The sequence below is a fragment of the Neoarius graeffei genome, chromosome 19, assembly GCF_027579695.1.
Source record: "Neoarius graeffei isolate fNeoGra1 chromosome 19, fNeoGra1.pri, whole genome shotgun sequence".
Lineage (NCBI taxonomy): Eukaryota > Metazoa > Chordata > Actinopteri > Siluriformes > Ariidae > Neoarius > Neoarius graeffei.
In genome coordinates this window covers 59,586,489-59,658,577 of record NC_083587.1, presented here as the reverse complement: position 1 = coordinate 59,658,577, position 72,089 = coordinate 59,586,489, and the positions used below count along the sequence as shown (strand labels likewise).

Here is a 72,089-nt window from a genome sequence, read left to right as displayed (position 1 = left end):
TGCTATTTATTACCCCCCAATCCCCCTCACCAAGCCTAGTAACGAGCAGTTTGGTGTCTGAAGATTCTCAATCATCCAGGTCATAGTAAACTGTGGGTGATAGAAATGGGCAACTGGACTTGCTTGAAGATTCTTGAAAACATTTCACCTCTCGTCCAACAGGCTTCCTCAGAACTGAGGAAGCCTTTTGGACGAGAGGTGAAACATTTTCAAGAATCTTCAAGCAAGTCCAGTTGCCCATTTCTACCACCCACAGAGCAGTTTGGTGTAAAATCAAACACTATTTTCCTCTCACCTCCATAATGTAGTCGTTAAAGGCGTTTATCCTTATGGCTTTTTTTTTTTTTGGCAATAAAGTGCTGGCAGGGCACTGGGGAGAATTTAATTTAAAAAAAAAAAAAAGCACTCCCACTGTTAGGGGTCGTGGAGGTGTGGTGAGTTAAGGATCCACAAGCAGAACACAGACAGTAATCAAATAAATAGAGAGATTTAATCCAGGGAAAAGGGCGTGGCACAAGGGTAAACAAATGGGACAAAAACAAATGGTAAAAATAATCCAGATAACAAGAGACAGAAAATTAGACAAAAAACACGAAACAGCCAAGAACAAAAAAAAAAAAAAAGCTAGGACAAAACCAAAACAAGAAAAGCACCTAGTGCAAAAAAACATGAACTAGAATAAACCCTTAGTGCAAAAACCATGAACTAGAAAAATGAGCTTGAGCAAACAACCATGAAAACATAAGAGGCACAGAAACAGCTAGAAGCAAAGCGAGACATTCTGGCAAAGTTCCTGTCTGAGAACGGCGTTTTTATAACAGCAGAGAAAACCAGGAAGTGAATGCAGGCATGAAGGAATTCCTGTTCCGGATTGGCACTGGCGTGAGAGATTCATAACCTCTGGAGTGGATGTCTGGAGCGGAGCATGACAGTACCCCCCCCCCCCCCTTCAACGAGCGCCTCCAGACGCTTGAGGAAGAGCGTTGGGGTGTTGCTAGTGGAAGTCAGAGATGAGGGTTGGGTCCAAGATGAACCTGGCGGGGACCCAACTTCTCTCTTCGGGACCGTAACCCTCCCAGTCCACCAGATACTGGAGTCCTCTGCCTTGCCGCCGCGCCTTCAGCAGCTTTTTTACCGTGTAGGCTTCACCACCATCAAAGAGCCTGGGAGGAGGAGGGGGTTTGGAGGATGGGAACAAAGAACTAGAGACTAGAGGTTTAAGCTGTAACACATGAAAAGTGGGGTGAATATGTCACATGGTGAGTGGTAATGCCAGTCTGATGGAACATGGATTGATTCCCTTGCTGATGAGGAAGGGTCCTAGGTATCTGGGTGCCAGCTTGTGGGAGATGGTTCTGAGTGGCAGATGGCGCGTGGAGAGCGTGACTCGCTGCCCCACCCGGTAAGTGGGTGCCTTAGAGCTGTGTTTGCCGGCCTGACTCTTGGATGCTAGGGTGGAGCGAATGAGTCTTCTCCGAGCCAATGCCCACGTCCTCCTGCAGCGGCGTATGAAGGTCTGGGCTGAGGGTATGGCGACCTCCTCCTCTTGGTTGGGGAAGAGTGGTGGTTGGTAACCTAGGGAGCACTGGAAGGGTGAGAGGCCTGTGACAGACGAAGGGAGAATGTTGTGAGCATACTCGGCCCAAGGTAAGTACTTACTCCAAGAAGCAGCATCCCTGGACGTCATGCACCCAAGTGCCACCTTCAAAGCTTGATTCGCCCGTTCCGCCTGGCCATTGGTTTGAGGATGGAACCTTGAGGAGAGGCTACAGGAGGCCCCGATGAGTTTGCAGAAAACCCTCCAGAATCACGCAGTGAACTGAGGACCCCGGTCAGAAACGATGTCAGTGGGGAGTCCGTGTCGGCAGAAAACATGAAGGATGAGTAATTCAGCGGTTTCTTTAGCTGTGGGAAGCTTGCACAGAGGGACAAAATGGACTGTCTTGGAGAACTGGTCAATAACTGTGAGGATGCATGTGTTGCCACCTGAATTGGGGAGTCCTGTGACAAAGTCCAGGGTGATGTAAGACCAGGGTTGATGAGGAATCGGGAGGGGTCTTAGCAGGCCGGCAGGGGGTCGATTGGCTGTCTTGTTCCAGGCACATGTGTCGCAGGCTGCCACGAACTCCTGGACGTCTTCCTTGATGTATGGCCACCAGAAGCACTGTTGGATGAGTGCCAGGGTTCGAGCAGCTCCCAGATGACAAGCCAACTTGGAGCCATGACCCCACTGCAGCACCTGGGTTCACACAGAACAGGGAACAAGCAGATGGTTAGGTGGTATGTTGCTTGAGTTACCTTCTCCGGGGTCCTGCTCCAGGGCCTTCTGCACCAATGTCTCTACCTCAAGTAGGGTGGCTCCCACCAGACAGCATGGAAGGATGGTTTCAGGCATGCTAGACTCCTCCTGGCAGGCAGAGAATATCCTGGACAGGGTGTCAGGTTTGCAGTTCTTGGAGCCTGGGTGGTAGGAGAGCGTGAATTGCAAACGGGAGAAGAGAGACCATCGGGCTTGCCGTGAGTTAAGGCGTTTGGTGGATTTGAGGTATTCCAGATTCTTGTGGTCGGTCCAGACGAGGAAGGGGAGAGCCGACCCCTCGAGCCAGTGCCTCCACTCCTCTAAGGCTAGCTTGACGGCTAACAGCTCTGTCGCCGATGTCGTAATTTTGTTCAGCAGGGGACAGCCGGCGAGAGAAGGAGCAGGGGTGGACCTTGTTATCATTGGCCCTCTGAGAGAGGATGGCTCCGACCCCAGACTCGGAAGCGTCGACCTCCACGATAAACTGTTTTGTGGGATCGGATATGGTGAGAATGGGTGCTGTGGTGAACTTGTGCTTGAGCATGAAGAAGGCTCTCTCTGCTTCCTCCCCCCACTTGAATGAGGCCTTAGTCGAGGTTAAAGCTGTGAGAGGTCTGGCCACTGTGCTGAAGTTGCGGATAAAGCACCTGTAGAAATTGGCGAATCCCAAGAAACACTGGCGCTCTCGTCGTGAGGATGGGGTGGGCCAGTCAGCGACTGCCTCAAGCTTGAGGGGTCCATCTGGATCCTAGCCAGGGAGATGATGAACCCCAGAAAGGAGACAGAACGTACTGTTAGGGGTCATGGAGGTGTGGTGAGATAAGGCTCCACAAGCAGAACACAGACAGTAATCAAGTAAATAGAGAGCTTTAATCCAGGGAAAAGGGCATGGCACAAGGGTAAACAAATGGGACAAAAACAAATGGCAAAAATAATCCAGATAACAAGAGACAGAAACCTAAACAAAAACACAAAACAGGCAAGGACAAAAATGCTAAGACAAAAAAACAAAAACAAGAAAAAACACCCCTAGTGCAAAAAAACATGAACTAGAATAAACCCTTCGTGCAAAAACCATGAACTAGAAAAATGAGCTTGAGCAAACAACCATGAAACATAACAGAGGCCCAGAAACAGCTAAAAGCAAAGCAAGATGTTCTGGCAAAGTTCCTGTCTGAGAACGGCATTTTTATAACAGCAGAGAAAACCAGGACGTGAATGCAGGCATGAAGGAATTCCCGTTCCGGATTTGGATTGGCACTGGCGTAAGAGATTCATAATCTCTGGAGTGGATGTCCAGAGCGGAGCATGACACCCACGTTGCACACCAGCTTTGTTTCTATGACAACAATGTATTGACAACATATCACCACTAACTACTGCATGATTGATTGCCTGAAGAGGAATGACAGTGATGATATCAGCACATTTTCAGAAAATGATTTTTAACTCAAAGTGCTTGGCATGGCTGCACAAAAACGGTGGAGTGCTTTGAAAAAAAAAAACCCAAGACGCTCGGTGCAGCGTTTTTTTCTCTCAGTAGCAGCATTCGACGGCATACACCTTCTCCTCATTGAGAACAATTGAACGAACAAACAAACAAAAACAGTTCTTGTTGTTGTAGAGTGGACACTCACCCTGAGATTTTTCTTTCTTAGTTTGGCCCTGGCAGTGAATATAGATAACAGATGTCAATCAAATCACACCCGATTTTGATTTGCAATCATGGAATTCTAACAATTTCCTTCATTTTAGACTTCTTTTTAAAATAACCCCCATCAGTGAGAACGGGGATGAGAGTGTAGTGAAGATGCAAGGAGTAGACGTAAAGAAAGTTGGTGAATTCAAGTACCTGGGGTCAACTGTGCAGGAAAATGGGGGCTGCAATAGTGAGGTGAGAAAGCGAGTGCAGGCAGGGTGGAGCAGTTGGAGAAGGATTTCCGGAGTCATTTGTGATAGGAAAGTCCCAGCAAAAGTGAAAGGTAAGATGTATAAGACAGTAGTGAGACCAGCTGTGATGTATGGATTGGAGAGCGTACCCTTAACGAAGAGACAGGAGGCAAAGTTGGAGGTGGCAGAGTTGAGGATGTTAAGGTTTGCGATGGGAGGTTGGACAGGATAAGGAACGAGCACATCAGAGGGACAGCACATGTGGAGAGCTTGGGAATTAAGCTAAGAGAGATGAGACTGAGATGGTATGGGCACATCCTGAGAAGAGATGCAGAGCATGTTGGAAGGAGAATGTTGAGGATGGAGCTGCCAGGCACACGAAAACGAGGAAGGCCAAAGAGGAGATACATGGATGTGGTGAGAGACGACATGAAAGTGGCAGGTGTGGTAGAGAAGGATGCGGCAGACAGGGAGCAATGGAGATGAAAGATCCGCTGTGGCGACCCCTAATCAGGAGCAGCCAAAAGAAGAAGAAGAGATTTAAAATAACCCCTAACCTGAACAAAGTCCCTTTTCCTGAAAGGTGTGGGTGGTAGAAATGGGCAACTGGACTTGCTTGAAGATTCTTGAAAACGTTTCATGTCTCGTCCAAAAGGCTTCCTCAGTTCTGTCTGACTAATAGGGAGTATCAGATATTTATCCTCTCCTGGATCAGAATCAGAATCAGAATTCTGATGACCAGCTCATCTAAGGTGTCATTGAGGCATCATGTTGGTGTGGGTCGCTGGAGGCTGGGTGTGAATGGCGAGTCATTAGGGTGATCAAAGGATTGCCCGTTAGGGTGATCAATGGCAATCTGACTCTCTCTGTCCTCCTGTGAGTCCCCGAAAACAGCTGGGTCCTGGCGTACACCCAGCCGTCTGGGAAGAGTGTCCAAGACCACCTTGTAGATGGTTGACAAATGATGTCTTAGGCCAAGTTTACATTAGACCGTATCTGTCTCATTTTCTTCGCGGATGCACTGTCCGTTTACATTAAACCGCCTGGAAACGCCGGGAAACGGGAATCAGCCAGGGTCCACGTATTCAATCCAGATCGTGTCAGCTCCGGTGCTGTGTAAACATTGAGATACGCGGATACGCTGTGCTGAGCTCTAGCTGGCGTCGTCACTGGACAACGTCACTGTGACATCCACCTTCCTGATTCGCTGGCGTTGGTCATGTGACGCGACTGCTGAAAAATGGCGCGGACTTCCGCCTTGTATCACCTTTCATTAAAGAGTATAAAAGTATGAAAATACTGATGCAAATACTGCCCATTGTGTAGTTATGATTGTCTTTAGGCTTGCCATCCTTCCACTTGCAAGTGGTAAGTGATATGCGCTGGGATCACACACACACAGCGGCTCAGTCCCGAATCACAGCTTGTGCACTTCACTCGCGTGCTCTGTGAGCTGCGCAAGGCCGGAGTGCGCACCCTCCAGAGGGCACTCGCTGTTCAGGGCGGAGTGATTTGGAGCGCAGGACGCCTGCGGAGCCGAGCGTATCCGTGTATTGGTGTTGCTGTGTGCACGCAAATCGTGTATTGGTGTTGCAGTGTGCACACTAATCGTTTTAAAAACGTTAATCTGATGAGCCGCTGATACGGTCTAATGTAAACATGGGCTTAGACCCCCACCTCTGTTCAGTGATGGCCGTTCCAGGTTGACAAAAATGGCTTCTTTGACTCCTCGCTCATACCAACGATCCTCTCTGGCTAAAATGCATACATCACAATCCCGAAATGAGTGTCCTTCATTGTTAAGATGAATGTAGACAGCCGAGTCCTGGCCTGAGGAGCTGGCTCTCCTGTGTTGGGCCAAGCGCCTGTATAGTGGTTGTTTCGTCTCCCCAATATACGAATTTGTGCAATTCTCACTGCACTGAATTGCATACACTACGTTGTCCTGTTTGTGTCTGGGTATTCTGTCCTTAGGGTGGACCAGTTTCTGCTTCAGGGTGTTATTGGGTCTGAAATGTACCAGAATGTTGTGTTTGTAGAAGATCCTCCTGAGTTTCTCAGATAGACCAGAAATGTAGGGAATGACAATGTTCTTGCGTTTGTTCCTGTTATCATCCTTGTCAGTTATGTTCCTTTTTATGCTCTTTAGGAAAGCCCAGTTGGGATAACCGCAATTCTGAAGTGCTTTCTTGATATGATACTCCCTATTAGTCAGACAGAACTGAGGAAGCCTTTTGGACGAGAGGTGAAACGTTTTCAAGAATCTTCAAGCAAGTCCAGTTGCCCATTTCTACCACCCACACCTTTCAGGAAAAGGGACTTTGTTCAGGTTAGGGGTTATTTTAAATCTCTTCTTCTTCTTTTGGCTGCTCCCGATTAGGGGTCGCCACAGCGGATCTTTCATCTCCATTGCTCCCTGTCTGCCGCATCCTTCTCTACCACACCTGCCACTTTCATGTCGTCTCTCACCACATCCATGTATCTCCTCTTTGGCCTTCCTCATTTTCGTGTGCCTGGCAGCTCCATCCTCAACATTATCCTTCCAACATGCTCTGCATCTCTTCTCAGGATGTGCCCATACCATCTCAGTCTCATCTCTCTTAGCTTAATTCCCAAGCTCTTTCCCGGCGTTTCCAGGCGGTTTAATGTAAGCGGACAGTGCATCCGCGAAGAAAACGAGACAGATACGGTCTAATGTAAACTTGGCCTAAGACATCATTTGTCAACCATCTACAAGGTGGTCTTGGACACTCTTCCCAGACGGCTGGGTGTACGCCAGGACCCAGCTGTTTTCGGGGACTCACAGGAGGACAGAGAGAGTCAGATTGCCATTGATCACCCTAACGGGCAATCCTTTGATCACCCTAATGACTCGCCATTCACACCCAGCCTCCAGCGACCCACACCAACATGATGCCTCAATGACACCTTAGATGAGCTGGTCATCAGAATTCTGATTCTGAGCCAGGAGAGGATAAATATCTGATACTCCCTATTAGTCAGACAGAACTGAGGAAGCCTTTTGGACGAGAGGTGAAACGTTTTCAAGAATCTTCAAGCAAGTCCAGTTGCCCATTTCTACCACCCACAGTTTACTATGACCTGGATGATTGAGAATCTTCACAGACATGTTTTCCTGAAAGGGCAACTCATAAGCTTCAACTTGTGTGGGGGTGGGATCAGCTTGGAGGAAGGAGATTTTTTTTATTATTATTATTATTTTATTAGCTTCGTGATCAGTCCTAAAATTAATAAAATAAGTAATAAAAATCTTTATAAGTTAAAGAAAGGAAAAAAATAGATAATATGTATGGCAGGGTAACCAAAACAGGGTTAGCCAATTACCGTGGGTCCAAGCTATTAAAAAACAAAACAAAAAAAACCCCTAAGACAGGACGTGCAAGATGACAGACTGAATTACATTTGAAACATATAGACTTAAAAGTGTGAGGGTTGTTGCAATCATACTTACAGTGGCATGCAAAAGTTTGGGCACCCTTACTGAAAATGTCCGTTACTGTGAATAGTTATGTGAGCAGAAGATGAACTGATCACCAAAAGGCATAAAGGTAAAGACGACACATTTCTTTTCAGCGTTTTCTGCAAGATTTGTGTCTTATTTTTGTTTTGTACAATTGGAGAGTGAAAAAAGAAAAGGAACACCATGCGAAAGTTTGGGCACCCCAATACATTTGAGTTCTCAGGTAACTTTTACCAAGGTTCCAGACCTTAATTAGTTTATTGAACTGTGGCTTGTTCAAATTCTTCGTTAGGAAAGGTCAGATGATGCAGATTTCAAAGCTATATAAATTCTCTGACTTCTCAAACTTGTCCCTAAAATCAACAGCCATGGGCTCCTCTAAGCAACTCCCTCGCATTCTGAATAATAAAATAATTGATCCTTACAAAGCAGAAGAAGGCTACAAGAACGTAGCAAAGTGTTTTCAGGTAGCTGTTTCCTCAGATTGTAATGTTATTAAGAAATGGCAGTTAACAGAAACAGTGGAGATCAAGGTGAGGTCTGGAAGATGAAGAAAACTTTCTGAAAGAACTGCTCGTTGGATTGCTAGAAAGGCAAATAAAACCCCCTGTTTGACTGCAAAAGACCTTCAGAAAGATTTAGCAGACCCTGGAGTGGTGGTGCACTGTTCTACTATGCAGCGACACCTGAACAAATATGACCTTCACGGAAGAGTCATCAGAAGAAAACCTTTCCTGCGTCCTAGCCACAAAATTCAGCGTCTGAAGTTTGCAAATGAACATCTAAATAAGCCTGATGCATTTTGCTAACAAGTCCTGTGGACTGATGAAATCAAAATAGAACTTTTTGGCCACAATGTGCAAAGGTATGTTTGGAGAAAAAAGGGGGCCAAATTCCAGGAAAAGAACACCTCTCCAACTCTGAAGCATGGGAGTGGATCGATCATGCTTTGGGGTTGTGTTGCAGCCAGTGGCACAGGGCACATTTCATTGGTCGAGGGAAGCATGGATTCGAATAAATACCAGCAAATTCTGGAAGCAAACATCACACCATCTGTAAAAAAGTTAAAGTTAAAAAGAGGATGGGTCCTACTGTACAATAAGACAATGATCCAAAACACACCTCAAAATCTACAATGGAATACCTCAAGAGACCCAAGCTGAAGGTTTTGCCCGGGCCCTCACAGTCCCCTGACCTAAACATCATTGAAAATCTGTGGATAGATCTCAAAAGAGCAGTGCATGCAAGACAGCCCAAGAAACTTGTAGAACTGGAAGCCTTTTGCAAGGATGAACATGTGAAAATCCCCCAGGTAAGAACTGAAAGATTATTAGCTGGCTACAAAAAGTGTTTACAAGCTGTGAGACTTGCCAAAGGGGGTGTTACTAGGTACTAACCATGCAGGGTGCCCAAACTTTTGCTTTGGGCCCTTTTCCTTTTTTGTGATTTTGAAAATGTAAAAGATGAAAATAAAAAATTATTTTTGCTTAAAATATAAAGGGAATGAGTCATCTTTAACTTTATGCCTTTTGGAGATCATTTCATCTTCAACTTGCTTAACCGTTCACAGTAACAGAAATTTTGACCAGGGGTGCCCAAACTTTTGCATGTATTTAAAGCAGAAAAATAATAATAATTCAACATGGTATATTTAAAAGAGCAAAGACTGCCCCATGTTTAAATTCATTTCATCAGAAAGAATGTTCCAGATCCTTGTAGTTCGAACAAGAAAAGATTTCTGGTGAGTTGTGATTTTACACTTACGAACATTATACTTTACAACATCGCTGCTCGAGGATCTGGTTGATCTCAAGCAGCGAGGTACAGGTTGCACTGAAGAAGATACATTTACTGGACCATGAGACATTTTTAAATAAAAAAAGAAAAATACTTGTCTCATCTCATTATCTCTAGCTGCTTTATCCTGTTCTACAGGGTCGCAGGCAAGCTGGAGCCTATCCCAGCTGACTACGGGTGAAAGGTGGGGTACACCCTGGACAAGTCGCCAGGTCATCACAGGGCTGACACATAGACGCAGACAACCATTCACACTCACATTCACACCTACGGTCAATTTAGAGTCACCAGTTAACCTAACCTGCATGTCTTTGGACTGTGGGGGAAACCGGAGCACCCGGAGGAAACCCACGCGGACACGGGGAGAACATGCAAACTCCACACAGAAAGGCCCTCGCCGGCCACGGGGCTCGAACCCGGACCTCCTTGCTGTGAGGCGACAGCGCTAACCACTACACCACCGTGCCGCCCTGAAAAATACTTGTGATATATTTATTATTCTATCCACATTCACTGGATATGGACAATCATGCACTCTGATTGGCTACTCTACTACTAGGATATCAGATCATATACCATGAGTAGAGAAAAACAAAATGGCAGCACGTGTTGCTGGACCAACTGAGGACAAAATAAAAACCATGCTCGAAAACAACCCCCCCCCCCCCCCCCCCCCAAAAAAAAAAGGCAACAAAATATGGAATGAAAGTATTTGATGATAAGAACATATCTTTTGGGAAAAAAGCTTTTTAAGAATTACTATTACACTGCAAAAAATGATATCTTAGCAAGTGAAAATATCTTAAAAATAGTTGAAATGATCTAGCATTTCCAATTAGAAGACTACAAGACACCAATTCTGGGATTATTAACCCTACAGTTAGGTCCATATATATTTGGACACTGACACAAATTTTGTTTTTTTACCTGTTTACCGAAACATATTCAAGTTATAGTTATATAATGGACATGGACATAAAGTCCAGACTTTCAGCTTTCATTTGAGGGTATCCACATTAAAACTGGATGAAGGGTTTAGGAGTTTCAGCTCCTTAACATGTGCCACCCTGTTTTTAAAGGGACCAAAAGTAATTGGACAATTGACTCAAAGGCTATTTCATAGGCAGGTGTGGGCAATTCCTTCGTTATGTCATTCTCAATTAAGCAGATAAAAGGCCTGGAGTTGATTTGAGGTGTGGTGCTTGCATTTGGAAGATTTTGCTGTGAAGAAAACATGCAGTCAAAGGAGCTCTCCATGCAGGTGAAACAAGCCATCCTTAAGCTGCGAAAACAGAAAAAACCCATCCGAGAAATTGCTACAATATTAGGAGTGGTAAAATCTACAGTTTGGTACATCCTGAGAAAGAAAGAAAGAAAGAAAGAAAGAAAGAAAGAAAGAAAGAAAGAAAGAAAGAAAGCACTGGTGAACTCATCAATGCAAAAAGACCTGGACGCCCACAGAAGACAACAGTGGAGGATGATCGCAGAATAATTTCCATGGTGAAGAGAAACCCCTTCACAACAGCCAACCAAGTGAACAACACTCTCCAGGAAGTAGGCGTATCAATATCCAAATCTACCATAAAGAGAAGACTGCATGAAAGTAAATACAGAGGGTTCACTGCACGGTGCAAGACACTCATAAGCCTCAAGAATAAAAAGGCTAGATTGGACTTTGCTAAAAAACATCTAAAAAAGCCAGCACAGTTCTGGAAGAACATTCTTTGGACAGATGAAACCAAGATCAACCTGTACCAGAATGATGGAAAGAAAAAAGTATGGCGAAGGCGTGGTACAGCTCATGATCCAAAGCATACCACATCATCTGTAAAACACGGCGGAGGCAGTGTGATGGCTTGGGCATGCATGGCTGCCAGTGGCACTGGGTCACTAGCGTTTATTGATGATGTGACACAGGACAGAAGCAGCCGGATGAATTCTGAGGTATTCAGAGACATACTGTGTGCTCAAATCCAGCCAAACTGATTGGTCGGCGTTTCATAATACAGATGGACAATGACCCAAAACATAAAGCCAAAGCAACCCAGGAGTTTACTAAAGCAAAGAAGTGGAATATTCTTGAATGGCCAAGTCAGTCACCTGATCTCAACCCAATTGAGCATGCATTTCACTTGTTAAAGACTAAACTTCAGACAGAAAGGCCCACAAACAAACAGCAACTGAAAACCGCTGCAGTAAAGGCCTGGCAGAGCATTAAACAGGAGGAAACACAGCGTCTGGTGATGTCCATGAGTTCAAGACTTCAGGCAGTCATTGCCAACAAAGGGTTTTCAACCAAGTATTAGAAATGAACATTTTATTTACAATTATTTAATTTGTCCAATTACTTTTGAGCCCCTGAAATGAAGGGATTGTGTTTAAAAAATGCTTTAGTTCCTCACATTTTTATGCAATCATTTTGTTCAACCCACTGAATTAAAGCTGAAAGTCTGAACTTCAACTGCATCTGAATTGTTTTGTTCAAAATTCATTGTGGTAATGTACAGAACCAAAATTAGAAAAATGTTGTCTCTGTCCAAATATTTATGGACCTAACTGTAGTTCTAAATTGCAACCAACTTAATCTAAGATGTCTTATCAAGTAAAAATGTGTGCAAGATCATTTCACTAATATTAAGTCATTTTCTCCTCAAATTCAGTTTTCAATTTTTTTTGCAGTGTATAGCATTTTTTACTGTCATTTCACTGGTTTGTTTACATTCTAAGCAGAACTAAGTTTGTTGGACGTTTTGTATAAAGTTTTTATTTATCGAATTTGCAAGAAGTAAAAATAAAAATGGGGTGGCACGGTGGTGTAGTGGTTAGCACTGTCGCCTCACAGCAAAAAGGTCCTGGGTTCGAGCCCAGCGGCCGGCGAGGGCCTTTCTGTGTAGAGTTTGCATGTTCTCCCCGTGTCTGCGTGGGTTTCCTCCGGGTGCTCCGGTTTCCCCCACAGTCCAAAGGCATGCAGGCTTGGCTAATTGGTGGCTGTGGCTGTGGGTGTGAGTGTGAATGGTTGTTTGTCTCTGTGTCAGGCCTGTGATAACCTGGCGACTTGTCCAGGGTGTACCCCGCCTTTCGCCCGTAGTCAGCTGGGATAGGCTCCAGCTTGCCTGCGACCCTGTAGAAGGATAAAGCGGCTAGAGATAATGAGATGAAATGAGATCTGTTTCTCAAAATCCAGTGAATGTGGATAGAATAAAGCAGTCTCGTTGTACATGGCTTATTGCCGAGATCAGCTCATGTACGACTCGATTTCATGGAATGTTTGTTTGATCTGTAACTGCTTATCCCATGCGGGGTCGCGAGGGGCTGCAAGCTGGAGCCTATCCCAGCTGACCATGGGCGAGAGGCGGGGTACACCCTGGACAAGTTGCCAGGTTATCGCAGGGCTGATACAGAGACAAACAACCATTCCCACACCTTCACATTCACACCTACAGTCAATTTAGAGCCAACAATTAGCCGAACCTGCATACTTTTGGACCGTGGGGGAAACCGGAGCACCCGAAGGAAACCCACACAGACATGGGGAGAACATGCAAACTCCACACAGAAAAGCCCTCGCCGGCCGCTGGGCTCGAACCCGGACCTTCTTGCTGTGAGGTGATAGTGCTAACCACTACACCACCGTGCTGCCCCATTTTTATTTTTACTTGTTGCAAATTCGCACATTCACACCCACGGTCAATTTAGAGCCACCAATTAGCCAAACCTGCATGCCTTTGGACAAGTCATCTCAGGGCTGACACACACAGAGACATAAACAACATATCTTTGGACTATGGGAGGAAACCCATGCAGACCCGAGGAGAACATGCAAACTCCACACCAAAAGGCCCTCGTCAGCTGCTGGGTTCGAACCCAGAACCTTCTTGCTGTTTGTTTGTTTTATTAGGATCCCCATTAGCTGCAGCAAAACTGCAGCTATTCTTCCTGGGGTCCGACACATAATATATAGTATATTACAACAGACATTACAACAGAAAATTAAAAACAGACCAATAAAGGTACCATAATAGAAAAAGAAATGAAACTAACAAAATTATACCACAAAATATACTTTTGATTACTAATAATACATTCAATACAATGCATATCCAGACATTCTACAACTAGCATCAAAGTATTCTCTATTTCTTACTAGTTGTTATTCCTTGCTGTATGATTTTATTCTATATTTTTAGCATTCTATATTTATTTAATAATTCAAATAAGTTTTATATGTATCCATTTAAGAGATGTTTATTCACTTATAATCAGGGCTTTGAACCAGTTCAAGGAACGAAAACGAAAACCGGGAACTTTTTCTATTTCACATGGAACAGAAACGAAACCAGAAACTTTATTATTTTTTTATGTTCCGGAACAGAAACGCTTATTGAAAATAATGGTAACCGGTTAATACCGGTTTTTATTTCGTTCCTCAAAGTTTCCGTAGCCTACAAATAAAAAAGTCATTCTTCTCCTGCGCAAGTTTCTATGACCCGCTGGGGTTCACTTCCTGTGTGACGGTCGCTGACTGAATGGAGAGAGCGGGAAGGTGGACTACTATCACGTCTCCATGTGATAATAAGTGAATTACTGAGTGTCTGAGCAAAGAAGAGCCTGAACGTTGCAACCTCCCTATTGGCTGTTTGTAAAAATGTATCAGTTGTTGCCCTTCCCACGGGAATCATCGCGGGCTCGAGAGACGAGACCTGACGAGTTAGTTCGTTGGTAGCAGAACAAAATGTCTGGAAACAAATCGGGTTTTCAGAAAAGGAAAGAAAATAAACGGAGGGTTGAAAATACAAAAAAGGAGGCAGAAAATGCAAAACGAGTTTTAAGGTAGGACAAATGGTTACTTTTCTGAGGCAGCCCGCCGTGGCTGCCTGCAGGCTTATTTATTATAGCCCATTTAGTTAAAATAGTTGATATAAAATGTTTATAGTTATAGTTATGTGATGGTTGTCCTGATTTAGACTGGTGTGGTTTTTTTTTTTTTTGGGGGGGGGGTTTGCGCGATGTTGCACCCGGGTCCAGATTAGGGCAGAACCGGCCCTGGCTACATTTCAGGTGTAGTTTGTTTTATGTATGTATGTACTTGCATAGATGTGTACTTGGTCTTCCAATATGGCGCCTAACAAAATCTCGCGGCGCGGTGACGTCATGCGGTAGCCCTCTATAGGGCCTGACTAGCCTTTGGGAACACACTAAACGAATTATCTTTCATTTTTGGCACTTTTTCTGTTTGTGTAGATGGGAAGACGAATCCAAATCGCCAACATTTGAAATAATAATTGTTTTGAATTATTTCTTGTCTTATTTAATGAAGGTTGTAATAGAATTAGCCTACATTTGGCTTAAGCTGGATGAGACAGAGACATAACTTTATAGCCATTTGTTAAACAGCTGACAGGGAACGTAATTAACCGTTCCGGGAACGAAATTTTTTTGTTCTAACCGGTTTGGGAACGTCTATTTAATGGTGGAACCCAAAACCGGAAACGTTAAAATTCCGTTTCTGTTCGGAACGAACCAATAGGAAAAAAATTCTGGTTCAAAGCCCTGCTTATAATACATAGGGCCAAATTACTCAATTCTGATTGGTCAATCAAGGAGGGCTTTTTTTCCTTAACACGGGGCCGTATTTCTGAAATGCTATTGGCTAGTTCGTTGCTTGGTTACGGTTACAAAAATTAGCAAATTTTGTCAACAAAATGGCTGACTCTGCTGACTCAGCAGTGCCGCGTTTCGCTATATTTGATGAAGAAATGATAAACCAATTGAAAGCTGCAAGCGAAAATGAAAATACCAAAAAAAGTACGAATTTTTGGCTTTCCGTGTTTAAGAAACGGGCCGCACAAAGACAAATAAATGGCTCTCTAGTGGCGTATGAATGCTGTGAGTTAGACAAGGTGCTATCACAGTTTTATGCAGAAGTGAGGAAAGAAAATGGGGAAAACTACGAACCAGACTCTCTTAAAGTAATGCAGGCAGCATTGGATCGGCATCTGAGACAAGAGAAATCTCGGGGATCGATCCTGAAAAACGTAAATCCTCGTGTCATGTTGCCGTGTCATGATGAAAGACGCTTTAGAAACTGATTCAAATGTCCAAGATAGTCTTGCGCCCAGAGTGGTTCAGAAAACGCGAATGACAAATGTTGTGAACTTGAATGGCTTCCGAAGTATGAATTTGGCCCTATATATTATAAACAAGTAATCGTATCGGGCTGAGTAAAATTAAGGATCAATTTCACTCGTGATTTCAAAGTTTTCAAAATCACTCGTGAAATAAATCCTTAATTTTACTCGGCCCTATACGATTACCTATACTAACTGTGAGGCGACAGTGCTAACCACTCCGCCACTGTGCAGCCACATTTCATGGAATAAATATATCTTATTTACCAGCTGGGAGGGCCGTATCATGAAATACCGTGACCGAGGTCGGGCCGAGGTCAGTATTCAAGGCCGAGGTCACGGTATTTCACCATACGGACCGACCTTAAGCTGGTAAATAATATATTTAATTTTTCTTTACCAAATTCTAACAGAAAACGAGAGCATCCGAAAGGGAAAACCGAGCCGAGCCACCATTTTGAATCCTCATTCACGGCTGTAATGCAAATGGCTTCCTCCTCGGTCTACAAGTGCACTTCCATGGCAGGGAAAAAAACCTACATTTTGCCGCCTACATAGTCCCTTATTTATACAAATCAGAGTCATCTAGGATTCAGCCATGTTTTTGCTCGGTGTTATCAAATCAAATTACAGGTTTTTAGCTTTCTCCTGAAATGTTTTCTTTTATTTCTTCTTCCTCAGGGTAGTAAAACTCGCTTTCGCTGTGAACACTGTCGTTATCGCTATCCATCCTGTAAAATTAATGCTATTCTCCTGAGAAATGCCGGCAAAAACGTATAAGATTTTTGATCATCTTATAAATAAATCTTATAGAAAAAAGATAAATGTTGACAAAAAAATGCTACTACACTGCAAAAAATGATCTCTTGTTGAGAGAAAATATCTTTAATATGGGTGAATTTATCTATTATTTCTTTTTAGAAGTTTACTAGAACTCAAATATAAGATTATTTAGCTTACTTTGAGACGCTTTTACTAATTTCAAGCCTTACATTTTCTTATTCTATTGCCAGATAATTTTGCTTCTTTCTAGAATTGAATGCTTAAAATGAGCAAAATTATCTGCCAATAGAATAAGAAAATTTAAGGCTTGAAATTAGTAAAAGCGTCTCAAAGTAAGCTAAATAATCTTATATTTGAGTTCTAGTAAACTTCTAATAAGAAATAATAGATAGTCACCCATATTAAAGATATTTTCTCTCAACAAGAGATCATTTTTTGCAGTGTGTGTGTTGTTGTTGTGAACGAGTGAGTCGCCAGAGGTCCATAACCGGGGTCCGTACCGTAGGATACGGACCCGCTCGCCAGCCAATCAGAGCGCAGGATTTGGACTGCGAAAAAAATAATTATCACATACATGTCAACCTTTGGTCGATCAAACCTGTATAACCAACCTCCAAAATCCGTATTTCCCTTATAAAATCCATATAAGATGCAAATTAAAATAATTTACCTAAAATTTTAATGATAATTAACAATGATATATCCCAGTTACTTTTTATTCAATATTAATAACAATAAACCTTCAGAATGAATACAAAGCTCCAATGTTCGACAGAAACACAAAGTGTCACTCTAATGTTCTGAATTGTACTCCATGACAGCTTTTTTTTAGCACTCTGCACCAATACCTCACTAGGCTGCATGTCACAGCAAGTGTCTGTGTTGATCTTGCCGGAGTGCCCATTCAGAATCTTTTCAGTCGCTAGTGAAAGTCGCTCAGGTGGAAATATGCATTTCAAACAAAATACTTCTGGGTTGGCGGGATTCTCGCAATGCGGTGTGCGCATGATCAGAAGTGGAACAAAGTCTCACTACCACAAGATAACACGCGATTTCATAAGACTCTTTACTGGCTGTCTGTGGTGTACAGTACATTTGTAAATGTTATGCGCTCTTTTATCATCGTGGGAATTGATTATAGCTCTAAATAAATATTGAAGTTTTTTTTTAAAAATCCGTATAACTTTATTTGTATGCTCATATACTACGTTTATTGAATCAAATCTGTATAAAATACGGACATTCCGTATGGAGCACTTGCATGTGACGTCACAGCCGATCCGGATTGTGACAGACGCCATCTTGTCGGTCAAACGCCATATTCCGCCTTCTACTTCTACTTCTGGTTCTACTTCTACCTTTTCTTCTGGAAAACCCTACTATATACAATTCTACTACAACGGCTGCGGCTACAAGCTCTCCCTACCTGTGCACGTTTTTTATGTTTTTTGTGTGTATTTTTGCGTGTTGTTCGTCTGTACCGGACTTCAATATTCACTACAACTGTATGGACTTACTGGACATGGGTTTCCAGCAGAAAATGACGGTTTGTAGCGATTTCCATCGCATGCACAACATTCTGGACGAGATAGCGAGACCAGCGGGGTCTCCGTGGATTGTTATCGGAAGCAAAGTGGAGGAGGCGGTGTCGGGAGCGGAAGCAAAAGCGAGGCTGCAGAGCCGGCCTGTTGACTAAGCTCAGAAAACAGCCCCTCAAACCTCCACTGCCAAGCCTCTACCTCTCCAACGCCAGATCCATGTAAACAAGACGGACGATTTGGAATTACAGCTGGAATTACCTTATTCTATTCTATAATCGGCTGGTCAGTGCTATACTCAATACTTAAGTGACTTACCCATCCAATGAGGATTCTTGTTTACAAGATGCCACATCTGAGTCGCCTACAAATCCTGAATTTCTGTAAAGATAACTGTCCAGAGATTTATAAGCACGCAGTGCTTCACCACTGAACAGCGAGGGAAAGTTAATGAGGTAATTATACACGTCCGGGTATTCCGCTGGCAGTTCAAAATCCGGTCGTGAAAACTCCGTCCGGTAAGCCATAAGGGTCACTAATCTGTAGATCGTTTATTTTAGACATATATCTAGTTATCTGTTCATTAGAAAAATGAGCCGTGTAGTCCGTCGGTTGAAATTGATCCATTCTGTACACGAGTGCAGCAGTATTCAGCTGTGTTTTTGACCGACAAGATGGCGGTTGTGTACTTTCCGGTCACGTGACTGCAAGATCTCTATTGAGGTATTTCACCTGACATCACAGGGTCACATGACGCCCCGGTGTCCGCCATTTTGGACGGCAAGCTACATACTAACGCTGCAGACAGAGAGGGAGAACCAGCTTGGAAAAAAACGTGTTACAGACACCTAGAATAGATTAATTTGTCAGTAAGCACTCTATAAATAACCATGGTGTTTGCTTGTTGTGCTGTGGGCTGCCACAACAGACAGGTACAGCATGCAGGACTCTCCTTTTACCGGTTTCCTACTGACCCAGACAAGAGGGCCAAATGGATTGCAGCTGTGAAGAGACAGGATTGGGAGCCAACAGAGTACTCCAGACTTTGCAGTGATCATTTAATTTCAGGTTAGTTTATCAGTCAACGCAATTTTGATAAAATATATAGCAAAAAGTAAATGGGTCAGTGTTTGTTAACTCATCTGAGCAGTGAAACAAGGCAGTGTTAATTTGTCTAGGGTTGCATGTAGCAGACATTTTGTTCTCCTGTTTGTCATGTATTATTTGCCTTTTGATGAATAAAGTTTATAAATACTACTTATATCATGTCATAGCCGGAGCTCGCTGGCGCGCCGGGGGAGCTCGCTGGCGCGCTCCGGCTATGACATGATATAAGTAGTATTTATAAACTTTATTCATCAAAAGGAAAATAATATTCTATTCAATATTCTATTCTAATCACCCAAACCTGTGTATGGCGATGGGTCAGTGAACAATCCTGGTGGAAGCAGGTAAACGTCGTTCTCTAAGCCTGCTAACCTCAATTTTTGCAAATACCTCTCCCTCTGCTCGCCCTGTAAATGCCCTACGTCGCTGGATAGTGAAGGTGTTTTCTGCATCTCGCTCCTTTTTCTTTTATGTTTTTCGTTTGTCGCCTTCCTCGCATTCAAACTGATTCGAGCCGTGACGTCCAAAATGGCAGCATCACATGACTTGGTCACGTGGGTGAAATACCTCAATAGGTTGACATGTATGTTATCAGTTATTATTTTCTTTGCAATTGCAATTCAACTTGCAGTCAGCAGGGGGCTCAAAAATAACAAACCGCCTCTTTAAACTGCAGGAAGTCACTCAGAGTGAGTGTAATACAGGAAGTTATAAACAATACAACATTATTAGTAGTATTTGGCACAAAAACTTCTTTTATTGCAGTTTAATCTCACATGCTTTTATTTTTTTGCACAGTGAAAGGTGACCAGAATTGCATTTTATTGATTTGAGTAATTATTTTATTCCATGAGGTGAATCCCATCGCTAGAGGACCTCAGTGTGATGATCCACAGAAGGGTGTGTATTCTTTCTGACACACACACTCACTCACTCAGAGCTGGCTCGGTTTAGATTAATGTGACGTTCGGTATGTTGCAGCAGCAGCCTATTACAGGCAACGGGCCCAATTCAGGCCGGGGGCTCGCGTTAAACACTCACCCGGGAATGCACGCCCTGAACTCGGTTCACCCTCCGCCACAGCACCGGTCCGATGGCGACGCGGGCCTCGAGGGAACAGAAAACGGTCATGAAAACCGACGAGACATTGGGGACATTTTACAACAAATCATGACCATCACCGACCAAAGTCTAGACGAAGCCCAAGCAAAGTGAGTAGAAATTAAGTTTTAGTTTTTAATTAAACAGCTTTGGCTCTGTGCCCGAAAACAAACTTTGAGCATTAATTTAAGTTGTTAGCTTCCCAAGCTACACAGCTAACATGTTTAACAACGTCTATTAAATTTAAGCTCTCAATTCACGACACTTTTTTTAATTTCATCTCAGTTCACACGTTTAATTTATAACGTGTACAAAAGATGAAAAATATAGATTTAAAAAAAATCTGATTGACTTGGTTGTCGAGTGACTGTATTGTTTGTTTACGTTGTTGCTAACTAGCGAGCCACCTATGGTGCAAGAAACTCCTTTAAAGTTAGTAAAAAAAATTTAAATAGAATATACAGACTCTAAAAACAGCAGTAAAGAAGTTTTATTTATTTGTATATATATTCATTTTGTTGAAAGACAGTCGTGTCTGGACTGGAGCATAGGCTAATCCGGGTAGAGATAGCATTCAGGATAAGTTTTTAGCTAATATTAACAAATGACTTTAAGCTTTTGTTGCATTTTATTCATCCTAAAGCTGAAGCATGAGTGTATGTTATAATTCAAGTGATTGTATATTATTATTTATTATTATAAATAAAGTTCTCAAAAGTAAGCTAATATTGCTAGAGGTTGGCTAATACAGTTTGTTTATTTTACAGAAAACATGCCTTGAACTGTCACCGGATGAAACCGGCTTTATTCAGCGTACTTTGTGAAATTAAAGAAAAAACGGGTAAGTTTAATGATGTGAACTAAATATTGCATTACAGTAACGCAAAACTGTTTGGATTGAAACTAATTTATTTAAAAGTTTATAGTAAATTTGGAAACAGGCCACAGAGAGAGAGAGAAGGGGGGAGCGACGCCATGTTGAACAAAGCGACAATCTGAGGTTTAATGGCGCAAAGCAGATCTTTTGTCCTTTTTTTTAAATAAAAAAAAGCATTTATTCCTTGTATTTATAAATACTTAACAATTTTTTATATTTTCTGGAAATCCAAATGTTCCCTGTCACGTTTTATCCTGTAAAATGAACTGTTTATTATTGTTCTTGGTAGCTTCTATGCTAAGCTATGTAGCAGCGAGCTAACTGGATGCATGTTATTAAAAGTTTTATACACTTTTTTTTTTTTTAATGAATAAACACGGTCATAATCTTTTCAGTTATATTTGTTAAAAATCTTTAATCTGTAAAATTAACCTACATAGGACTCCTCTATAAGAGGTTAAAAACTTCTGGACTCTTTTCCATACAGGTGTCTGAAGATTGTTCCAGAACTTTCTAAACAACATAATGTAAAATTTATTAATTAAAAGGATTAAAAGTTTTCAGTATGTGCTGTTTTTGTAAGAAAAAATAAATTATAACGAAGCGAAGTGACTGGTAACGCGTCAGCGCTGGTTTATTTTTTCGTCATGAAGTGTTTTATTCCTCTTGTACCACAGATTGTTCGAATGCATTCATATGGGCGTGTAATAGAGCGGCGGCTACGATTATCGACACCTTAACGATCTTTTGGCCGTTGCGAAAGTAGAAAAGACTTTCAGTTTGTAATTAAATCGTGTATGAATAATTACTCAAACTTCCACTGGGGGGGAAAAAGTTGATTCCTGATTACTAGGCTACGTTCAGACTGCACTCTGAAACAACCCATATCCGATTTTTTTGCCCATATGCGACCTGTATCCGATTTGTTATTGACAATCTGAACGACACGGATCCGATTTTTTTCACGTGCGACCCAGGCCGCTTGGATATGTGGTCCTAATTCCGATTCATATCTGTTATTTTCACATGCGACTGCAGTCTGACCGGACAGGTCGCATTCATGCGACCTACACGTCATCAACAAGAGACAAACGTCACTATTCTGCATTGGCTAATCCCGCCTCTTTGGTGGAAAACAACAACATTTGTACAGTTTTCAGAATTTAAATAGACTTTTATAGAATTGATCAAGCTAATGGTGGATTTGGTAGGGACCTGGATGTTAAACCATCCTGTATTACAAGATTATAAGATTGTTCTGGAAATTTCCAGTAATTTGACACCTTCGGTCTCATTAGTCTGCTGCCCACATTAATCAGATTATTGTGTGAGTTCCGCCGCCACAAAAACCACATCGCCAGGTCTTGCCTCATCTCCATGCTTTACTTGCAAACTTGAAGAGTGCGCTTTTTTGTTTGTTTACTTATTACGTAGATGTGCTTATTACGTGTCAATTTGCGCATACCGGACACTTTTGGGTCGTTTTCCGTTCATATTGGAGATCGCATACAAGTCTCATGTAATTGGTAATGTGAACGGCCTAACAAAAAAATTGGATTTCACAACAAATTGGATATGGGTCGTTTCAGGTTGCAGTCTGAACGTAGTGCTAGCGTATCGGATCACGTGACACCGTTTGTCCACAATTATCAACATCCAGATGATTGTTTATTTTAAAAAAAAGATCATCGGTATGTGGTATTAAGTTCACAAAACATAGTTTATTTAAAATTAGTTTTACATAGACTTACACTACCGTTCAAAAGTTTGGGGTCACCCAGACAATTTTGTGTTTTCCATGAAAAGTCACACTTTTATTTCCCACCATAAGTTGTAAAATGAATAGAAAATATAGTCGAGACATTTTTCTGGCCATTTTGAGCATTTAATCGAGCCCACAAATGTGATGCTCCAGAAACTCAATCTGCTCAAAGGAAGGTCAGTTTTATAGCTTCTCTAAAGAGCTCAACTGTTTTCAGCTGTGCTAACATGATTGTACAAGGGTTTTCTAATCATCCATTAGCCTTCTGAGGCAATGAGCAAACACATTGTACCATTAGAACACTGGAGTGAGAGTTGCTGGAAATGGGCCTCTATACACCTATGGAGATATTGAACCAAAAACCAGACATTTGCAGCTAGAATAGTCATTTACCACATTAGCAATGTATAGAGTGGATTTCTGATTAGTTTAAAGTGATCTTCATTGAAAAGAACAGTGCTTTTCTTTCAGAAATAAGGACATTTCAAAGTGACCCCAAACTTTTGAACGGTAGTGTATATTTAGTCCAAAATATATTTTATATAAATCTGTGATGTCTGTGTTTACATAAATGAGGAAGTAATTCGAATGTTTGTAAACAAATGAACTGATATGGCATCAACGAAGCTGACTTCATGTTAAAACTGTTAATGTTATAATCATGTTGTCTGTTGTTGCCCAAATGAGGATGGGTTCCCTTTTGAGTCTGGTTCCTCTCGAGGTTTCTTCCTCATGTCGTCTGAGGGAGTTTTTCCTCGCCACCGTCACTACAGGCTTGCTCATTGGGGATAGATTAGGGATAAAATTAGCTCATGTTTTAAGTCGTTCAAATTCTGTAAAGCTGCTTTGCGACAATGTTTATCGTTAAAAGCGCTGTACAAATAAACTTGACTGATAATGTTTAACCTGTCAAATCTTTTAGTTCCACTTCCGAAGTATTTTCATAGATCACGTTTTGTTAATCATTCATTGTTGTTTGTATTAGTTTCTAGTTTTGTCGTTTACCGATAAATGTCAACAGGGAATTGATGTTGTAACCACATGAACATCCTAACAAAGGTCGCATCTCATTCCTCGAACCAAAATATAAAATGTCTACTGATATTGTAATATGTGGTAGATATTTACAACAAACTGCAAAAACAAAAATCTGAACGGAATAGAAAAATATATATATTTTTAATAATAGGAATTTAATTCTGGTCTAATTCTATTTGTTGCAGTCAGATTCCAAATCCTCCATAAACATTCTATTCTGTTATGAATCAGAAAAAAAAAATCTAAATCACAGCACTTTTATTTATTTATTTTTTTAAAGTACTTAATCCGCTTCAGCAATGTTACCCAAAGTTCGATCCATAACGGTTGTAAACGTCACTTAATTCCACAGGGTGTCAATAATGGTGGATACCGGCGAAAGTGATCACTATTATCAACACCTCACGTGATTTTCAAACGCGCGTTTTAGATACAAAATGGCGGCTGTCGAATGAAAGAGTAAGAAACAAAGTAGGTTTCGACAAGGAGATCATGAAGCATGAGTGACTTTGATGAGTAAAAACACGTCCATGATCTTCCCACCATGCTTACCTGCGACGATAACGTTGGGGTTTTCCTCAGATTGTTGATCATGCTAAAAAAATTCCATCTCAGGTAACGAGCTGCGTCATCAGACGACAAGATCAAAGGGAGAAGGGGGTCTTCCAGTTGATTAATTCACCAATAATAACTGTTGTAACTGAAACTCACCTTTGTTTTTTTATTGGTAAATCTGAAAAGGTGTTGATAACTGTAGCCGCCGCTCTAGCTGTGTAATTTGTTGGTATGGTGAAGTTTTCTGTACACAAATGTTTATTAAACATTTACGGAAGGAGTCTCAAGCGCCAGCGCTTTGCCGCAGTGAGTCGGTAATCTGTGGTTGGTTGAAGAGAGCAACTGGACTTGCTTGACGATTCTTGAAAACGTTTCGCCTCTCCTCCGAAAGGCATCCTCAGTTCTGTCTGACTACTAGGGAGTATCCAGTATTTATTCTCTCATGGATCATCATAGAATCCGAATCAGAATGCTGATGGCTGCATTGTGGGTGGCTGATAAAATGTCATAGACACCCACCTCTGCATGTTACCCAGCCTGGTTTTTAATGACATACTGTAGGTATACAGATCATGTGGGCCGAAGTCAGGTAAAGACGAGGGCTTGGTGTACTTCCGTACGTCAGTGAACAATCCTGGTGGAAGCAGGTAAACGTCGTTCTCTAAGCCTGCTAACCTCAATTTTTGCAAATACCTCTCCCTCTGCTCGCCCTGTAAATGCCCTACGTCGCTGGATAGTGAAGGTGTTTTCTGCATCTCGCTCCTTTTTCTTTTATGTTTTTTCCCTGGTATTTCCCACACGCCTGACTGCAGGTCAGGAAGATCACCCGCGCTGCAAAGCCAGAAAAAGATAGCCTGGTAACGTGTACGGATCACGTACACCAGCATTGATTTTCTGGTGATATCGCTTCTTACTCGCGTCATCTAGGCTGGATTAAATACTCGACAATGAGACTTCGTCATGATCAACAGTGTATCGCTACCGGTAGTCGCCATATTTGTGACCGTCAAAATGGCGGCATAAATATTGTCGCTATGGAAACAATGACGTAGGCTGAAATCCTCTATAACAGTGGTTCTTAACTGGAACAGTCTTGGGACCCACAATTTTCCATGGTCATTAGGTCGCGACCCAATTTTTTTAGCGTTCAAGTCAATTTAATGTAATTCTCAAAATATAACCATAATATGTAATAATAACATTATTATTATTATTATTATTATACCTGTGTTTGCATCTGCATGGCCATTATATGCTGTATAATTATAGTATCATTCGATAGCGGTATTGTCTTCAACTTATTTGCCGCTGCTTCATTGACCATCTCCCTGACCATATCCATAGCAGCAGGTAAGATGAGGTCTTCTGCTATGGTGTGAGGTTTCTTGGCCTTCGCTATCCGATGAGCTACGTGGTAAGACGCACGGAGTGCCTGCACTTATGTGGAGCATGTTGCTGTTAGCCGCATTTGCGAAGCCCTCAGTTCTTGGCGCCGTCTTTCAAAATACTCAACTGGTTTATCTTTGACCATCGGGTGTTTTGTGTCCAGGTGACGTTTCGGTTTCAACGGCTTCATGCTCTCATGTGCAAGTGTCTCACCACATACCACACAGATGGGTTTCTGTACCATTTTGTCCTCAACACAACTAAATCCATATTTCAAATATTCGGGGTCGTACCATCATTTCGACATGTCGTTCACCGCTCAAATGACTAGCACGCACGTTATGTCGCATAAACATTCTGCGTCTATGGCAACAGATGACACGGAGCTGGAATCGTCTATCAAAATAAGAGTTGTAAATTGTCGCAGAAAAAAGTTGCACTTTTTTTTAGTGAATCAATGAATTAGCATTTTTTTTACACCACAGCTCCATGACCCACCCGGGACCCCTCCGGTCGCGACCCACCAGTTAAGAAACACTGCTCTATAACACTTGAAAGAAAGATCTTCTCTATTTGCTGAAATTGCTAAGTATCATAGGTTTTTTTTCCCGCTTTAATGGGGCTAAAGTGTGGAAGACTCTTCCAAGTAGTTTGACGCCCCTTTTCCACCAAAGCAGTTCCAGGGCTGGTTCGGGGCCAGTGCTTAGTTTGGAACCGGGTTTTCTGTTTCCACTGACAAAGAACTGGCTCTGGGGCCAGAAAAACCGGTTCCAGGCTAGCACCACCTCTCTGCTGGGCCAGAGGAAAGAACCGCTTACGTCAGCGGGGGGTGGAGTTGTTAAGAACAACAACAATAACAAGACTGCGAAAGATCGCCATTTTTAAGCGACGAGAAGCAGCAGCTGTACAAACGCCAAGTCATCCATTATTGTTGTTGTTGTTGCTGCTGCTGCTGCTTCTTCCGTGTTGTTTCTGCTTCGATATTCGCGCCAAGGTTTATGCAAACGTATCGCCGTAACTGACGTATACAGCGACATAATGACGTGGCTCCGCTTAGCCCCGCAAGCTATGGAAAAGCAAACTGGTTCTCAGCTGGCTCGCAAGTTGAACGAGTTGTGAACCAGCACCGGCCCCGAACCAGCCCTGGAACTGATTTGGTGGAAAAGGGGTATGAGACAGGAAGCATCTTTCCTGAAATTCAAGAAGAGTCTCAGACTTGATTTGTATAGTTAGTGTGTTCATTGCCTCTAGTTGTTGTTTATATATTCACATTTATATACCTTTTCTTAAGTGTTTTGTAGATTTTTTTTTTAAGTTATATTACAGGCCTCCATTTAAACCAACCTTAGCTGAATTGGACCGCCTGTTGAAATACTGTTGATAAATAAATTACTGTGGTCTAAGAGGAATGAATCACTTCCTGATGCGATAGTACAGGAACATCATCATCTTGGTGGTAATAGTAATTCTGCTTCTGTCCACTGCCTTGTTGATTATTTTCCAATATCAAATTGCGCGACAGTGTAACCGAGACGTTCCCAAACGAGGGATCGTGACCTCTGCATGAGGTCGCTTGATTTACAAATGGAGTTGGAAGAGAAATGGAGAATGCAAGAGAATCTCCATCTTTGCTTCATTCAGTTATTTGACAGATCACTATTAGCCCATGTTTACATTAGACCATATCAGCGGATCATCAGATTAACGTTTTTAAAACGATTAGTGCACACAGCAACACCAATACACAATTTGCGTGCACATAGCAACGCCAATACACGGATACGCTCGGCTCCGCAGGCATCCTGCGCTCCAAATCACTCCGCCCTGAACAGCGAGTGCCCTCTGGAGGGTGCGCACTCCGGCCCTGCGCAGCTCACAGAGCGCGCGAGTGAAGTGCACAAGCAGTGATTCGGTACTGAGTCGCTGTGTGTGTGATCCCAGCGCATATCACTTACCACTTGCAAGTGGAAGGATGGCAAGCCTAAAGACAATCATAACTACACAATGGGCAGTATTTGCATCAGTATTTGCAGTATTTTCATACTTTTATACTCTTTAATGAAAGGTGATACAAGGCGGAAGTCCGCGCCGTTTTTCAGCAGTCGCGTCACATGACCAACGCCAGCGAATCAGGAAGGTGGATGTCACACTGACGTTGTCCAATGAGACGCCAGCTAGAGCTCAGCACAGCGTATCCGCGTATTCTGAATGTTTACACAGCACCAGAGCTGACACGATCTGGATTGAATACGTGGACGCTGGCGGATTCCCGTTTCCCGGCGTTTCCAGGCGGTTTAATGTAAATGGACAGTGCATCCGCGAAGAAAACGAGACAGATACGGTCTAATGTAAACGTAGCCTTCGAAATATCGAAGATAGGTTTTGTGTGCGCTGATGCTTTGTCGTGTTCAGTCAAGCTGCGTTTATAGAGAATATTACACGGTTGCACGAAGATATGAAGTTTATCTTGAAGTTGTGAATGAATAATATGGACTATCATAAAAGAGTGAAGTGAACAAGTCATAGATTTATGTGTTTGTTTTTTCCCAAACAAGAAGATAAATTTCATATCCTCGCTCCACTGTGTAATGTTCTTTTATATGATATGGACACATCCACCAAAAAACAAAAGCACAAGTTCATCAGCAGAATTTTCATTTTGACAACGTGCATCCAGTCAGTGGGAAAACACTGGGAGTGACGTCATCAGAGCGAAATATCGGGAAACGTGTCACTCAGATCCGCGATGTATTTCATACAGGGATCCCAGACGTCCGCTATTTAGCGGAATTCCGCTATTTTCTAGCGAAAAGTTTTTTTTTTTTTTTTTTTTAAATCTCTTGTATATCCATTAAAAATATGTTTAAGTAAAATGACCAGCAGAATACGTTCTGATTTGGTTTGCTTGTTTAGCGATGTTTTCGTCGGCTTCGTTTGTTCTCGTTGACATTCGGGAACACTCGGGAGTTAAATTGATGTAAATACCGCGAGCAGTGTTGCCAGATTGCGCGGTTCTCCACCCAGTTGGGGGGTTTCAAGTGCATTTTGGCGGGTTTTGAACATATTTTGGGCTGGAAAACGTCAGGAGTATCTGGCAACACTGACCGCGAGACTGTACGCGATAGAACAAGAAAACAATATGGCTGCGCCCATTTGCTAGAAAACATGTTTTAACTCCGTTCGTGCTTTTGTTTCTAATGCATTGAACTTAATTCAGAGCACTGCAGGAACATCAGAAAAGCAGAAGGAAAGATCAGAGAAACAAAAGCAGAGAAAACTGGAGGAAAGACAGAATGCACCCCAGAAAAGAGCATTAAATTCCTTTGTAGTGAAACCTTTTCAAAAAGAGAGGTTTAAATTAGTGCTGTCAAGCGATTAAAATATTTAATCGCGATTAATGTCGCGACTGTCATAGTTAACTCGCGATTAATCGCAATTTAATCGCACATTTTTGTCACATGAAAAACCATTGTAATTCTCTTATCAGCATAAAGTGAATGGGCTTGCTCACCGTTCGAACTACGGGGGTACATGGGGGATCCGAGATCCCCTGAAACAGACATGAGATCCCTGGAAAACATGATTTGGGAAATGTTTGGGGGGTCTCTAAAATATTGGCAAAATGATGTTTATAGACATAGCAATCGTGTGTAACGGGAAGCATTTGCATATCTGAAGTGAGCGCGTGATGGAGAGCCACGCTCTGAGACAAGCGCAAGCACCCCCCAAGGGAAAATAAGGGACCCCCCGAAAATATCGGCATAGTTCGAACACTGGTTGTACCAATGTTTTTTTTTGTTTGTTTTTTTTTTTTTTTTTAAATTGCAGAGCATAACGCGTTTTGTCACAGCCACTGCAAAGTGGAGCTGGAGCCGCTGATGGGAAAACGAAACCTAACCGAGCACCGTGGCTCTTCGGGGGGGGGGGCAGAGGACTCTGGCTGTGCAGGGCGTGGCATCATGTCACAGAGCGTTAATCTCGCGATAAAAAAATTATCGCCGTTAAAATTGAGTCAAGTTAACGCGTTAATAACGCGACATTTTTGACAGCACTAGTTTAAATCAAATATCTCCAGTATTTGCTGTACATATGTATATATCTAATATTACTGAATCATTGATTTCTGCTCATATTCATGATTTTCGAAAAATGAATGTGGTTTATATTAGACTAGGTTTGACATTAACTTGAAACAAACAAAATAAATAAATAAATGAGATGAACTATTGTTATAACAAAATCAGTGGAATATTTAGGCAAGTATATTCTTCAAAGCTACATTTTCGTCTAATTTTTATAATTTTTTTTTTTTGCCACTTATGTCATTGATTACAAAATATGGCATCAAATAGATACACATGATGGTTAAATTCTGTTGCTTTTCTATGTTAAATCTGTGTAAAAAATGTGTTCTATAGCATCTTTAAATGTTAAAATCTCAACAGCTTCAGGCAGCCCCCTTGACCCCTGCTGATAGTTTCTCATCTCATTATCTCTAGCCGCTTTATCCTGTTCTACAGGGTCGCAGGCAAGCTGGAGCCTATCCCAGCTGACTACGGGCGAAAGGCAGGGTACACCCTGGACAAGTCGCCAGGTCATCACAGGGCTGACACATAGACACAGACAACCATTCACACTCACATTCACACCTACGCTCAATTTAGAGCCACCAGTTAACCTAACCTGCATGTCTTTGGACTGTGGGGGAAACCGGAGCACCCGGAGGAAACCCACGCGGACACGGGGAGAACATGCAAACTCCACACAGAAAGGCCCTCGCCGGCCACGGGGCTCGAACCCGGACCTTCTTGCTGCGAGGCGACAACGCTAACCACTACACCACCGTACCGTGCCGTCCCCCTCTCAAAATTTTTGGACGAATTTCTCGAAGCTTGGCAAAAGGCCTTGTTCTATGACGGTAATACGCAGATTGCGATTTAATTTGGTTTGTGAAAATTTTCCCAGAGTTTTGACCCTTGATTAAATAACTTGTACTTTGACAGTTTCATGAGGGTGTACGTTCTTCTGAAATCACCTCCTCTTACAATTTGTGGAGGAATTTCACCAAACTTGGCAAAAGGCTTTGCTATAGGACAGTTATGCGCATATTGAAATTTTGTTTAATTTGGGCAAATGTTCCCAGAGTTATGCCCTTGATTATTAACAAACTTGCACTTTGGCAATTTCATCAAGGTGTGCTCGCTTTCTGAAATCAACTTCCATCACAGTTTTTGGAGGAATTTCATGTAATTTGGCAAAATGGTCCAAACGGGGATTATGTCGTGGCGATGTCCATCCATCCATCCATCCATCCGTCCCAGGAAGGGTGGTACACTCAATTTTTGGATGAATTTTATGAAACTTGGCAGGATTCTTTGTTATATGTCGGTAATGCGCGTATTGCAGTTTCGCTCAATTCAGACACATTTTATCAGAGTTATGGCATCGTTGCCAGCGGGGGATATTGTGCTCTCGGAGCACTCTTGTCTTTTTATTATATCGACACATTCACAAACAAGAAACGGAGCTCATCAGTGTGTTTTACATCACTGTGCATGAAAATGGATAAATATTTTCAAGTCCGATTTGGAAACCTGATGAACAGGGACGTTTTGGCTCTGACGTGTCGTCTAGCGAGCGTTGCTTTTAAATATTCTGGATGTACCTAAGAAAAGCAGTGTGTGTGTGTGGGTGGATAACAGTGGCATGTGCGTTCTTTGTTTGCATCCACGTGACAAAACAGTGTGACGTATGCATCCGCCGTCATGTTTGATGATGTACAAATCCAAAATGCCGTCTCATAGACCCCTTCGCATGTTTGTAAACAAACCGACTGTTGCTAGGATGCGCGCGCAGCCTGGACTCAGAAACAATGGCGCTGCCCATCGACCGGCATTATGAGCTGTCAGATTATGCAAAACAATTGTCGTTACAAGATGGAGAATGCTACATAAATAAGTTAACTCTAACAAGTGGACATCGCCTACCGGATCCGTATTTAATTAAAGAGTGGACGGACGATGTTAGTAAGTTCCCTGGTATACAATGGCCAGATATATACTCGTACCTTATTGACAAGACTTCAGTGTACACCCACGAAAAACTTCGTGCCTACAAGTCTTTAGACGCATATGATTATGTGCGGGCATGTACAGAACGTGTTTTACACTGAAATTGATAAACTTCTGTGCTCTGAAGTCAAAAATCTTACCAAGTCAGTGTCAAGGTCAGAAGGTTGCTATGTATGAAGCCGGTGGTATACAACAAGTTGGAAGGCTATGTTTTGACAGCCAATTGCACATGTAGCCTATGGCAGGGTAAGTAATCTCCTACAAACAAAATTGCACGCAAAGCTAAGTTAACATGCTAACAATATTCATTACATTGTGTAACTATGACCCAGCTAATCAGACAAACGCTGCCAAAGTATTTTGCTACATCAATAAACGAAGACTAGAAAGAATAAAAAGAAAAGATTTAATAAATAGCCTGATCTTACCTGTGATGAAGTGGGCGCTGCAAACCCGCGCATTTTTGATGGTGCTTTCATCCCAGTCTACACGTTTGATGGGTTGTAGTCATAGACGTCGGCGATTTTTTTTGGAATGGGTGAGATCCTGCTGGAATTCTGTACATTTTAACCCCATCACTGCTACGATTCTGACACCCGACAACACAACTAGGCATTTCTTCCAAATATTTCTTCTCGTCTCTACCGTCGCCAAAAGTCAGTCTGACCGTCGCGGAGTCTTTTTTTGAGTCCAGGCTGCGCGCGCAATTTCCTCTTGCGTATGAATGACGTTTACTGCGAAGGGGTCTATACGAACAATAACTGTGATGCATCTCCGACTTTCTCGACAGATTATGATTCTCAGAGTCCTCGAGTCAAGATTCGGAGAAAAAAGTTGAGATTTGTGGCTTTGACCTGTATATGTTAAAGCTGTCCGATGATGGAGGATTTAGCCTCGTTACCACCGGTTGAATATCTTGATATTGTGAACTGTTTTGTTTTACCAAAGAGGGAAAAAAAAAAGTGCAGAAGTAAAACGAAGTTACTGGAACGGCATCGCTAATCTCTCACCTGGCAGTGTTGGCCCACATTGTTCTCCTTGTGTATCCGAACTCCAAGGTTTGTGCTGCTTCTAATCTGGCTTTCTCGGCAGATTTTTCAGTTTCCGTCTTGATCCTAATGATCGTGTCCTAATTTGAGTCTTGGTGCCCAATCTGGGCTTGTTTTACCGCGTAGGTTTGCCAGTGACAGACATGCCCCTTTTCCACCAAAGCAGTTCCAGGGCTGGTTCGGGGCCAGTGCTCAATTTGGAACCAGGTTTTCTGTTTCCACTGAACAAAGAACTGGCTCTGGGGCCAGAAAAACCGGTTCCAGACTAGCACCAACTCTCTGCTGGGCCAGAGGAAAGAACCGCTTACGTCAGCGGGGGGCGGAGTTGTTAAGACCAACAACAATAACAAGACCGCGAAAGATCGCCATTTTTAAGCGATGAGAAGCAGCAGCTGTACAAACGCCAAGTCATCCATTATTATTATTGTTGTTGTTGTTGTTGTTGCTGCTGCTGCTTCTTCCGTGTTGTTTTTGCTTCGATATTCGCGCCAAGGTTTATGCAAACGTAGCGACGTAACTGACGTATATAGCGACGTAATGACGTGGCTTCCCTTAGCACCGTGAGCGATGGAAAAGCAAACTGGTTCTCAGCTGGCTCACAAGTTGAACGAGTTGTGAACCAGCACCAGCACCGGCCCCGAACCAGCCCTGGAACTGACTTGGTGGAAAAGGGGTAACAGAGAGCGCTCACGCTGAAGTTCAATTTAATCAGCCGAAAACAGCTTTAATTAGCAATGAGCTCTCGTCAGATATAACGCAGTCACCACACACATGGGTGTAATGAGCTTTTTCCTCAGTTAAATCCTTACGGGGAGCGTCGTGGCTCAGGTGGATAAGGCGCCATACCATAAATCCGGGGACCCGGGTTCGATTCCGACCCGAGGTCATTTCCCGATCCCTCCCCGTCTCTCTCTCTCTCTCTCCCACTCATTTCCTGTCTCTACACTGTCCTATCCAATAAAGGTGAAAAAGTCCCCCCCCCCCCCCAAAAAAAAAAAGTTAAATCCTTACGATGGATGTTTTTGAACCGTAGCGTATACACGGCGTTCTCTAAACAGTCCTTCATCTGTTTTGTCACCGTTTTTATTTTGGGAATTCTTTCTGAAGAACCATTTCTCTTTGTCACGAGTAGCATCATTACCGCGATTATTTCCCGCACACCAAGCAGGCATTGTCTTTCTTCAAAGGCAGTGAAATGAAAAGAAAATCACGAAGCATTGCAGCAGCTCACACATGAAGCGCCGCTATCTTGGTGGTGTTCATCATCCAGCATGGTGGACTTCCGGTTTGGAAAATCAGCATGATGTCACGCGCGTACACACAATTGCTGCTGCTTCTTCATATGCATGTAAAGTCTAGACCAGGCTGCTTTGCGTCGGGCCGTATAACACCACCTCAGCGTGAGTTTTCATATAGCGCAGCATAACACAACATATCCTATTAGACTGTTAAATCAGTACATGGAATGTTCTTTTGGTTTTTAGTCACTTATGTTGCATGAATGCAGTGGTCTCAAGGTTTTGGGGAATAAAAGGGTACGAGGCAGAGAATGGGAGGGTACAATTTAAAAAAAAAAGGCTGAAGCCCTTCACCGTGAACCATAGGTGAGAAAAATGGAAAACTGGGGTTACCTGAGACAGTTTCAAGGCGTTCGGGGAGGAATTTCCATCTCGTCTCATCTCATTATCTGTAGCCGCTTTATCCTGTTCTACAGGGTCGCAGGCAAGCTGGAGCCTATCCCAGCTGACTACGGGCGAAAGGCGGGGTACACCCTGGACAAGTCGCCAGGTCATCACAGGGCTGACACATAGACACAGACAACCATTCACACTCACATTCACACCTACGCTCAATTTAGAGTCACCAGTTAACCTAACCTGCATGTCTTTGGACTGTGGGGGAAACCGGAGCACCCGGAGGAAACCCACGCGGACACGGGGAGAACATGCAAACTCCGCACAGAAAGGCCCTCGCCGGCCACGGGGCTCGAACCCGGACCTTCTTGCTGTGAGGCGACAGCGCTAACCACTACACCACCGTGCCGCCCTGGAGGAATTTCCAATTTATTGTAAACACAAAAATAGTCTGAAGTGATGGTAATCAAGAGTAAAAAATTTTAATGGAACTGCCATATAGTAATGAATCAACAAGAAATTTGACAATACAAAACTTTACACAGTCAAGCCGGAAAGTCTTCACACCCCTTTCACCTTCTCCATGTTTTATTACGTTACAGACTTGTTCTGCAATAGATCGAGTTCATTTTTTTGTCACAAAATTCGACACAAAATAGCGGAAGTAGGTTTTTAGAAAATCATCTTTTGGCTGCTCCCGATTAGGGGTCGCCACAGCGGATCTTTCATCTCCATTGCTCCCTGTCTTCAGCATCCTTCTCTACCACACCTGCCACTTTCATGTCCTCTCTCACCACATCCATGTATCTCCTCTTTGGCCTTCATCGTTTTCGTGTGCCTGGCAGCTCCATCCTCAACATTCTCCTTCCAACATGCTCTGCATCTCTTCTCTGGATGTGCCCATACCATCTCAGTCTCATCTCTCTTAGCTTAATTCCCAAGCTCTCCACATGTGCTGTCCCTCTGATGTGCTCGTTCCTTATCCTGTCCAACCTCCCATCGCAAACCTTAACATCCTCAACTCCGCCACCGCCAACTTTGCCTCCTGTCTCTTCGTTAAGGGTACGGTCTCCAATCCATACATCACAGCTGGTCTCACTACTGTCTTATACATCTTACCTTTCACTTTTGCTGGGACTTTCCTATCACAAATGACTCCCGAAATCCTTCTCCAACTGCTCCACCCTGCCTGCACTCGCTTTCTCACCTCACTATCGCAGCCCCCATTTTCCTGCACAGTTGACCCCAGGTACCTGAAAATAGTAAATATGCAATTTTATTTTACTGACAAAGATGGGTTATTTAGGGGTTGCATATCTGTACACACCCTTAGCCTAATACTTGGTTGATGCACCTTTGGCAGCAATTACAGCTTCAAGGCATCTTGGGAAAGAAGCTTAGCACACTTGTTTCTGGACATTTTTGCCCATTCCTCTTAGCATATCCTTGCAAGCTCCGTCAGGTTGGATAGGGATCATCGGTACGCAGCCATTTTCAGCTCCTTCCACAGATGTTCAACTGGATTCAGGTCTGGGTTCTGGCTGGGCCACTCAAGGACGTTCACAGACTTTCTCCAAAGCCACTCCTTTGTTCTTTTGGCTGTGTGCTTCGGGTCGTTATCATGTTGGAAGGTAAACCTTCGCCCCAGTCTGAGGTCCAGAGCGCTCTGGAACAGGTTTTCTTCAAGGATCTCTGTGTACTTGGCTGCATTTATCTTTCCCTCTATCAGGACTAGTTGCCCCATTCCTGCTGCTGAAAAACATCCCCACATCATGATGCTACCACCGCCATGCTTCACTGTAGGGATGGCATTGACCAGGTGATGAGCGGTGCCTGGTTTCCTCCAGACATGACGCTTGGCATTCAGGCCAAAAAGTTCAATTTTGGTTTCATCAGACCAGAGAATCTGGTTTCTCATGGTTTGAGTCTCCTCTCGGTGCCTTTTGGCAAACTCCAAGCGGGCTGTCATCTTCCTTTTACTAAGGAGTGGCTTCCATCTGGCCACTCTACCGTAAAGGCCTGATTTGTGGAGTGCTGCCTGGATGGTTGATCTTCTGAACGGTTCTCTCATCTCCACAAGGATACACTAGCGCTCTGTCAGAGTGACCTTCGGGTTCTTGCTCACCTCCCTGGCCAAGGCCCGTCTTCCCCGATCACTCAGTTTGGCCAGGCAGCCAGGTCTAGGAAGGTTCTTGGTGGTTCCAGACTTCTTTAATTTACGAATAATTGTGGCCACTGTGCTGTTTGGGACCTGTAAAGCTGCAGCAATTTTTCTGTACCCTTCTCCAGATCTATGCCTTGACACAATCCTCTTTCTGAGGTCTGCAGATAATTCCTTTGACCCCAGGGCTTGGAGTTTGCTCTGACATGCACGGTCAACTGTGGGACCTTTTTATATAGGCAGGTGTTTGTTGGCAATCCCCAAGCATGTCCAATCAATTGAATTTACCACAGCTGGACTCCAATAAAGTTGGAGAAACATCTCAAGTAGCATCAGTGGAAACAAAATGCACCTCAGCTCACTTTGGGGTGTCATATCAAAGGGTGTGCACACTTATATTTTACATTTTGATTTTTAATAAATTGGCACAAATATCTAAAAAAAAAAAAAACTGCTTTCACTTTATCATTATGGGCTATTTTGTGACAAAAAATGAACTCAATCTATTGTAGAATAAGTCCGTAACGTAATAAAACGTGGAGAAGGTGAAAGGGGTGTGCAGACTTTCCGGCTTGACTGTATATTTTTGATGTTTACAAAATCAAGTAAGTTACAATAACTCGATTTTGGAAACATCAAAAATGTTTTGTATCGTCAAATTTCTTTTTGATTCATTATTCAATTTCTGAACAAGCTGAATATCGGTCGAATCCTAAAGCTTCTACAGCAGTGTCTGTAGTGAGATCAGGTACTGAACTTGATTCAGGTTTTAACATGTTCTGCGTATATATTTATAATTTTAACGATTACCGTTAACATTAACTGCATGACAGATCTCAAGTCTCGATATGTGACTCCCCTACAAGGACACATCGCATTCTGTCGCAAGCCAAAATGTAAACGATGTGAGCGTGCCGAGTGGGCGGGTTTGACCCAAAACAGGCCGTATACAATAATGGGATAGCGATCGATATTTATTTATTTATTTATTTATTTAATAAATATTTAGCCGACCAGCATTTATACATGGACCCGTACACAGACGTATTTCACCCGGTAATCATAGTGACGGCTAAAATTACAGACTTGCCCGTGTGGTTCGAGGCCTTTTTGAAAACCAGGCATCTAACGTACCGCTCCACTTCTTAGGGCCTCTGCATGCTCTTGCGACAAGGCTTTCGGAGATAGCTTTTCGCAGACAGTTGTAATTTATCATTGAGCGCAGAGTAATAGGTGTGCGCGATGTTATTCACCGCCACAACGCAAGGGGGCGTGAAATCGCTAGGAGTAGTTGGTGGGTGTGGTTAGTGGAGTGTTTATCCTCCGGTTACTTATAATGACTAGAACTGGAGTCGTATAGATGTCCGTACTTCCTCGATCAACCGCTCTTCGTGCTGCTCCATCTTCGCTCGTGTTTTTAAAAATGGCGGTCGTGAAAACAAACCAAACCGGGAAAGTAGGGAAGCAGAAGTGCGTGTACAGCGGATGTAGAGTGGACCAATCGGAGCCCTCTTGTCTGCGAGGCTTCTGCGGTGGTCACAATTTTTGGGAGGTGCGTGCAGAGCGTCTGCGAGGGGGGGGGGCTACGCAGACACCATCTGCGAGGACTGGGTTGTCAGCATAAATTGTCCTTTAGTCACCATTTCTAGCCACGTGGTAGCGCGGGTCAATCGCAGTACACAAAACATTGTAAACACCTCGTCAGCCAATCAGATTACATCTTAGCTATAGCACACGGCAGCACAATGGCTGCTTCTGTTTCCTACGGACATGTTAGTATCCGGCCATTATTTAGTTGAATAAAACTGTTTCACATCGCACGCTGCTCGGTTTTGTACAGATATGTAAAATAGACGGCGGCAAAGCCGACTACAGACGGCAGTTTGCCGCTGCCACAGCTGACCAGCTACTTTTGAGACCTCTGCGAATGTATGATACTGACACGCGTGACTTTGGGTTGCGGAAAATTTCATGTCCGTTTGCTGTTGTTTTGGCCAAAAAAACTTTCCTGTAGTATTTTTATATTTATATGAATTCATGGCTCATGACCAGTTTGACTTCAGGGCTGTTCATTTTCCAAGGGCGGCTTGTTCTGAAAACACTTAAAGGGGAACTGAAGTCATTTTTAAACTCGCTTTATTTCTTAATTAACGTGTTATTCAATTACGTTTTCGGTTTTAGTAACCTTATATCGTGATTCGTATTGGCAACTAATTGCAATTAAATATTAGACTTATCGGCCTATTCGGTTTTTAGCCGTGTTGAATTTAGTTCATTTGGTCCACGGCAGGTGTCGCTTATCCGTGCCATCTTCACGAGACTTCGAAACGTGAAGTGTCAGCCAGGTGTCAGTGCCACCATTTTGAAAACTGTTTTCCGAATGAAATATTGCACAAAAACGAGTTTAAATGACGATTACTGCCGACTTTTTTTTTTTTTTTTTCAAACAAACACATCTTCCGGGTTGATTACATCAGCATTCGAAAGAGAGCACGCACGGGTTTTGGCAGATGTCTGTCACTTTGATTTCCGCTATACGTTTTACTTCCGTCCTACGATGTCTCGCGCAGGTCTCAACGAAACTCGTTTACGGCCATCGCTTTGACATACGGACTGATGTATATTACAGAGCATATTTCAAACGCTCATAAATTGCTATAGCAGCGACAAAATAGCGATCAGAAATGCATTCCGATATTTAATAAAATGAGAAATAGAATTTTGATGATAAATTTGCCTTCAGTTCTCCTTTAAAAGCTTAGGTTTTGTCGATTTACTGCTGTGATGTAGTTCATAATCGAAGGGCGCATAGAGAGGTCAGTGATGTATAGGAATATGATGTGTGTTTGTGAAATAGTCACACGGCTGTATACCTAAACGATGATCTTCACGGTCTCGTCAGGTCTGTCCATGCGAAACACGCAGGAAGAGGAGCCGCCGGACCCGCAGCTCGTCCGACTGGACAACATGCTCCTGGCTGAGGGCGTGGCCGGCCCAGAGAAAGGAGGCGGGGCCGCCGCGGCTGTCTCTGCGGCGACCAGCTCGGGTGGTATGTCTCCGGACAGCTCGCTGGAGCACTCTGACTACAAACAAAAGCTGAGCCAGATTCGTACGATTTACCACACCGAGCTGGAGAAATACGAGCAGGTCAGTGGAAAGAGAGAGGGAGAAAGTGAGTCAGTCAGTCACAAGGGCTATGTTTAGTCTCCACACTCAAATCATAACCTGATCTGAAACCAGAGATTATTAAACCTGTTTACGATTCATCTACCCTTCCTGTTGTTGTGAAAAGAAAGAGAAGGATCTTAGACAAGTCGTATCACGTTCGTAATACTTGACCTTTCCATAAAACAGAATTACATTTGTGTTTACGGCTCAGGTTACGGTACGAGTATAGCCTTTGAATCAACGTCAAAAGCCTCGTTTAGACTCCACGCTCTGATGAAACCCGAAGACTAATGAGATGAGAACAGGCTCAATATTATCTTGAGGCCAGATCGTTTAGTCTCGTTGTCGATATAAATACAGAGAGTCGGAGAAATATCGTGCCTCCAGCTACACAAGACGGCGGAGAAGCTTCAGTAGGCGTGTTGAGTGTCGGACGATCAACCGTGGATCAAAACAAGCACAGCTTAACTTGGTTCAGTATTCATGTGTGGATTTCTTGGATTTTTGCAGCGGCCTCGTCAACGACGTGCAGCAAAACACGCGTTTCTCATCATTATTGACGTACAGGTTTTACTCGTCCTCCAGACATATTGCTTGATCTGCGGTTTGCAGAGGAGGCCTGTCAGGATTTTGAGCTCACGGGTCATTCCGGTCAATAATATGCTCACACGGGGGAAAATTAACTTTCATCTCATAGCTGCGATGCTGGAGACGGCATTGATCCGAGATCAGACGCAGTAATCCGTCATCTTGATTTGAAAAGCAGAAATTGATCCCTCAGATTATTGTTGACTCTAGGTTTAAAAAAAACACAATTTTAAAGTACCGCTCCCATTTTATGTTCCTGAACCTTTAGAGGAACTAAAATGTTGCCCACCTTTCTAAATAAAAGCTGCAGGGCGTGATGGGAACCGTGACCACGATGGAAAATAACAGGAATAGAAAGAGGCGGAGTTACTGTTATTTCCCAAAAGTTGGTCATTTTCTTATAACTGAACGTCCTGGAGTGTTTGATGCTCGTTATGGCGGCAGTTCGCTAATTAATTAGAATTTGTTTTAATTTATGAAGAGTAGTGATGGATTTTTTTTTTTTTAATCCATTTATAGTTGTGGATTGTCTGTGAATCAAGTTAGTTCCTGTTATCATCTCTCTCTCCCTCCCCCATGCAGCTCTTCACCCCTCTCCCTCCCCCATGCAGCTCTTCACCCCTCTCTCTCCCCCATGCAGCTCTTCACCTCTCTCTCTCCCCATGCAGCTCTTCACCTCTCTCTCCCCCATGCAGCTCTTCACCTCTCTCTCCCACACGCAGCTCTTCACCTCTCTTTCTCCCCCACATGCAGCTCTTCACCCCTCTCTCTCCCCCCCACGCAGCTCTTCACCCCCTCTCTCCCCCCCCACACGCAGCTCTTCACCCCCTCTCTCCCCCCACACACGCAGCTCTTCACCTCTCTCTCCCCCCCCACACGCAGCTCTTCACCTCTCTCTCCCCCCCACACGCAGCTCTTCACCTCTCTCTCCCCCCCACACGCAGCTCTTCACCTCTCCCCCCCCCCACACGCAGCTCTTCACCTCTCTCCCCCCCCACACGCAGCTCTTCACCTCTCTCCCCCCCCCCACACGCAGCTCTTCACCTCTCTCTCCCCCCCACACGCAGCTCTTAACCTCTCCCCCCCCCACACGCAGCTCTTCACCTCTCTCCCCCCCCCACACGCAGCTCTTCACCTCTCTCTCCCCCCCCCACACGCAGCTCTTCACCTCTCTCTCCCCCCCCACACGCAGCTCTTCACCTCTCTCTCCCCCCCACACGCAGCTCTTCACCTCTCTCTCCCCCCCACACGCAGCTCTTCACCTCTTTCTCCCCCCCCACACGCAGCTCTTCACCTCTTTCTCCCCCCACACACGCAGCTCTTCACCTCTCTCTCCCCCCCACACGCAGCACTTCACCCCTCTCTCCCCCCCACACGCAGCACTTCACCCCTCTCTCTCCCCCCACACGCAGCTCTTCACCTCTCTCTCTCTCCCCCCCACACGCAGCCCTTCACCTCTCTCTCCCCCCCACACGCAGCCCTTCACCTCTCTCTCCCCCCCACACGCAGCTCTTCACCTCTCTCTCTCTCCCCCCCACACGCAGCTCTTCACCTCTCTCTCTCCCCCCCACACGCAGCTCTTCACCTCTCTCTCTCCCCCCCACACGCAGCTCTTCACCTCTCTCTCCCCCCCACACGCAGCTCTTCACCTCTCTCTCCCCCCCACACGCAGCTCTTCACCTCTCTCTCCCCCCCCACACGCAGCTCTTCACCTCTCTCTCCCCCCCACACGCAGCTCTTCACCTCTCTCTCCCCCCCACACGCAGCTCTTCACCTCTCTCTCCCCCCCACACGCAGCTCTTCACCTCTCTCCCCCCCACACGCAGCTCTTCACCTCTCTCTCCCCCCCCACACGCAGCTCTTCACCTCTCTCTCTCCCCCCCCACACGCAGCTCTTCACCTCTCTCTCTCCCCCCCACACGCAGCTCTTCACCTCTCTCTCTCCCCCCCACACGCAGCTCTTCACCTCTCTCTCTCCCCCCCCACACGCAGCTCTTCACCTCTCTCTCTCTCCCCCCCACACGCAGCTCTTCACCTCTCTCTCCCCCCACACACACGCAGCTCTTCACACCTCTCTCTCCCCCCCCCCACACATGCAGCTCTTCACCCCTCTCCCCCCCCCCCACACGCAGCTCTTCACCTCTCTCTCTCCCCCCCCCACATGCAGCTCTTCACCCCTCTCTCTCTCCCCCCCACACGCAGCTCTTCACCTCTCTCTCCCCCCACACACACGCAGCTCTTCACACCTCTCTCTCCCCCCCCCCCCACACATGCAGCTCTTCACCCCTCTCTCCCCCCCCCACACACGCAGCTCTTTGTGTTTTTCTCGTGGTGAATGTGTGAGTGAGTGCAGACTTTCCCATGCTGGAAAATGTAAACTTTGCTCTGAAACTGGAGACTCCTTCCAAAAATGCAAAATAAACCATGTCTCCTTACAGAAAATATCTCCTCCATAAGCTACATGGTGAAATGTGCTTGATTTAAGAACATCGTATGTGTGAGATTGTTCCACTGGTGTCATTCCTTGTGTTGCAGGCGTGCAGTGAGTTCACAACTCACGTGATGAACCTGCTGCGTGAACAGTCACGTACGCGGCCCGTGTCCCCACGCGAGATCGAGCGCATGGTGGCCATCATTCACCGCAAGTTCAGCTCCATCCAGACGCAGCTCAAACAGAGCACGTGCGAGGCCGTCATGATCCTCCGCTCCCGTTTCCTGGACGCCAGGTGCGTGCGTGCGTGCGTGTGTGTCTGTGTGCACAGTGTCCATGTTTACACTTGTAAATATTTGGACTTGATGATAAGCTGATGACTCGAGCCTGGTTTGTTACTGGAGAATATTAGCATGATTTAATAAAGTGACGGTTGAACTCGCGACGTGTCTGTCAGGCGCAAGAGACGCAACTTCAGCAAGCAGGCCACAGAGGTGCTGAACGAGTACTTCTACTCCCACCTGTCGAACCCTTATCCCAGCGAGGAGGCCAAAGAGGAGCTCGCCAAACAGTGCGGGATCACCGTGTCTCAGGTAACGCCGAGCTTGAATTCGCAGCTTTGAGCGCTTCTTGGGTGAAAAATTCTCACACAGTGCTCCTTTACTTCAGTCATGGGCTAAAACTGAAAAATATACTAATCTAATACAACCCCAATTCCAAAAAAGTTGGGACAAAGTACAAATTGTAAATAAAAACGGAATGCAATGATGTGGAAGTTTCAAAATTCCATATTTTATTCAGAATAGAACATAGATGACATATCAAATGTTTAAACTGAGAAAATGTATCATTTAAAGAGAAAAATTAGGTGATTTTAAATTTCATGACAACAACACATCTCAAAAAAGTTGGGACAAGGCCATGTTTACCACTGTGAGACATCCCCTTTTCTCTTTACAACAGTCTGTAAACGTCTGGGGACTGAGGAGACAAGTTGCTCAAGTTTAGGGATAGGAATGTTAACCCATTCTTGTCTAATGTAGGATTCTAGTTGCTCAACTGTCTTAGGTCTTTTTTGTCGTATCTTCCGTTTTATGATGCGCCAAATGTTTTCTATGGGTGAAAGATCTGGACTGCAGGCTGGCCAGTTCAGTACCCGGACCCTTCTTCTACGCAGCCATGATGCTGTAATTGATGCAGTATGTGGTTTGGCATTGTCATGTTGGAAAATGCAAGGTCTTCCCTGAAAGAGACGTCGTCTGGATGGGAGCATATGTTGCTCTAGAACCTGGATATACCTTTCAGCATTGATGGTGTCTTTCCAGATGTGTAAGCTGCCCATGCCACATGCACTAATGCAACCCCATACCATCAGAGATGCAGGCTTCTGAACTGAGCGCTGATAACTTGGGTCATCCTTCTCCTCTTTAGTCCGAATGACACGGCGTCCCTGATTTCCATAAAGAACTTCAAATTTTGATTCGTCTGACCACAGAACAGTTTTCCACTTTGCCACAGTCCTTTTTAAATGAGCCTTGGCCCAGAGAAGATGTCTGCGCTTCTGGATCATGTTTAGATACGGCTTCTTCTTTGAACTATAGAGTTTTAGCTGGCAACGGCGGATGGCACGGTGAATTGTGTTCACAGATAATGTTCTCTGGAAATATTCCTGAGCCCATTTTGTGATTTCCAATACAGAAGCATGCCTGTATGTGATGCAGTGCCGTCTAAGGGCCCGAAGATCACGGGCACCCAGTATGGTTTTCCGGCCTTGACCCTTACGCACAGAGATTCTTCCAGATTCTCTGAATCTTTTGATGATATTATGCACTGTAGATGATATGTTCAAACTCTTTGCAATTTTACACTGTCGAACTCCTTTCTGATATTGCTCCACTATTTGTCAGCGCAGAATTAGGGGGATTGGTGATCCTCTTCCCATCTTTACTTCTGAGAGCCGCTGCCACTCCAAGATGCTCTTTTTATACCCAGTCATGTTAATGACCTATTGCCAATTGACCGAATGAGTTGCAATTTGGTCCTCCAGCTGTTCCTTTTTTGTACCTTTAACTTTTCCAGCCTCTTATTGCCCCTGTCCCAACTTTTTTGAGATGTGTTGCTGTCATGAAATTTCAAATGAGCCAATATTTGGCATGAAATTTCAAAATGTCTCTCTTTCGACATTTGATATGTTGTCTATGTTCTATTGTGAATACAATATCAGTTTTTGAGATTTGTAAATTATTGCATTCCGTTTTTATTTACAATTTGTACTTTGTCCCAACTTTTTTGGAATCGGGGTTGTAAATAGCATGACCAAATAGAAACGCTACATCGGGTAACTTCGCTAACGTGTCTTAATTAACGATGTGGTTTAAAACGGAGCCGAGAGTCGAGGCTGAGCTTCTCTTGGTAACAGAACAGCAAACAAAGCATGGCTTTGTTTGTCACTGTCAGACCTTTGCTAAAAGGCGGGGGGAGACGGGACAGGATATTTTGATGACTGTTTTCGGATGTATCCATGGTGAAGGTGGAATACAATGTTAAGAACTGCTCTGTTTCCACTACACTTTCTTTAAATGCAAACTCAATTTGAGAATTAGCACTATTGATACACAGATAAGATCAGGATCATATCTTGTTCCGTCTTTGTGTCAGCCGGTTGATTGATTTGATTTGATTTTTGCTGGCATTCAGTTTCACGTTGGCTCCGTGTTGGAACAGGTGTCCAACTGGTTTGGCAACAAGAGGATCCGCTACAAGAAAAACATCGGCAAGTTCCAGGAAGAGGCCAACCTTTACGCCATGAAGACGGCCATGGGGGCGGCACAGAGAGAGGGGTCGCCCCAAACCCCCAACTCCACTGGTATGTTCACAGCACAGACCAACAAACGCTCGGGATTTATCTGAGGATGCTCGCTTCCTCGAATAGGCAGTAACGCCTTTATTAAATTCTGCAGTTTTTTTTCTTTATCTTCAATAGTTTTTATTACCGATTATATTTTTATACAGTATTTATTTATATAGTTTTTTTATATTGCATTTTTATATAATTATATAGATTTGATTAGATTTTCTGGATGAAGAGCCAAAATTGTATTTGGAAAGCTGGAAATAAACCTATTATTATTATTATTATTATTATTATTACTGTGAAACATGATTTTTAAACTCTGAACGTAACGAGGTCCGTTCTTTTGAAGGACAAGTTCAGCAAAAGATTAAGAAAACAACTTTAGTTTTGCACTGGAGCTAACAAAGTCATGGATGGACGTCTGTCTCGCTGACTTTTCCGCAAATACATGCTCAAATCTTCATGTACATGCTTTAAAGGGGAACTGAAGGCAAAATTTTTTATTATCAAAACTCTCTCTCATTGTATTAAATATCGGAATGCATTTCTGATTGCTGTTTTGTCGCTGCTATAGCAAGTTATGAGCGTTTTAAATATGCTCTGTAATATATATCAGTCCATATGTCAAGGCAATGGCCGTAAACGAGATTCGTTGAGACCTGTGCGAGACATCGTAGGACGGAAGTATATTATATATATCTTCTAAGTATCTGCGTGACATTGAATCTATGTTAAATTCTGATCTTTCTCGAGTTTGTTCTTGGCTTGAGTCTAATCAACTTACTCTTGGCGTTTAAGAAATCTACAGTGGTGCTTGAAAGTTTGTGAACCCTTTAGAATTTTCTATATTCCTGCATAAATATGACCTAAAACATCATCAGATTTTCACACAAGTCCTAAAAGTAGATAAAGAGAACCCAGTTAAACAAATGCGACAAAAATATTATACTTGTTCATTTATTTATTGAGGAAAATGATCCAATATTACATATCTGTGAGTGGCAAAAGTATGTGAACCTCTAGGATTAGCAGTTAATTTGAAGGTGAAATTAGAGTCAGGTGTTTTCAATCAACGGGATGACAATCAGGTGTGAGTGGGCACTCTGTTTTATTTAAAGAACAGGGATCTATCAAAGTCTGATCTTCACAACACATGTTTGTGGAAGTGTATCATGGCACGAACAAAGGAGATTTCTGAGGAGCTCAGACAAAGTGTTGTTGATGCTCATCAGGCTGGAAAAGGTTACAAAACCATCTCTGAAGAGTTTGGACTCCACCAATCCACAGTCAGACAGATTGTGTACAAATGGAGGAAATTCAAGACCATTGTTACCAGGAGTGGTCGACCAACAAATCACTCCAAGAGCAAGGCGTGTAATAGTTGGCGAGGTCACAAAGGACCCCAGGGTAACTTCTAAGCAATTGAAGGCCTCTCTCACATTGGCTAATGTTCATGAGTCCACCATCAGGAGAACACTGAATAACAATGGTGTGTATGGCAGGGTTGCAAGGAGAAAGCCACTGCTCTCCAAAAAGGACATTGCTGCTCGTCTGCAGTTTGCTAAAGATCATGTGGACAAGCCAGAAGGCTATTGGAAAGACGTTTTGTGGACGGATGAGACCAAAATAGAGCTTTTTGGTTGAAGTGAGAAGAGTTACGTTTGGAGAAAGGAAAACACTGCATTCCAGCATAAGAACCTTATCCCATCTGTGAAACATGGTGGTGGTAGTATCATGGTTTGGGCCTGTCTTGCTGCATCTGGGCCAGGACGGCTTGCCGTCATAGATGCAACAATGAATTCTGAATTATACCAGCGAATTCTAAAGGAAAATATCAGGACATCTGTCCATGAACTGAATCTCAAGAGAAGGTGGGTCATGCAGCAAGACAACAACCCAAAGCACACAAGTCGTTCTACCAAAGAATGGTTAAAGAAGAATAAAGTTAATGTTTTGGAATGACCAAGTCAAAGTCCTGACCTTAATCCAATGGAAATGTTGTGGAAGGACCTGAAGCGAGCAGCTCATATGAGGAAACCCACCAACATCCCAGATTTGAAGCTGTTCTGTACGGAGGAACGGGCTAAAATTCCTCCAAGCCGGTGTGCAGGACTGATCAACAGTTACCGCAAACGTTTAGTTGCAGTTATTGCTGCACAGGGGGATCACATCAGATACTGAAAGCAAAGGTTCACATACTTTTGCCACTCACAGATATGTAATATTAGATCATTTTCCTCAATAAATAAATGACTGAGTATAATATTTTTGTCTCATTTGTTTAACTGGGTTCTCTTTATCTACTTTTAGGACTTGTGTGAAAATCTGATGATGTTTTAGGTCATATTTATGCAGAAATATAGAAAATTCTAAAGGGTTCACAAAATTTCAAGCACCACTGTAAGTTCATTCTAATAGGTAGCAGCCAGTGCTTAAGTAAGGTGGGTTCTGTTTCTTTCGCCGTTGGCAATAATGTTCTAGAAGCTGTAACCTTATTTAGCTATTTAGGTGTGGTTGTTAATACTAACTTAAGCTGGGAAGATCATATCGATTATGTAAGTTCCAAGATCAATCAGAAGTTAGGTCTTCTCAGGTGAATTAAAGCCTGTTTGTCTTTAGAGGCCTGGATATTGTTTTTCAACAGCTATATTTATATGGCGGGGGGGTTTATAGCATCAACGAAGCTGACTTTGTTAAAACTGTTAATGTTATAGTCATGTTGTCTGTTGTTGCCCAAATGAGGATGGGTTCCCTTTTGAGTCTGGTTCCTCTCGAGGTTTCTTCCTCGTGTCATCTGAGGGAGTTTTTCCTTGCCACCGTCACTACACGCGTGCTCATTGGGGATAGATTAGGGATAAAATTAGCTCGTGTTTTAAGTCGTTCAAATTCTGTAAAGCTGCTTTGCGACAATGTTTATTGTTAAAAGCGCTAAACAAATAAACTTGACTATTTGATCTGTTTTTGACTACACTGACATCATATGGGGGAATTCTACTCTTAGGGCACAACTTAAAGTTCTCCACAATAAAGCAGCACGTACTGTATAATCTTAGATTTACCTTTTCCTTCGTCAGGAACGGAGGCCTTAAAAAATCTTAAGTGGGTACCGCTTAGCTGAAGACATGCCAAACATAGTTATTTTCATTTACAAATGCCTAAATCAGCTGTTCGCTCAAGTTTAATATTAAAGGCCCCATCACACTTATTCAGAATTGGCAGGAATCGAGCAGAACCAGCCAGAATGAAAAATTTTTCAACGTTTGTGCTGCATTTGGCCGGGAATTTCAAACCGACCAACATTCTTACAGCTTTGTAGGAATGCCGTTCGAATGCTTGGAATGCGCTTCAAACCCACCTCGAATAATTCTTGCACATTCCGGGTGTATTAGCTTTCGAATGCAGTTCAAATGTAGTTGAAACACAGTAGGAATACCTAGAATGCACTTGGAATGCCGTACGAGTGCGGTTCAATTGCTGCCCGAATACCACTCGAAGTCTGGTCAGAAGGTGCCTCGAATGCTGTACGAATTCACCTCAAATGCAGTCAGAACGCTCCCGGAATAGCCGCCGAATATGTTTCGAACGTCTAAGAATTCAAACAGAATGCAGCTCGAATACTTAATGTATTTCGAATATCCAAAGAATTTTCATTCCGGCTCATTCGGGACATTCTGGCAGGATTTGAAGTGGCTTGCCATTTCGATTTTTCCCCCGAATGCGATCAGAATGTTTCGAATGCTGTCGGAATGCAGTTAGAATCAGGGCTTTGAACCAGAATTTTTTTCCTATTGGTTCGTTCCGAACAGAAACGGAATTTTAACGTTTCCGGTTTTGGGTTCCACCATTAAATAGACGTTCCCGAACCGGTTAGAACAAAAAAATTTCGTTCCCGGAACAGTTAATTACGTTCCCTGTCAGCTGTTTAACAAATGGCTATAAAATTATGTCTCTGTCTCATCCAGCTTAAGCCAAATGTAGGCTAATTCTATTACAACCTTCATTAAATAAGACAAGAAATAATTCAAAACAATTATTATTTCAAATGTTGGTGATTTGGATTCTCAGTATGTCTTCCCATCTACACAAACAGAAAAAGTGCCAAAAATGAAAGAGAATTCGTTTAGTGTGTTACCAAAGGCTAGTCAGGCCCTATAGAGGGCTACCGCATGACGTCACCGCGCCGCGAGATTTTGTTAGGCGCCATATTGGAAGACCAAGTACACATCTATGTAAGTACATACATACATAAAACAAACTACACCTGAAATGTAGCCAGGGCCGGTTCTGCCCTAATCTGGACCCAGGTGCAACATCGCGCATTTTTCTGTAAATGAGTGGAACAAATTAGATAAGTCATTAAGGGAAGAGACATCATTAAGTAAATTTAAAAAAAGGTCTCGGAATATAGTTTTCTCATAAAATTATTAGTAATGAGAGATTAAATTTCAAGAGTTAATGAATATTTTTCTTAGTATATTGTGCTTTAGTCATAGTTTTTTTTTTTTTTAATTGATTTTGTTCAGACCTGTTTTTCACTCAGTATTCATGGGTTGATGTAAACCACTTTATTAAATTGTGTTTTTCATATTTTATTTTGTATTACTTTTTTATAGTTTATATTTATTTAATTTCTTTATTAATTATTTTGAGGCCCCTTCTGTAAATCATTGTGACGTTGGCATCCTCAATAAATATTTAAAAAAAAAAAAAAAGGAAAACGTACAGCGGAAATCAAAGTGACCAACGTTGTCAAAAGACGCGTGCGCCTTCCCTCTTTCGAATGCTGATGTAATCAAGCTGGAAATTTTCCGTGTCTGAAATCGCTCCCTACTCACTATATAGGGCACTATATAACGGGGACGCCATTTTGTAGCGCTGTCCGAAACCTTAGTGAGGATTATGTGGGAAATGCGCTCAGTATAATAATGTATTTATCACAAAAACACATACATGTATTTATTATTTTGAAAACCCACCAGCTGTTTGATCTGGCACGTTTTAATTGTCCGACAGTCATGATGTAAATACCAGCGCGACGGACTCGTCCTTATCCTGTCGTCTTTCCACATTGGTTCGAAGTCGTATGGAATAATCTCCATGTCATGTACGCGAGGGAGGCGGATGTATGTGCAGAAGTGTACAGTTTAATAAAGTGCAGAATATATATACACAGGCAGGCTAGATCAAAACCAAGAATACAGGCAAAAGGGTCAGCCGAGGCGCAAACAATACATCAAAGGCTAAGCGAGGACGAGAACGAGAAACAGGAAATCAAGACAACGGGTAGAAAGGCTCGGTAATGCGTATCGTAATACTTCGCAATGCAAATGCATCGGCACAGTCCTTAAATAGGCAAACACAGTTCCTTAATTGAGCTCAGGTGCGCCTTGTTCACGGCGCGCGTGCTGGAGTCCACTCGGCGTGCCTTCAGGCGCCACAGCGCACAGGACTGACACTCCATCACTGACGAAGCTGGCAAATCTCGAAATTAATCTAAATTGGAATGAGATGGCCGCTGTGTAAACAGTTTTCAAAATGGCAGCGCTGACACTTCACGTTTAAAGTCTCACACAAGTCTCGTGAAGATCGCGCGGATAAGCGACGCCTGCCGTGGACCAAACGAGCTACGTTCAACACGGCTAAAAACCGAAAAGGCCGATAAGTATAATATAATATGCCAATACGAGTCACGATATAAGGTTAAAGTGCGTATCACGGGTAAATTCAGGAGCAAGATCAATGTAATTCTCCGATTTTTATATTAAACTTGGGTCAGATATCTCACATTTTTTGCATTTTGTGCAATTTTTTTTACCTTGCGCAATACCAGAAAAATTCAGTTGAACTCAAGCCATTTGAGGCGAATTGGTCCGCCTCTGAAAAAACTTCGCGTTTGGATTTCCCAGGAAACGTTGATTTTCGTGACGTCGCGTGCGGGACGCCTCCTTCTGAATCCTACGTCAGCACTGGTTTGTTTATGAGAAAACGACCTGGTGGTTTTCTGCAAATTTCTTCAACGTTATCGCGTAATTATTAAAATGGTTAGCAGATGTATCGTAGGAGGGTGTAGCAACACCAATCTTGATGGGATTAGTACTCATCGTTTCCCAAAAGACCGGACAATGAGAGAGAAATGGGAGCACTTGGTCTACACAGGCTGTGCACTGAAACCGTGCAAAGCTCTCGCAGCCTGCTGGCGCTTCCGCAGGTGACGTCACGAATCTGGTTCCAGACTCCCTTGGGATTTTTCCAGACGCTTTTTGTTGTTTTATTTTTTTCTGCTGTAGACAGATGGCCTTGTGCAAAATTACCCTTCTGGATGAGTGTGTAAAGGGACATACTTTCATATTAAAAAAATAAATAAATAAATAAATAAAGAGCTTGGTCCAGAATATGCCCCTTCATAAAGCCGGAGACGTAATTGAATAACGTGTTAATTAAGAAAGAAAGCAAGTTTAAAAATGACTTCAGTTCTCCTTTAAATGTCATTATACCAGAGCAGGGTTGTATTCTGGACTCTGGTTGGTCCGAAGGTGGCGTTCAAGTTAATTTTATTTTATTATTTATTTATTTTTGTAACCGCAGATCGATCTGGTACGTTGTCCATGATTGTTGACATGAGGAAATCTTCCGGAAGGAAAAGTAGGAGTCTCTAGTGTCCCGTCACAGGAAAGCTGTTAAGGGAGCGACGGCTTGTAATGATTTATTCGTGGCCTTTCTATAACGTTAAACGTAGCTACTGTATAAACAGAGAAAACGTATGATATTGTAATAAAAATGTAATCCATGTGATATAAGAGGAATGGGGGGGGTTGGAAAGAGTATACTCCGTCCTGTCATGTTGATTATTTTCCTGTAACAGCACAACATGGTGTGATGCCGCATGACTGAATAAAAAAAAAAAAAAAGGATGCAGGGCTCGACATTTTCGCCTCCTGTTTTGCGAGTACTGGTGGGAGGGTTTAAATAAACCTAGAGGTGGATTATGTAACAAAAACAATATATAAATATTTTGCACAGGACTGTGCTCTTCTGATAACAGAAACAAAGCGCCAGTTCTCTCTGCTCTTAATCTGTTCTGTTCTTTCAGGATTTATCGCACATGTTGCTCCTTGTTGAGGTTGTTTTTTTGTTATGCCCGAGTTGTTTGAAACCAATCTGGGTTTTCTGTGTCGAATAAGGAAGCGGCTTCGCCTTTTAAGAAAATCAAACACCTTTTTTTTTTTTTCATGAAGGCATTGACTCGAATGCAAGCGGGAAAAAAATAAAACGAGATTCTTCAGCAAACTCTTCCATCCTCACTTCCGACTTTCTGGTTTTGTAAAAATGCATTTTAAATCCAATCGTGAATTTCTCTGGTGTTTTTCAGGTTGAGCTCCTGTCTTCATATTCTTTAATCGCTCATTTCCTCGTTGCTTTTGAAGCATTTGCTTCGATTTGTTAATATTTTTCTTGATAGCGGGGGGACGGTAACGCCTTTTTCTCTGTTTGAACAAGCAAAAACGGCGCAAAACTTAACCATACTGAAGACCGATTAAGCCTTGTATGAAAGACGGTGTCCGTCTGACCCCAGCTGTAATTATCCCGTGATGCGTGACGTCATGCACAAGGGGTCTATAAACAATATGCGTACCATATTACAACAGCGGAGGTGTATAAAATAACTTGCAAAGCAGTAAATGAAACCGAGAGTAAGAAAACTGCCAGGTTACGTAGTGAGGGACGCTTTTAGGAACTGAAATAAAAGATCAAAACGCCTAATTTTTGTGGTGCTAGGTCGTAATATATGCTCGTTCCAACTTGTTTGGTTAGGTATGTCGGGGACATCTCCCACTTGTCTCGGGCAATCGGGCAGTCCTTAATGTCGAGCCCTGGGATGTGATCGTTCTTCCTTCTGACTTTGAGAGGCAGGACTAATGGTGCAGAAAAGAAAACATATTCGCTTTCCAAAATGGCTGCCGTCAAAATGTTAGACCCACCGTCGAGGCACATTTTTCATGTATTCATGATGCTAAACCAGACCGTGTCGTCGGACGCAGGTTTTCTGGTCAAATTGACAACCAGTGCGTGTTCACGACGTCAGCCATGAAGCTCCAGTGCAAAGCTAAAGAAGGAGACCTCAGACACCAAGCACGTCCTGGTTGAAGGCCAGAAGTGTGTTGTGGTGATGGTGGTGTATTTATTTAAAACTTGGAATAAATGTAAGTGTTGAGCATTGCTACGAATAAATTAAAGCTATTTGACACTAATCTTTTGATTTTGTATTCTGTTACTTGGCCCATGCAAGCTGTAACTTGATATTAAGTGACTCATCACTAAGTGGATAATCGGATTGAGAGGTCATTACGCTGTCCTCAATGAAGAGGAATTAAATTGGCATGGATGCAGTATGTACAGTAATAATGAGGGGGGGGGAGGGGTAATCCAAGGGAAATTGAGCATGTGTTTTTTACAGATAACCTTTTGTCTCACACATACACAAACACGCACACTTCTCCCAGGCTCAGGGTCCTTCTCGCTCTCAGGGTCAGCTGATCTCTTCCTTGGAGTTCCTCCAGTGAATGGAGAGCAGCCTGGCTACCACATGGGGGCTCAGGTTAGACCCTTTCACCGATTTTTCTCTTTTTTAACTGCCCCACGCTGCATGCTGCCATCCCTGGTGCATGGACATGCTCACTTTTTTTCTCTCAATGTGTGTCTGTGTGTGTGTGTAACAGTATATACAGTATAAGACCTGTTGTGTTTTTGTGTGGACGCACCTAAACTTCCTTGTCCTCTCTCTCTCTGGTAGGACTCGCGCTTTTCAGAAAGACTCTATAGTCCCAGAGAGAGCCGGGTGAGGAGATCATTACACATGCATGCTCGGCCAATCACGAAAACTCAAACTGATTTTTGAAAGGAAAAGGTGGCACAGTGTGGCGCCGTTCTGAAGGAATGCGGGAAAGATTGCACCGTACGGAAGGATAAAATAGTCCCATTATTAGGAGCTTCATTCATTCGTGCATTCAGGGCGGCACGGTGGTGTAGTGGTTAGCGCTGTCGCCTCACAGCAAGAAGGTCCAGGTTCGAGCCCCGTGGCCAGCGAGGGCCTTTCTGTGTGGAGTTTGCATGTTCTCCCCGTGTCCGTGTGGGTTTCCTCTGGGTGCTCCGGTTTCCCCCACAGTCCAAAGACATGCAGGTTAGGTTAACTGGTGACTCTAAATTGACCGTAGGTGTGAATGTGAGTGTGAATGGTTGTCTGTGTCTATGTGTCAGCCCTGTGATGACCTGGCGACTTGTCCAGGGTGTACCCCGCCTTTCGCCCGTAGTCAGCTGGGATAGGCTCCAGCTTGCCTGCGACCCTGTAGAACAGGATAAAGCGGCTACAGATAATGAGATGAGAAGTCACGCATTCAAACGGACACGTCTCATTTTGCTTGGAATTCATGGTTTGGCTAAATAAAATTAAATAAATTCTGTGCCAGTTGTCAAACCTTCAACATCCAGACAGGCTTTACCTGTAAAATGTCATGTCTTTTTTTTTTTTTTTTTTTTTTTTTTATTTCCTCAGATAAAAGTACACAATCTGATGTGATGAAAAAACTACAAAATCTAAAAAAAAAAAAGTCATTATATAGCTAAATTATATTTAAAGCTAGACCGCCTTTCAGATTTTTGAAGTGTAGGTCATGACTCATGAAAATAATTTTCCCAACACCCAATTATTTTTGTTTAGTGGAACAAAAGCTACTGGATTTCAAATCACAGAATTTTATTAGTTTTTTTTTTTTTAAATAGAACAATTTATGAATTTAAGGCCACATGGCCCTAAATTCTCCGCTATTTTTTTCCTGCTTCACCATGAACCAGTACAAGATACTACATCATGCATCACGTGGTGGGCTTTCCCCATTCACACAAGGCATTGTGGGATACAAATTTGAAACAGGAGAGAAAAACGGAGGACGTGAGTGTGCGAATGAAACGTGAAAGACCGACTACAGTAACGGAAAGAAAGCGAGAAGAAAAGACGTTATGTTATATACGAAGGAAAGGAAACGCAGGACCAAACTAATAAATATCGGCGCTCAGCGAGCACCTCGTTGTGATCAGCTGTTCGTTTAGCGACAGAATGATGGAACTGTCAGTGCACGCTCAAAGGTAAACCTGCGCACACACACGGACTTCCTCTGTCTGCTTGACTGCGCGAAGCGAGTGATTTCATGCACATAATTTGCTTTAATCCTCTCAAATTAAATAACTTCCCAACCACAGAACAGAACGGCCTGATATTTTGTGAGATATTACAGAAATAAACATGTATCACAATGACCACATTTCAGAGGGAATTAAAATTCACTGATTTTTATGAAATCGAAAGAACGTCTAGCTTTAAAATATTAACCTATTTAAAAAAAAAAAAACTGTCCTTGGAGCGTTCAGTGCTTATCTTGGGTCTTATACAGGTTTTATTTCTAAGGCGCTCAGATGATTCTTTAGAAGTAGCGAGGAAGGTATGGAAAGGATGGTCTCTTTTTTTTTTTTTTTTTTTTTTTTTTTTTTAATTTTTATTAAAAAGGCAGTGGTCACACTTTTTTCCAAAAGCTCTGAGATGTTAAAACTAGTTGATACGTGACGTCTCTCATAGCATCTTTAAAAAAAAAAAAAATTCCATTGATATCTGTACGGATTTACTTTTTAAACATAATCCAGCTTGTCAAACATTAGTTGGCGGTATTATTATTATTGTTAAAATATATGCAACAGGAGCGTAATATTTTTAATTGAATTCATGATTTGATTTTTCCCACTTTTTGAAAAATTTATTACCGAAAAATACAACAGTTGTTTTCCTAATCTTTATCAACTTAAATATTCCTTTTATTAAATTCGAATAAAATATTTTATTTTTTTTAATAGACACTAATAATGTTCTTTTTTTTTTTTTTTACCCACATTTGTAAAGGTTGGAGTAAAATATTTCCTTTATTAAAAATGAAAAAAATTAATCAAAAAGGCCTTTTCTTAAACTTTTTTTCAATCAACCTTTTAGACTACCTTTAGTTGCTTCTCTCTTCTCTGTCTTTCAATAGTCTGTAAAAAAAACACCAGCTCTGATTTCGTGTTAAATCTCTCCCTACAGTCGGTCACTGACAGCTATTTGTTTGACATGCTTGCAACCTGTTTTGGTTAAATCCTTGAAACTTGTCTTTGCTCGCACATCTGCTCTCCGTAATTTTCCATCGCTTGTTGAAGCTACCCTCTCACACTCGGACAGCTCTGCTTCCTAATATCACATTTTCCAATCTACACCACACGCTTGAATGTGGAGATAAACTCGTGTTTGTCCTTCAATAAACTGAGATGTCTCTGAGCTGCTGTGTGTCAGCAGTTGTTGCTCCCAGATCTGTGAGGCAGGATCTCCGAGCTGGCCGAGGACTTGTGTTTCTAGATCGCTCGTACTTTATCAATTCAGCCTCCTTCAGTACCGAAAAATCTAAATCTATCAATAGCGGCTCTGTCGCAGTTTAGATCTGTGTTTTTTTCATGGCATTAGAGCTGTTAAACTTCCACCTACAGTGAAGTCACGTGCCTTCCTTCTGTTGTACATTATTGTACAGCTATGAGATTACGCATCCCGAATCGTCGTCTTTTTCCGGCTGCTCCCATTCGGGGTTGCCACAGCGGATCATCCAGATCCGCATTTTCGATTCGGCACAGGTTTTACACCGGATGCCCTTCCTGACGCAACCCTTCCTAATCTATCTGGGCTTGGGACTGGCACTAAGTATGAACTGGCTTGTATAACCCTAGTAGTTGGGTATTTTTGAATTGTGCGAGGAAGCTCGCGCAGACACAGGCAGAACACGCAAGTCTCCACACAGAAAGGCCTTCGTCGGCCGTGAGGTTCAAACCCAGAACCTTCTTGCTTTTTATTTAATTGATTCGAGTTGTCGTAGGTTTGTATCGTGATTTATCATCGCACGATATATCGTTACATGCCTCGTTAAGAGCGTAAGTGAAATTCACATTTTGATGAGTATTTTCAGAGGAGTTTGGAAAAAAAAGTATATTTAAAATTTTGATGAATTTATCAGACAACCAAAGACCTGTCCATTATGAATAATGAGCGTAAACTCGGTCACATGGACTCTGCAATCTTTCCCACAATCATTCAGAACCGGCCAATCTGTTTACTCTGTCCACAGACTCATGTGCTCAATGACCCACAAAACGTTGCTCTGAAAAGGTTTACAGTGTGGTGTGTGTGTGTGTGTGTTTTTAATAATAATAAGTGTGTGCACTCAGCATGTGCTGAATTCAAATATCCGTATCATTATAATTGCTCAGTAATCATGAATTAAGAGATTCTGTTAATGAGCTATTTTACCACTACAGTACTGAGACCCGTCTGTGTGAAATAAAGACCCTTAAACTGGTTTCTAATTAAAATGAAACGGACTTTCAGTTTGTTTAATCCGTTATCAGCACACGCTCCTTGCGACTGCTGCTGTCGTTTTGTATATCAGTGTTTTTAAGGCAAGAAACTACAGGGGAGTAGATGGAGAGAAGAAAATATTATGGCAGCCATGACCTAAAGGTTTAGTGAAGCAGATTTAGAACCGAAAGGTCGCCAGTTTGATTCCCCGCAGGACCAGCAGGGGAAGTGAATGAACAGTCCCCCTCCTCAGGGATTAATAAAGTGTACGTGATGGAGAGAAAATAATCTGGGTAAAACAGGCTGGAATGTTACTCTTCAATGTTAATAATTTTTTTTCTTTCTTAGAGTTTATTTTATTTTTAAAAGGGACAGTGTGCAAATTAAACATTATCCTTGTGGTAAGGACAGATGTCCGTACCAGGTTATAGCAGTACATGCTAATTTCCGGCTGTAGTCCCTTGGCAGGTGGATGTAATAAAAAAAGATAAATAAAATGTACAGGAAATGTCACCAAATCTGTCATTAGAGCAATTTGTAGTGATTTAGACCAGTAAAATACAACCCTGATTCCAAAAAAGTTGGGACAAAGTACAAATTGTAAATAAAAACGGAATGCAATGATGTGGAAGTTTCAAAATTCCATATTTTATTCAGAATAGAACATAGATGACATATCAAATGTTTAAACTGAGAAAATGTATCATTTAAAGAGAAAAATTAGGTGATTTTTAAATTTCATGACAACACCACATCTCAAAAAAGTTGGGACAAGGCCATGTTTACAACATTTTACAACATGTTTACAACAGTCTGTAAACGTCTGGGGACTGAGGAGACAAGTTGCTCAAGTTTAGGGATAGGAATGTTAACCCATTCTTGTCTAATGTAGGATTCTAGTTGCTCAACTGTCTTAGGTCTTTTTTGTCGTACCTTCCGTTTTATGATGCGCCAAATGTTGTCTGTGGGTGAAAGATCTGGACTGCAGGCTGGCCAGTTCAGTACCCGGACCCTTCTTCTACGCAGCCATGATGCTGTAATTGATGCAGTATGTGGTTTGGCATTGTCATGTTGGAAAATGCAAGGTCTTCCCTGAAAGAGACGTCATCTGGATGGGAGCATATGTTGCTCTAGAACCTGGATATACCTTTCAGCATTGATGGTGTCTTTCCAGATGTGTAAGCTGCCCATGCCACACGCACTAATGCAACCCCATACCATCAGAGATGCAGGCTTCTGAACTGAGCGCTGATAACAACTTGGGTCGTCCTTCTCCTCTTTAGTCCGAATGACACGGTGTCCCTGATTTCCATAAAGAACTTCAAATTTTGATTCGTCTGACCACAGAACAGTTTTCCACTTTGCCACAGTCCATTTTAAATGAGCCTTGGCCCAGAGAAGACGTCTGCGCTTCTGGATCATGTTTAGATACGGCTTCTTCTTTGAACTATAGAGTTTTAGCTGGCAACGGCGGATGGCACGGTGAATTGTGTTCACAGATAATGTTCTCTGGAAATATTCCTGAGCCCATTTTGTGATTTCCAATACAGAAGCATGCCTGTATGTGATGCAGTGCCGTCTAAGGGCCCGAAGATCACGGGCACCCAGTATGGTTTTCCGGCCTTGACCCTTACGCACAGAGATTCTTCCAGATTCTCTGAATCTTTTGATGATGATATGCACTGTAGATGATGTGTTCAAACAGAACAAACTTTCTCACTGTCGAACTCCTTTCTGATATTGCTCCACTATTTGTCGGTGCAGAATTAGGGGGATTGGTGATCCTCTTCCCATCTTTACTTCTGAGAGCCGCTGCCACTCCAAGATGCTCTCTTTATACCCAGTCATGTTAATGACCTATTGCCAATTGACCTAATGAGTTGCAATTTGGTCCTCCAGCTGTTCCTTTTTTGTACCTTTAACTTTTCCAGCCTCTTATTGCCCCTGTCCCAACTTTTTTGAGATGTGTTGCTGTCATGAAATTTCAAATTTGGCATGAAATTTCAAAATGTCTCACTTTCGACATTTGATATGTTGTCTATGTTCTATTGTGAATACAATATCAGCTTTTGAGATTTGTAAATTATTGCATTCCGTTTTTATTTACAATTTGTACTTTGTCCCAACTTTTTTGGAATCGGGGTTGTAGAAGTGGATAGCCTCATAAAGCATACATAGCAGTGTCATTTTTCACAATCACAAACGCACACACCATAAGTTAAATGAAATGTGTAAAGGAATGTGCAAGCCAGTGCAAATATGCATTATCCCATCCCACTACCCCCTCTTTACATAGAGTATAAGTTTTACCACTGCAATCTTGAGAGAGAGAGAGAGAGAGAGAGAGAGAGCCCAAGACATGCTGTCCAAACCACCAAAACTTCACATTTCAGTAGGTTTTACCCTCCCACACCTAATGGCCCTTTTCCAGTACCCTTTTTCAGCTCGCTTCAGCTCACTTCAGCCCGACACGGCTCGCGTTTCGACTACCAAAAACCAGCACGACTCAGCTCGCTTCAGCCCTGCTTAGCCCCTAAAACTCGCACCGTTTTGGAGTGGGGCTGAAGCGAGCCAAAGCGAGCCCAGTGAGGCTGGGGGCGTGAGCAGACACTCCCCCTGTGCACTGATTGGTGAGGAGGAGTGTCCTCACATGCCCACACACGCCCCGCGAGCGCGCTGGGATCTGTAAACACCGTAAACCCGGAAGGAGAAGAATTACGAATTACGAGAATTTCTGAAGCCTTATGCGCCTCGCCTCATCTATACGCTCTTGCCAGTATCTGTCCGCGTTGTCGGTGACGACAAGCCACAGCACCAAGGCCAGCAACACGAACGACTCCATGTCCTCCATGTTTGTTTACTATTCGGGTTGTGAGACTACCGCTTAAAAGCTCACTGATGTCACTGTTTGCGCTGCTTAACGACATCACGTGATGTCCACCCACTTTCGCTAACTCCACCCAATGTGTCCACCCACTTCCAGCCAGCACGGTTCAGCGCGGTTGTAGTCGAAATGCAACTCCAACAGCCCCACTCAGCACGGCACGGCTCAGCCCGACTCAGCCGCGTTTGTAGTGGAAAAGCGGCATAATAAGATAAAATAAGAATTAAAAAAATAAAGAAAAAAAAATCTCCCCCCCCCCCCCCCCCCCCCCCACACACACACACAGGACTCTCCCATCCCTCACAATCCCCACACACCCACAAACACACTAAAAAGTGCAAGATCTGCATCCCCCCCACACACCATTCAATAAAATGCCCTAACTATCCTTTTCTATCCATGTGTGCATAATTGCGTTGATAATATCCATTTCTTTGTCAAATGTGAAAAAGACCTAAAATTTGTACAGGATATTCATTCTGTTGGGAGGTTATTCCACTGATTTGTGGCTACAGAAGAAAAAAATGATTTACCAAATGCAGTCTTTCGTAGTGGGACACTACATTCCCCCCTCGACACTGATCTAGTGGTACGTGTTGATACCTCTGAGCATAAAGAAATAAATTGTTTCAAAGGTGGTCATGCATCATTATGTATAATTTTAAACAGCAGGCAGAGATTTGCATGCCTAATTAGATTTTCAAGGCTCAATATGTTATATGTACGAAGCACAAGACAGTGGTGGTAAGAACGTTTTCTCCTGGCATGGATCTTTTATGTATGATCTTTTGTATGTTGAGCTGAGGGGTCTTAATACCGTTTTGCAGGCTTGTGACCAACTTCATATCAATTTTCAGCACACAAATGAACCCGAATCTAAAAATGATCATCAATGCTGAGACATTTGCTTTCTTTGTAATCTCCTTCTTAATTGATGTGCAAAACAGACGAGCTTTAAGGCCCGGTCCCATAATACCGATAACTATAACGATAAATAAATCAGTCTCCTGCAGTTTATATGGTCGGTGCTCACACCAGACCAATAACGATCCCGACAGCCCAGGCCTGGGTTTATCCGCATCGCTGAGATTGCTTCGGGAGCCATTTTTCCAAACCTGGACCTGATCCGATAAAACACCTCACCAATCAGGTCACTGTTTGCATGTGACGTTGTCTGAGCACGTGCTGTTTTTCTTTCCCCGGGTATCTTTATCCATCCTCGTTGCATCATGAAGTCACGGAAAATAAAAAAAAAATAAAAAATACAAAGCACGGATCTTTTCTTCACGCATGTGTGATTTTATTTTCCGCAAAATATCAAGAGTAAATTAATAAAGTAAACATATAAATGCAGGTAAGGTGTTTTAATTATGAACTTCGGCAGTCCAAACATTTAATTGTTTTAGATTTCTTAATTTTTTTTTTTTTTTAATCCGTGATGCATCATCTGTATGAAATCGGTAACCAATCTGTAATATACTGAAATGTCCGTTAGAGGTCTGCGCGGGTCGGATTTTTCAGTCCCGCTCCCGCAAAGAATTATGATTTTCAGGGCCCGTTTACACGAGGACGCTGTCGGGTAAAAACGACTAAATATTTTATCAGAAGTGCCTTTCGTTTACACGGGGACGGCGTTTCCGAGGCTGAAAAACGGATAAAATTGAAAACGCCTTCCAAAGTGGATAAGTTAAAAACGGCCCCCGTTGCATATCCGTCTAAACTACCCAATACGCGAAACTCTGCTCGGATCTGCTCACGTCGGGTACGCGTTTACGTCATACATATGTCATATACTGCACATGCCAGCCTGGGAAGTAAGAAAGTAAGTAAAAAAGTAAGAGCATGTCTGATTACATCGATCCAACGGACCTTCAAGCTGCTCTGTGTTTTAATGCAGTAGATGTGTTTTCCTGCTCACCCGCCCAGCTGGAGCTCCTCAGTTTGGTGTCGCCAAGTTACACACACACGGTGCGCCGCCTATTCAAGCCGCTCGTGAAACCATAAACCCGAGACTGAAAACAAAACTAACAGCCGAACGGGTTTATTTTGCTGAGATGGACACTGCCTTTTCTCTTCTTCACCGAAACAAGAGTGAGTGTTACTTAATAAAGGCAGATTAAAAGAGTTTCGGTTTGCTCCTGCTCCTCCCTCGAGCACTACAGTACCTCAGCCGGACCGGTGTTCTGTTAAGTTATCCTAGCAAGTTCTCATACAGACCGTTTTATTATTCAAAACAAGTCATTACAAATTATTTGACTCGGCCAAAGACTCGACCAATACGCACAAAACATAAAAATCGGCAAATGCGTGAAATTCTCACCGATTTTCTATCAGCCCAGCTGATCGGTGGGACAAAACTACTGTTAAATTTTCCTACCCTCCTGGATTTCGCGCATGTGTAGTAGGCTTGGTAGGATAACTTGACAGAACAGCGGCGCAGATGTGCAGATCAGACAAGACGGAAGATGTTGCGCATGCGTGCAGACATAGCGGAGACATTTATGCGTCACCGTATAGACGCAGATTTCCTCCTTGAAAACGACACGGAAAAAAGTGAGAACGAAAACGGACTTTTGCGTTTTTGTTTTATACCGTCCCCGTGTAAAGTGGGCCTCAGTCCCGCTCCCGCCCGCAAATCCCACATGATGCAGACGTTTGCGTTATTTCTCAGGAAAGTTCTTGTCTTGACACAGCGTGATGGTGCCCCGCCCCCTACTTTGAGTGGATTTGAGCATAAATATCTACAGCTCACGTTCACGTTTGTTATTATTTACCTTGTTTCTGAATTCGGAATGTTGAAATTGCAGCATGGAGACCTAATAATAATAATTATTTAAGTAGGCTAATCATTTAAGTATGCGCTCTCCCGTGGTGCGTCTCCTATGAATAATTAGTGTGAAAGGAGAGATGGATCGCACTCTTGAACTTATTCTTTTAGTTACATTTCTTTTCAGTTGTTTTTAGCAGCAGAAGGAGACAAACGTTTCGGCTGTTGCCTTCGTCAGTGTCTCTAATAATAAACAATAAAAAAAAGACAGGCGAGCACGTAATTCCAAGTGGAAATTCGGTATATTTATTGTTCAGCCATACAAAACATTAGGCTAACCCAGTTTACATTTGTAAAGCATTTCTAACTAGAATATCCTAGTATGTCAGAACCTTTTGGCACTTATCACAGCAAGCAAAGGGCAGCTGATTTCCCTCCGTGTCGTACACGAGTGAAAATGATTTCCAAATGTCCGATTTCAGGACTCTTGACTTTTTAACGGTAAATGTACCTCTTTTTAAAGCAGCACTTACTTTTGAAGCACTGTGAGCTTCAGTAAAGGAGCTCTGCTCTTCTGCCATGATCGGAGATCTCAAACACGGAAGAGGAAAGGAATCGGAAACGTACGAGAGATATTTATCCTCTCCTGGATCAGAATCAGAATTCTGATGACCAGCTCATCTAAGGTGTCATTGAGGCATCATGTTAGTGTGGGTCACTGGAGGCTGGGTGTGAACGGCGAGTCATTAGAGTGATCAAAGGATTGCCCGTTAGGGTCATCAATGGCAATCTGACTCTCTCTGCAAATTTAGGCATCTTAAAATGTTTTTATTAATGCCAAATAAAATATCCAGCACAAATTATATATGATGGACATAAATTAATAATTTATAAATTTTATTTTAAACACGTTTTTAGTTAGCGAGACTGCAGCTTATCACCGCTCCCGCTCGCGCCCGCATTGTGCACTCCCGCAATGAGCTTTCAAAATTTGTCCCGCGCCGCACTGCTTTGCGGCGGGTCCCACGGGACTCCCGCGGGAGTGCAGGGCTCTAATGTCCGTGACCAATCTGTAAATTATTAGCATCCGTGATAAAATCCGTAACTGCTCCGTATTTTGTATCCTTTTTTTTAATTATATTTCCATGATCTATCCGTGTTATATCAACCACCGGAGTGTGTACACGGGTTGTTTTGAAGTCCAGGCTGTACAGTCCGACCCGGAATTATGTGCCGCTACTTGGAAAAAATGTCCATGACTATTCCTAAGTTGCATTTGTTTATTTCCCTGAGTGTCAGGACCGAGCGATAACATAGTCGGGATTATAGTTGTGGTGTTTCTGCTCCAGACTGGAACTAAATCCAGGCAGAGGGACCGTCAGAGTTGGAGCTATAGTTATCAGTGTTGTGGGACCGGAGCCTTACAGCGATTATAGGACATGCAGAGTGGGCGGAGCTTAAGGCTTCTTCTTCAAAGCTGTAAAGATATTTCTGTTGCACTTGACACTTTATTCCTGTAGTCTGAGAGATGGATTAGGCATGCAATTTATATATAAAAAAAAAAAAAAGATTGAAATTGTAATTGCTCCCTGTAGGGTCTTGCCTTAATGTGTCTTACAACCGAAAATATTCCATACAGCTCAAACTATTAGGTAACTGTAAATGTGAATCCTGTTATAACTGAAGGGGTTGCTGGCTTGAAGTAATGTTCCAGAAACTGTTCGATTCTGTAAGAATTGTAAAACTTTCGACTTCTTAAGGAAAAACTTAAGCTCTCGTCGTGAACATTTGCTGCAGGTAATAACGTAATAACACAGATATGCCTGTGTTGCCCAAAAGAGAACCTCAGTTCTTTATATTTTTAAAGTATTCATGGATGTTCTTATGCTAAATCAAGGAATTAAAGTGAAACACGACCCACATTGTGGTCTGGTTATTCATATATCAGGGTGGCCGCGGGTCCTTAAAAAGTCTTAAATTTAATTTTCCTAAAATAAGGCCATTAAAAAGTCTTAAATTGTCTTAAATTTCAAACCCCGTGGTCTTAAATTTTCAATCTTAAATTTATGGAGATTTTACTCAGTCATATCGTTAAAATGTGGTACACTTTGGATGGGGAAAAAGTTTAATCGTTTTTGCTGCTCACAGTTATACCGTGCAGGCTCTGAATCCACCGGTTGCTAGACACACGTGTGCTTGACAACCACTCAGTGCCTGATCTGTTGTGTAAGTCCTATTGTTTGTGTGAGAGAGAGAGAGAGAGAGAGAGAGAGAGAGCAGCCCCGCCCCTCTCTGTTCCCTGACTCTCTCTTGATCAACGAGTCGGCGGGGAATTTGTGGTTATTATCGGTACAAACAGAATCACAACTTAAATGAGTGCGGTTCAGTTTGACATTGTCAGTCCGTTAGATAAACATTTAATTTTATTAAAATCGAAAATTAATATTTAGAGCCTGTGGGCTACAAAAATAGTAGTCATTAAAGTAGCCGGCTGGACTTAATTGTGTAGTCGGCTGTACGGCCGGCAGCTGGCGCTTGTGGAAAGCCCTGCCGAATCAGCTCTGCGCATGCGCCGTGCGGCACAAAAAAAACGGCAGCCACCATGAAGGAAGGAGATCCGGAGTTTTCAAACATCTGCTTAAGTGTGAAATCGCAAAATGGTATTCTAGCGAACAACAAAATAGTAAAGATTCAGAAAAAATCATTCAGTGATCATTTTAATAGTGTAATTTCATCCGAACTAGGCCTAACGCTCGATTTAGAACTAAAAAAAGTCCGTGTGTCGGACATTTTAAGTAAACTGTGGGTGGGAGAAATGGGCAACTGGACTTGCTTGAAGATTCTTGAAAACGTTTCACCTCTCGTCCAAAAGGCTTCCTCAGTTCTGTCTGACTAATAGGGAGTATCAGATATTTATCCTCTCCTGGATCAGAATCAGAATTCTGATGACCAGCTCATCTAAGGTGTCATTGAGGCATCATGTTGGTGTGGGTCGCTGGAGGCTGGGTGTGAACGGCGAGTCATTAGGGTGATCAAAGGATTGCCCGTTAGGGTGATCAATGGCAATCTGACTCTCTCTGTCCTCCTGTGAGTCCCCGAAAACAGCTGGGTCCTGGCGTACACCCAGCCGTCTGGGAAGTAAGGTATTAGGCAGAGACCCGTCCACCCGTAAATTTGACGGGCGATTGCCGATTTCAACGGGCAAGTATACACACAGACGGATACTGAAACGGACGATAATGCCGAAAATTTTCGCACATGAATACTCCCACATGTCATCCGATAAATCCAGTTATGTTCCGCCCACACACGGACTGGCCATCGGGAGTAGCGGGAGTTTTCCCGGTGGGCTGGTGGTTCAGCGTGGGCCGGCGGAGAAAAAAAAAAAAAAACAGTTGCGCGCTGGCCTTTAATATGATAAGCAATGTTAACAGTTTCTTTAACAAACTGTTAACATTGCTTATTACAGTTGCGCGCTGGCCTTTAATATGATAAGCAATGTTAACAGTTTGTTAAAGAAACTGTTAACATTGCTTATCATATTAAAGGCCAGCGCGCAACTGTTTTTTTTTTTTGTTTTTTTTTCTCCGCTGGCCCACACTGAACCACCGGCCCACTGGGAAAACTCCCGCTACTCCCGATGGCCAGTCCGTGTGTGGTTCCGCCATCATTTACAAATCGTAAGAAACACAGTTTAATACGAAAAATACTGAAAACTTGAAATGAAAAATCAGAATATTTCATCGTTTCCGCCATTTTGGCCCGCACTGAATCTTGTAACATGCGGACTGAATAAATCGCGAATTCTGATTGGTCGAAAATTGCCAAACACCCTGCGTTGTAGTTTCCTCTTTCTTGGCAGGAGAACCGCATTTTTTTTTGCTGACTCACTCTTCTGGATCAAGATGAATCCCAACAAACGCCCCAAATTGAATGTGACAAAAACTGATTCGTTTTTCCACAAAAAGACAGAAAAGGTATGTGTGATACATTGATTAACAAGGGGGTTTCATTGGGGTATGGTAAAATAGAATACTGTTGTTTGTTTTTTTTTTATTATTAAATACTGTAACTAGATCAAAAGATTATATACAATTCATTGTTGTTTATTTTCTTTTCACTTTTGTTACCAAATCAAACACCATACATACATCTGATACATTCAGGAGTGAAACTGAAAAAAATACAAAGTAAAAATATGCAATATTTCTGATCAAAAATTACACGCCATTTCACCCTGAAAATGTCCTAGAATGCAGGAAATGAAGTCTAAATTTCAAAAATTTTCTGGGGGGGCATGCCCCCAGGTCCCCCTAGAGGGACTTCGCGCCTGCGGCGCTCGTCTTCGCACCTGCGGCGATTATCAGGATTATATAAAATATTATTTTTGACTGGTAAATTTCTTTTTCTGCCTAATACCCTACTGGGAAGAGTGTCCAAGACAACCTTGTAGATGGTTGACAAGTGATGTCTTAGACCCCCACCTCTGTTCAGTGATGGCCGTTCCAGGTTGACAAAAATGGCTTCTTTGACTCCTCGCTCATACCAACGATCCTCTCTGGCTAAAATGCGTACGTCACAATCCCGAAATGAGTGTCCTTCATTGTTAAGATGAATGTAGACAGCCGAGTCCTGGCCTGAGGAGTCAAAGGAGCCATTTTTGTCAACCTGGAACGGCCATCACTGAACAGAGGTGGGGGTCTAAGACATCATTTGTCAACCATCTACAAGGTGGTCTTGGACACTCTTCCCAGACGGCTGGGTGTACGCCAGGACCCAGCTGTTTTCGGGGACTCACAAGAGGACAGAGAGAGTCAGATTGCCATTGATCACCCTAACGGGCAATCCTTTGATCACCCTAATGACTCGCCGTTCACACCCAGCCTCCAGCGACCCACACCAACATGATGCCTCAATGACACCTTAGATGAGCTGGTCATCAGAATTCTGATTCTGAGGCTACGTTTACATTACGTCGAATCAGCGGATCATCAGATTAACGTTCTTAAAACGATTCGCGTTTACACTAAAACCGTTAGCCGTGCACACAGCAACGCCAATACGCGGATACGCTCGGCTCCGCAGGCATCCTGCGCTCCAAATCACTCCGCCCTGAACAGCGGGTGCCCTCTGGAGGGTGCGCACTCCGGCCCTGCACAGCTCACACAGCACGCGAGTGAAGCGCACAAGCCACGATTCGGGACTGAGCCGCTGTGTGTGTGATCCCAGCGCATATCACTTACCACTTGCAAGTGGAAGGATGGCAAGCCTAAAGACAATCATAACTACACAATGGGCAGTATTTGCATCAGTATTTGCAGTATTTTCATACTTTTATACTCTTTAATGAAAGGTGATACAAGGCGGAAGTCCGCGCCGTTTTTCAGCAGTCGCGTCACATGACCAACGCCAGCGAATCAGGAAGGTGGATGTCACAGTGACGTTGTCCAATGAGACGCCAGCTAGAGCTCAGCACAGCGTATCCGCGTATTCTCAATGTTTACACAGCACCGGAGCTGACACGATCTGGATTGAATACGTGGACGCTGGCGGATTCCCGTTTCCCAGCGTTTCCAGGTGGTTTAATGTAAACGGACAGTGCATCCGCGAAGAAAACGAGACAGATACGGTCTAATGTAAACGTAGCCTTAGATGAGCTGGTCATCAGAATTCTGATTCTGAGCCAGGAGAGGATAAATATCTGATACTCCCTATTAGTCAGACAGAACTGAGGAAGCCTTTTGGACGAGACGTGAAACGTTTTCAAGAATCTTCAAGCAAGTCCAGTTGCCCATTTCTACCACCCACAGTTTACTATGACCTGGATGATTGAGAATCTTCACAGACAGACATTTTAAGTACCTTTTGTAAAAGTTTTGCAAATGTTGCAGTCAGCATTTAAAATGCCAACAAAGTTTTTGTACAAGTTTCAGTTGATTAAACTGTCATTTTATTAAATGTGTCTGCTTTTGTAATAAAAAAAGTACTGAAAGAAAAAGCGCAAACAGCATTGCCATTTCTTATCCATCCATTAAAAAAAAAAATCCCTCCCTCCCTACTGAAAGTTTTTTTGCTCACCCGGTGGACAGGAAACGGATTTTTTTTAAGGACGGCCTTGGATTCAAACATTGTGACTGCATTCTGATTGTCACATAGTTACAAGTTTATCCGATCCTTAAATTGTGTTCTGAGTGTGTGAATGCCTGTCAAGGAAAAGAAATGAAGTACTTCTACTAGAATAGTGTTTTCTGGTGAATGTTTACAAGAACAATACGTTACATTAAATTATATAGTTTTTTTTTTTTTTTTTCCAAAAGAGTACGTTTTTGCGTGACTTTAGATTTGGTCTTAATTTTTTTTTGGAACATGGTCTTAAAAAGTCTTAAATTTAACTTGGACAAACCTGTAGACACCCTGTATATTTATTTACATTATTTGTGTCTCCTCTTTTGTGTGTGTGTGTGTGTGTGTGTGTGTGTAGACTAATGGCACCTGGCAGGAACAGAACACGCCTCCCTCTCCACCTGGAAGCGAGGCCTCCGACAATTCAGACTGATAGCCGCCGCTGTTCCCTGACACGTCCGTGAGGCGAGGACGGGCGAAAATAAGAGAACGATGGTCACTCTTCTGCCAAAGTGCAGTGTTTTTAAAAAAAAAAAAAAAAAAAAATGTTTTCTTTTTCCTTTTTTTTCTTAAAAGGTCAATATCTGGAAAGTGTGTGCACAAGAGAGATGGAAGAAATGGATTTTATTTAGGCTTATGTACTCAGCCATTTGTTTTATCATTTGGTTTATTATTATTATTATTTTATTTTATTTTTTTTCCCCAGTCTCTACTTCCACTACTTGTTACTGCAATATTTGGATTCTGACGGAGGAAGGGAAACTTTGTATGCTGCATTAAGCTTGCTTTTCTTTATAAGTATAGTACTATTGTTACTGTTATCACTGCTATTCTAACCCTATATTGTTTCTATTGAAGCTCAGATAGAGATGAATTGGCATGGTTAAAAGGGGCAATAGAGAATAATCCAAAGATCGTTTTGTCTTCTGTTTCTTTGTTTGGGGTTGGGTTTTTTTGGTGTGGGTGTGTGTCTTCGTATTTCTCTTTTTTACTGTGTACCTGTTTTCCGAATGGGGTGCGTTTGCCGTCTTTATTTCCAGTTTGAATGCGTATATCAACAGTGCTGTCTTTCTCTGTACAGTGAAACACCTGTATTCTCTACCTCTTTTACAATAAAGACTGTCTGTGTACACATTCAGCCACACCACGACACAGCCTCTCATTTCACTGTGGAGGCACTGCGAAGGTGCCAAGATTTATACACATTCTCCTCTTACCCCAGGTGTAGTCGATTTGAGGTGTGTGTGAGATTTAGCCTCGTATATTGTTTGAGTTTGACTGAAGAAGTCAAGCTGGGATGGGCGATTTTTGAGGAAGGTATCATTTCTGTGGTGTACATGCACTGTATTCGTTGTTAAACCACCAGCAAAACTGTAATACTACCTAAGAAACGGGTTAGTTTGATTCCACAGTGGTGCTTAAAAGTTTGCGAGCCCTTTAGAATTTTCCATATTTTTGCATAAATATGACGTAAAACATCAGATTTTCACACAAGTCCTAAAAGTAGATAAAGAGAACCCAGTTAAACAAATGAGACAAAAATATTATACTTGGTCATTTATTTATTGAGGAAAATGATCCAATATTACATATCTGTGATTGGCAAAAGTATGTGAACCTCTAGGATTAGCAGTTAATTTGAAGGTGAAATTAGAGTCAGGTGTTTTCAATTAATGGGATGCCAATCAGGTGTGAGTGGGCACCCTGTTTTATTTAAAGAACAGGGATCTATCAAAGTCTGATCTTCACAACACATGTTTGTGGAAGTGTATCATGGCACGAACAAAGGAGATTTCTGAGGAGCTCAGAAAAAGCGTTGTTGATGCTCATCAGGCTGGAAAAGGTTACAAAACCATCTCTAAAGAGTTTGGACTCCAACAATCCACAGTCAGACAGATTGTGTACAAATGGAGGAAATTCAAGACCATTGAATTCCCCAGGAGTGGTCAACCAGCAAAGATCACTCCAAGAGCAAGGCATGTAATAGTCGGCGAGGTCACAAAGGACCCCAGGGTAACTTCTAAGCAACGGAAGGCCTCTCTCACATTGGCTAATGTTCATGAGTCCACCATCAGGAGAACACTGAGCAACAATGGTGTGCATGGCAGGGTTGCAAGGAGAAAACCACTGCTCTCCAAAAAGAACATTGCTGATTGGAGAAAGGAAAACACTGCATTCCAGCATAAGAACCTTATCCCA

General features: G+C 42.9%; 1 protein-coding gene across 6 annotated transcripts; it reads left to right on the top strand.

Annotated features, from left to right (window-relative positions):
• Nucleotides 1–19,836: 19,836 nt before the first annotated feature.
• Nucleotides 19,837–71,034, top strand: pbx2 (pre-B-cell leukemia homeobox 2). 6 transcript variants are annotated; one of them, XM_060900373.1, is made up of 9 exons: nt 19,838–20,234; nt 20,892–20,965; nt 39,560–39,804; nt 42,949–43,139; nt 43,302–43,437; nt 45,542–45,710; nt 54,224–54,294; nt 54,490–54,534; nt 70,249–71,034. In XM_060900373.1, exons 1-9 carry the CDS (start codon nt 19,996–19,998, stop codon nt 70,321–70,323), a joined length of 1,245 nt encoding a protein of 414 aa, XP_060756356.1. In that variant the 5' UTR covers nt 19,838–19,995; the 3' UTR covers nt 70,324–71,034. The 6 variants fall into 6 exon arrangements, with proteins under 6 accessions (XP_060756359.1, XP_060756356.1, XP_060756358.1 ...); XM_060900372.1 differs by having other exon boundaries at nt 19,845–20,234; nt 54,200–54,294; XM_060900374.1 differs by having other exon boundaries at nt 19,859–20,234; nt 45,569–45,710; nt 54,200–54,294.
• The last annotated feature ends 1,055 nt before the right edge of the window (nt 71,035–72,089 follow it).

Coding starts and splice junctions, on each gene's coding strand:
- pbx2 (XM_060900372.1), top strand. CDS start 19,996: ATGTTGCAGCAGCAGCCTATTACAGGCAACGGGCCCAATTCAGGCCGG. Junction 20,966..39,559: donor TGAAATTAAAGAAAAAACGG/GTAAGTTTAATG, acceptor CGGTCTCGTCAG/GTCTGTCCATGCGAAACACG. Junction 43,438..45,541: donor GCGGGATCACCGTGTCTCAG/GTAACGCCGAGC, acceptor GCTGGCATTCAG/TTTCACGTTGGCTCCGTGTT.